The sequence below is a fragment of the Pogoniulus pusillus genome, chromosome Z (genome assembly GCF_015220805.1).
Source record: "Pogoniulus pusillus isolate bPogPus1 chromosome Z, bPogPus1.pri, whole genome shotgun sequence".
Taxonomy (NCBI): domain Eukaryota; kingdom Metazoa; phylum Chordata; class Aves; order Piciformes; family Lybiidae; genus Pogoniulus; species Pogoniulus pusillus.
The window spans coordinates 95,058,075-95,130,163 of record NC_087309.1 but is presented as its reverse complement, the minus strand read 5'-3'; positions in this window follow the sequence as shown (position 1 = coordinate 95,130,163).

The window sequence follows — 72,089 nt, the reverse complement described above, 5'->3', positions numbered from 1 at the left end:
CAAGAAAAAAAGTTACAGTCAGGGTAAGTTCGCCTTTCATATTTACTAGGTTGTTTGCTCAGTCAAGCAGCTTGACTTATCAGATAAAATGTTGTAAAAATGTGCCACTCCGAGTAGGATGTCTACATACTTACAAAAATACCTTATGCTACATAATTATTCTGCAGATCTATTTGCATAAGAAAACAAAACCTCTTCTATTACCACTCTTTAAGACATTAGTCCAGCAAAGAGTAGCTGAACATCTTGAAGAGAGGGTGTGCATAGAAGAGAAAAATGGTTCAGTAATGAGTAATAGGAAAAGGCCTTGATAAATTAGCACAGAGAACAAGCAAGAGTAAATATCAGAATTAAGAGCCTGCTGTTTCTCCAGGGGCTATGCTAATGACCCCACCCCAGTTTCTGGTGGAATCAAACCTCAAAGCTATTAACTTGTCCAGTTGACTGAAAAAAATCCTGCCCTAAAGAATATTTTAATTTTTCATAATGTCTACAAGATGCTTTAAAAAGCTCCAACAGCAAATCCTTTATTCTAGCATCTATGGAAAGCTTCTATTTAAGTGGTTATGTGACTGATGCAGTGCATTGGACCCTCACAGGAAAAACATCAAGACTAAATACCAATTCATGAGTTCTAAAATGCAGCCACATTTTCCAAGAAAATGTCTACATCATTCTACATATTTTCTGTGTTTTCCATGTATGAGCAACAGATGACTGGTTTAGCAGATGTAAAGATTAATGTTAGTCATAAGAATATGTAAACTAATTACTTCTAAACCTGTCCTTTAAATCTCATTACCTCAATCTAACACTGAAAGAGCCATGATTTAGAAATTTTTTACACTTCACAGATTGACTGTCCAAATTTAAAGTTCTTTTACAAAATGGGAAACACGAAGATTAATTTAGTATTTCTCAAACAAATAGGCATGGGGTTTGAAATCTTCCTGTGACAGAGGTAACTGCATTTTGTTTCAGTGCTAATAAATGTAGTTTTGCAAGATTATGGATTTTTTTTCCGGGTTTATTTTTAGTCACTGCCCATCAGCTTTTGTGTAAAACTACCTCCTCAATCAGAAAAAGGCAACATAACTAGAAAAAAAAAAAAAAAGTAGGATTGGTAGAATAAAATGCAGCTTTCAGCTTTCCATCATGAGCACTTATTTATCATGTTTCTCGCTACCCAGCGGAGATGCATTTTTCTTGTACAGTGTGTTTTACAACAATAGTGCTAAGAAGACGAGAAGATGATACATGTATTCTTCTTCCCAGCTTTTATTTTTCTTAGAAAGAAAAAAACCCTCACAATTTCTACGAAAAAGTGGGCTTAGACTTTTCAGTCTGTTAATATATTCATAGAAAAAGCTGGTGCTAAGGGCGGTTCTCCAATTAAGACAAATGAGGCACACTGAATTTCTCCCTCAGGGCACAGCAGGGGTGCTGGCAAAATCTACTTTATTCTTTATGTCAGGGCTGAACTGGAAACAAAAGCATGAAAATTCAACACATCCACTTACAGAATAATAAAGGCTGTTGTTTAAATCGTGAAGAGTTTTGGCACCCTTCTGGGGCCTTATGCAAATCATTCTTCCTCTCAACTGCTACCAAACCATCGATCTTGGAAATTAAAGATGTACTTGGTCGGTTAACAGCTGAAAAGTGAAGAGCAGCCTGAAAGTCAATTAGATTTGTATTAAGCAAATAAATCAGGTCTGACTGATATTGGCTAAAATAAAATGCATTATTATGGTCTGACAGTAATTCTAATTTGATTGACAAATGTATGTAGTGTATTATTAAAAGAAATGAAAGATGAGAATAATCCTATTTTTTTTTCTAGAGCCACTTTCAAGCAAATAACCTCTCCCAAAACACAATAAAGACCACCAATGCTGTATTGTAATATACAGTATGGTTAAAAAAACCAAAAACTGAAGTGTATTGTATAAGTCATTAAAATAGTTAAGACAGAGTATGACCTTTAGAAATAACATTTTTTAACAGATTTTCTTCATATGAGGGGTTTGTTTGTTTGTTTGTTTGTTTTGTCCTCCTTACAAAAAGCTTTATCCTGGAAGTGACAATGATGTATATCATATGCCAGAAAAATGATAGCACCGTGTTTGAATAACAGGACCTGTGCAGTTAAGAAAAATCCCCCAAATCTGGGCTTACAGAATGGGTATATAACAGTACTTGAACCTCATTTAGATAGACAACAATCCTTTGTGCATAGGTAGAATGGGATTTGTAGTGTAAATGATTCTATGTGTAGCTCACTGCCTTTACTTGTGTACTAACATCATGTTCCTACCAAGGATTTCCTTTTTCAGAAGCTATGCACATGCAGATGTACTTGTGCAGTTGTGGGAAAATGCCAGTCAAAACTTTATCATCCTTTCTCTTTCTGATAATAAATCATTAATGCTGTACTTTGTTTTTTCTTCTGAAAGACACCAAACCGTGCTAATGTGATCAGGAGCCGGGATCTGCCTGTCAACGTGTAGTACAAAATCCAAACAGATCAGTGTTAACTTTAAAACGACATACTCAGAACCCATCATGATAGCAAATAAGAGCGATGTAGTGTTTTCTATAACTAGCACACCGATAAGTTTCAGGCATTGCTTTTTGGGCATAAGTTTTCTATATTTGAGGGATATCATATTTTAATAAGGAGAGTATGCAAATACCTCTTTGCCTCAAGCTTCTCTTCATTTGCAATTTTATAGAATCCTATGTTTTAGAGATAGTCTATGGAAACCAGATGATACAGTGGTGATACAGAGGGGAATGGAAAAGAATTTGGTAAGCACTTTCTAAGTGCCAAATTCAAAGCTAGAGATGGCAGAATACTTAAAGAAACTATTCATAAGCATGTGCTGAAATCTATTTTAATAGTGTTCAGAGATGCTTTTATTTGTTTTCCACAAACATTTATACAAATGATTTTTTGTGTTTCATTTTCAAGAATGTTAACTGAAAACAAAGAACTGGGAAATAGTCATGCAAATTATTGAAGTAAATGTGTTTTTCTTTTTTGAAGTGAACAGGAAACCTTGTCTAGATCACAAAAAAATAGAAAAAAATATTTGTTTGTTTGTTTTTTTAATAAACTTGCTGCTCCTCTGACTCCTCTTAAAATCCATGTATGCCTCCTTTTTCATCTAATATACTGTACTACAGAATATAATTATTGTATCATTTATGAGTGCTAAGCAACAGTTTACTTCTTCTTTCACCTTCAAAGGGCTTGTTGTTCATCTGTTTCAGGATTTTAGAACTGTAGAGACAAGAGCTAACGCTAGAAGGGTGAGGAATGTAGGAGCTGTCCTTTCTCCATCCTGAAGCAGTCTTGGTCCTTCAGTTTCTCCTCACAGGGCAGGTGTCTGTCCATCTTAAAACCCCTTTAAAATACCATATCCCCGTGATTATAATTCTGCTGATAATTATTGCTGAGAGAGATACTCTTTGGGGGTCGGGGAGGGGGGGAGGGGAGGGGAAGTAAATAACTAATGATACATTTTCTGAGGATCCTCTTGAGTATAGCATTATGTATAAACAATGTAACCTAATCACATGTAGTTTGGATGCATTTATACATACACATCAGTATTTTAGAAATAACTGTCTTCAAGTGCTGTTACTATTTTTAAAAGGGGGATGTTGACAGAACTGAGGATGGAAAACAGGGAGGCTGAGTCACAAACAAGTGAATAAACCGTTATGATAAATTAGTTCATTTTGTTGTGGTTAATGTTGGTCTTGGCATGCATCAGTTTACAAGCTTAGTGGGACAAGCTGGGGACACTTTTGTTCTCCCCTGACATCAGCTCCTGCTTTTGTGGCTGGTTTCCAACTATCTGGGCAACATTTGTAGGATGCTGACTTAGTGCAGCCTGAGGAGCCTGCTATTTCTCCTTTGCACCTCATACCTCAAGCCCATATCACGTGCTGTTTATTAACAGTCTCAGACTCTCACAGGGATTAGAAAAGTGGAAGAAAATGTTTACTATTTTTTCCTTTCAGTTGTGACTGGCCCTCTTCTGGGAAGCAGAGGGGTCAGCTCTTTGAACTAAGTCTTTCATCTACGGTAAATACAGAAGAGAAACAAAACAAACAAACAAGCAAACAAATTGAACACCAGGATTGAAATCTTATGGGAATATTGCTCCAAAAAATTACAAACCAAGAATCATACATTTCTGGTTTTACACAGTATCACAGTATCACAGTATCACAGTATCAACAAGGTTGGAAGAGACCTCACAGATCAAGTCCAACCCTTTACCACAGACCTCAAGGCTACACCATGGCACCAAGTGCCACGTCCAATCTTGCCTTGAACAGCTCCAGGGACGGTGACTCCACCACCTCCCCAGGCAGCCCATTTCAGTGTCCAATGACTCTCTCAGTGAAGAACTTTCTCCTCACCTCGAGCCGAAATTTCCCCTGACATAGCTTTAGGCTGTGTCCTCTCATTCTGGTGCTGGCCACCTGAGAGAAGAGAGCAACCTCCTCCTGGCCACAACCACCCCTCAGGTAGTTGTAGACAGCAATGAGGTCACCCCTGAGCCTCCTCTTCTCCAGGCTAAATAATCCCAGCTCCCTCAGCCTCAAAAACTATGAAAAAATCAGTATCTTTCATATTATTAATACTAGCTAAATAAAAAAGAAAAAAGAAAATTAGGGTCTTGCACAGCAAGTCACAGTGTAGTAATTCTTGGCAAGTCACAGAATCACAGAGGGAGTGAGGTCAGAAGGGATCTCTTCATCCAGTTGAAATTGTCTAATTAAAGCAGATCATCTAGATCAGGTTGCTCAGGGCTTTGAATATCTCCACAGATGGGGAGAGGCTTCACAGCCTCTCCGGGGAACCTGTTGTAACTTGGCTATTTTCATATTAAAGCAAACAAACAAAAAATACCAACCAAAACCAAAGCTTCAATGCCATTTTCTGTTTTTCAGTTTGGAATCAATGATTTTTGTCACAGAATATCAGAAACATTGCAGTTGGAAAACACCCTCAGTATCATTGAGTCCAACCATTATCGCTGCTCTACAAAGTTCACCCTCAAACCATATCCTTAAGTCCAACCCTTGTGCATCAGTAGAGTTTGGCTCTATCTTCATTAGCCCCCCCAACTTCTTAACATTTATACACGTGGATGAAAACTCACCTCAGTCTTCCCATTTACTATCTGTATAGCCCCAGCTTTCTCAGCCTCTCCTTTCATAGAATCATGGAGTTGATTTGGTTGGAAAAGACCTCTAAGATCAAGTCTAACTACCAGTGTAAGACCACCATGGCCATTAAGTTACGTCCTGAAATGAAATGTATACATTAATCATAGAATCATAAGATCATAGAATCATAGAACCGTAGAATGGTCTGGGCAGGAAGGGATGTCTAGAAGTCATCCAGTTTCCCCCCCCACACCCTGCAATCAGCAGGGACATCCCCACTAGGGCCCAATCAAGCTTCACCTTGAATGTCTCCAGGAAAGAGGTCTCAACCACCTCCCTGGGCAACCCGTTCCAGTGTTCCACCACCCTCATAGTAAAGAACTTGTTCCTATCATCCAATCTGAATCTGCTCTTCTCAAGCTCGAACCCATTGCTTCTTGTCCTGTCACTGCAAGCCTTTGTAAACCGCTTCTCTCCATCCTTCCTATAGGCCCCCTTCAGGTACTGCAAGGCTGCTATTACGTGCCTATGGAGCCTCCTCCTCTCCATAGTGAGCAATCCCTGTTCACAGGATCACAGGATAATAGGGGTTGGAAGGAACCCAAGGAGATCATCGAGTCCAACCCCACAGCCAGAGCAAGACCACACAATCTAGCACAGATCAGAGAATAACACATTCAGACAGGCCTTGAAAGGCTCCAGAGAAGGAGACTCTACAACTTTTCTGGATAGCCTATTCCAGTGCTCTGTAACCCTTACAGTAAAGAAGTTCCCCCTTGTGTTGAGGCAGAACCTCTTATGCTGCAACTTACACTCATTGTTCCTTGTCCTATTACAGACAGCAAGTGAGAAGAACCCATCCTCCTCCTCCTGACACCCAGGCTTCAGACGTTTATAGGCATTTATTAAATCCCCTCTGGGTCTTCTCCAGACTAAAAAGCCTCAGGTCCCTCAGCATCTGGTCATAAGCCATGCCCTCCTGTCCCTTAATCATCCTTGTAGCCCTCCACTAGATCCTCTCCAGCAGATCCCTGTCCCTCTTAAACTGGGGAGCCCAAAACTGAACACAGTACTCAAGGTGAGGTCTCACCAGGGCAGAATAGAGGGTAAGGAGGACCTGGACAAACTCTCCTTAATACACCTCAAGATCCTATTGATCTCCTTGGCCACAAGGGCACATTGCTGTGCCATAGTTAACTTGTTATCCCCCAGGACTCCCAGGTACCTCTCCACAGGACTACTTTCCAGCAGATCACCTCTCAACCTGTACTGGTACAGTTTGCTATTCCTCCCCAGAGGCAGGACTCTGCACTTGTCCTTGTTGAACCTCATTTGGTTCCTCTGTGTCCAGCTCTCCAGTCTGTCGGAGTCTCGCTGGATGGTTGCATGAGCCATGAGGAGAGGGGCTGCAAGTGAAAATGGTGGCAAAAAAGTTCTTGGAAGTCTCTGCCTTCTCTCCATCTGCTAACACTACTCCCTGCTTTTTCTCATCAGGGCTCTTGAACACCTTCATGTGTGGCCATTTGAGCTAGATTTCTATTTCAGACATAAAAATATTTGGAACAGAGAAGCATAGAAGTAGAAGCTTTGAGTGGAGAGGTGAACATTCTAGGGATGGGCCATATAATGGCAACAATGGATAAGTTAATATAATTTCACTGGAGCATCAAGAGATTTATGTCTGGAAGCACAGCTTGTACCTTCCCCTTGCTGCTTCTTCTGTGACCACTGCTGTCTCCCCCTGCCACTGTTTTGGCTGCTGCTGCTTTTGCTGCTTTCTCACCACTTGACCCCCTCTCCACCTTCTTTAAGGTTATTATATTTCTGTAGTAGTTAATTCTCCTTATACTGTTATATTTAAATTATAAGAAATAAAACTTCATTTTCTCTGACTTTCCAAAAATCTGTGTTGTACTGAGTTTATTCTACCAGGGGAGGGATCCACCCTAACCTGGGACATCAGGGATCATAATTCTACCACCTCTATGGCAACCTATTCCAATAATCAACTTATTTTTCAGTAAATAAAGTCTTCCTCTTATCCAATCTAAACTTCCCCAGCACAATTTTCAAGCCATTTCCTCTTGTCCTATCATCTCATGCTAGGGAGAAGAGACTGATCACCACCTCACCACAACCTCCTTTCAGGAGGCTATGAAGTCTCCCCTCAGCCTCCTTCTCTCCAGGATGAACAATGACAACTCCCTCAACTGATTCTCATAAGTCTTGTGTTCAAGACCCCTCACCAGCTTTTTTGCCTTTCCCTAGACACAGTTCAATACCTCAACATCCTTCTGGTAGTGAGGGGCTCAAAACTGAGCACAGTACTCAAGGTACAGCCTCACCAGTGCAGAGTACAAGTGCATGATCACTCCCCTACTCCTGCTGGCCACACTGTTCTGTAGAAGTTTGGTTGGGGCAGCATCAGCCATGGACTTCAGCAGGCTTCTCCCCCACCCCCCATGTGCTAATTTGAAGCAAGCTAGAATGTTTTGGTAAAAGAAATAGATAATGGGCAGTGAAAAGGAAAACATGGTTGTGTCAACTCCTCTCACAGTCACGCTGAGAGTTCTGGGAAGAAGAAGGAGAACATTTGATAACATTCTCCATTTTGTCTTTTCATTTTGCCTTTGTCTTCAGACCTAGCCACATCTCCTTAACCCCACTGCCAGTAACCCTCCTTCTTAACCTCTTGGCTGCACGTCTATTCTTCCTGGGAACTAGGGTAAGGTTGAGAGGGGCCGGGGAAGGTGTTGGGGTGGTTTGAAAGCCCCTCCTGGGGACTGAGGTTTCTGGGAGGGGAGTTGTGCTTCTGTATTCTTTATCCTTTGTATATTTCTGTATATAACTGTATATACTGTAAATAGCTGCTTGTATATTTGCTGCTGTAAAATAAATAGCTTCATTTATATTCCTGGAGTCCCTTCTGAGTTAGCTGGGACAATTACAAAAGTGTGGGGGGGCGGGTAAGAGCCCAAACCATCACACCCCATTAAGACATTTATTTGCACAACCTAATTTTCTTATATACCCTTCCAATTCTATTCTTCTGGCAATCTACAGCTAGTCTTCAGATCACACCCTTTACTACCCATACATACTAATTACACTGGTTATTTATACCTATGCCCACATTACAGTATTACAGTATCACAGTATTATTATCAGGGTTGGAAGAGACCTCACAGATCATCAAGTCCAACCCTTTACCACAGAGCTCAGGGCTAGACCATGGCACCAAGTGCCACGTCCAATCTTGCCTTGAACTGCCCCAGGGACGACGACTCCACCACCTCCCCAGGCAGCCCATTCCAGTGCCCAATGACTCTCTCAGTGAAGAACTTTCTCCTCACCTCAAGCCTAAATCTCCCCTGGTGCAGGCTGAGGCTGTGTCCTCTCATTCTGGAGCTGGCCACCTGAGAGAAGAGAACAACCTCCCCCTGGCCACAACCACCCCTCAGGTAGTTGTAGACAGCAATAAGGTCACCCCTGAGCCTCCTCTTCTCCAGGCTAAACAATCCCAGCTCCCTCAGCCTCTCCTCATAGGGCTTGTGCTCAAAGCCTCTCACCAGCCTCGTCGCCCTTCTCTGGACACACTCAAGCATCTCAATGTCCCTCCTAAACTGGGGGTCCAGAACTGAACACAGGACTCAAGGTGTGGTCTAATCAGTGCAGAGTACAGGGGCAGAATGACCTCCCTGCTCCTGCTGACCACACCATTCCTGATGCAGGCCAGGATGCCATTGGCTCTCTTGGCCACCTGGGCACACTGCTGGCTCATGTTCAGGTGGGTACCAATCAGCACCCCCAGATCCCTCCTTGTTTGGCTGCTCTCCAGCCAATCTGACCCCAGCCTGTATCTCTGCATGGGGTTGCTGTGGCCAAAGTGCAGCACCCGGCACGTGGAGCTATTGAACGCCATCCCATTGGGCTCTGTCCATCTGTGCAGGCGGTCAAGGTCCCGCTGCAGAGCCCTTCTGCCCTCCAACCCAGCCACATCTGCTCCCAGCTTGGTGTCATCTGCAAACTTGCTGATGACTGACTCCATGCCCTCATCCAGATCATCTATGAAGATGTTAAAGAGCATAGGGCCCAGCACTGATCCCTGAGGGACACCACTAGTGACTGGCTGCCAGCTGGATGTGGCACCATTCACCACCACTCTCTGGGGCCGGCCCTCCAGCCAGTTCCTAACTCAGCACAGAGTGTTGCCATCCAAGCCGCGGGCTGACAGCTTAGCCAGCAGTTTGCTGTGGGGGATAGTGTCAAAGGCCTTGCTGAAGTCCAGATAGACCACATCCACAGGCCTCCCCACATCCACCAAGCGGGTCATCTGATCATAGAAGGAGATCAGGTTAGAAAGGCAGGATCTGCTCTTCCTAAACCCATGCTGGCTGGACCTGAGCTCTTTGCCATCCCTCAGGTGCGCTCTTATCACCCCCAAGATAACCTGCTCCATCAGTTTCCCTGGCACTGAGGTCAGGCTGACAGGTCTCTAGTTCCCAGGTTCCTCCGTCCGATCCTTCTTGTGGAAGGGGAGCACGCTGGCCAGTTTCCAGTCTCCTGGGACCTCTCCAGTGAGCCAGGAATGCTGGAAAACGATGGAGAGTGGCTTGGCAAGCTCATCTGCCAGCTCTCTCAGCACCCTAGGATGGATCCCATCTGGTCCCATGGACTTGTGGGTGTCCAGGTGGCTCAGCAGGTCCTGAACTAATTCTTCATGAATTTCCAGGGGAACACACTGCTCCCCGACCCCATCCCCCAGTTCAAGAGGCCACTTGCCCTGAACTCCTCCCTCCTTACTGTTGAAAACTGAGGCGAAGAAGGCATTCAGGACCTCAGCCTTTTCTTCATCATCAGTTATACTGGTCCAGTAAGGAGTGGAGGCTCTTCTTGCCCTTCTTTTTAGCATTGATAAATTTATAAAAGTGCTTTCTATTATCTTTCATGGAAGTAGCCAGCCTAAGTTCTAGCTGGGCCTTAGGCTCTCTAATTTTTCTCCTGCATAGTCTGGCTACCTCCTTAAACACATCAGGAGAAGCCTTCCCCTCCTTCCAGAGGTGATACACCCTCTTTTTTTCCCCCAATTATTTCAGGAGCTGTTTGTTCATCCATGCTGGTCGCCTTCCCCGCCGGCTCATCTTTTGGCACATGGGAACTGCCAGCTCCTGTGCCTTCAAGAGCTCCTGTTTAAAGTAGGTCCAACCATCCTGGACCCCTTTGTTCTCAAGGACTGCTGCCCAGGGGACTTTGGAAATAAGTTTCTTAAGCAAATTGAAGTTTGCCCTCCGAAAGTCTAAGGTGTGGGTTTTGTTGTAGTGCCTCCCTATCTCCCTGCATATTGAAAACTCCACTATCTCGTGATCACTACCCCCCAGGCAGCCTCCCACTGTCACATCTCCTACCAGCCCTTCTCTGTTGGAGAGCAGCAGGTCAAGCTGAGCTTGAACCCTAGTAGGCTCACTTAACAGATGGGTCATGAAGCTGTCCTCCATGCACTCCAGAAATCTCCTGGATTGCCTCCTCTCTGCTGAATTACATTCCCAGCAGATATCTGGCGGGTTAAAGTCACCCACAAGGACAAGATCAGAAGATCTTGAGACAGCCTCCAACTGTTTGTAAAATATCTCATCTGTTTCCTCATCCTGGTTGGGTGGTCTATAACAGACTCCAACCAGGATGTCAGATTTGTTAGTCCTCCCTCTGATTTTAACCCACAAGCTCTCAACCCCTTCGTCCCTCACCTCAAGCTCAGTGGCAAGGAGTGACTCCCTAATATACAAGGTCACCCCTCCTTCTCTTCTCCCTTGTCTATCTCTCCTGAAGAGGTTATATCCCCCCAGTATAGCAGTCCAGTCTTGCCTGTCATCCCACCAAGTTTCTGAAATGGCAACTATATCATAGTCACCCTGGTGGACCAGGACTTCCAATTCCTCCTGCTTGTTACCCAAGCTGCGTGCATTGGTGTAGATGCACTTCAGCTGGGCTCTCAATTCCCCAATTGTCCCTAGTTTCCTTCCCACTCTCTCCTTCTCAGAGAGAGTAATTGCCTCACCCACCCCCTTCATATCTAGTTTAAAGCCCGCCTAATGAGCCCTGTTAAATCCAGTGCCAGGACTCTCCTGCCCCTCTTAGATAACTGAACCCCATTGTGATCAAGCAGGTCCAGCTCAGTAAAAGTTCCCCCAAGGTCGAAGAAGACAAAGTGCCTCCTCTCACACCATCCCTTGAGCCAGCTGTTGATGTCATAGGTTCTGCTGTTCCTCTCTGTGAACTTTCTCGCTACAGGGTGGACTGAGCAGAACACCACTTGTGCTTCTGTCCCATCTATCAATTTCCCCAGGGCCTTGAATTCCTTTTTAATTGCCCTGGTTCCCTTCTTCTCCATTTCATCCCTGCCAGCCTGTATTACCAGTAAGGGGTAATAATCAGAGGGCTGGATTAGGTTTGGGAGTCTCCTGGTGATGCCCCTAACCCGGGCACCAGGAAGGGAGCAGACCTCCCTGTGAGACGGGTTGGGATGACAGATGGGTCCCTCCGTCCCCCTCAAAACTGAGTCCCCAACAACTAAGACTCTTCTCTTTTTTTTTTTTTTTTTTTTTGTGTGTGTGTGAAGCTATTAACCACAGTTGGTGGGGACTGCTCCTCCTTAGGCATCCTGGCTGGATGCTCCTCAGCCCTCCCATCCTCCTTGCTCTCTTCATGAAGTGCCTCATATTTGTTATGCAAGGGCAGTGGAAGAGGAGGAGAGAGCTGGGGTGGACTTCTCTTACTGCCTTTGACAGGGATTTGTATCCATCCCTCCCTGTTTCCAGGGGCAGTTCCCTTATCAGGGGTGATCTGCAGAGCCTGCTCCCACAAATCCAGCTCCCTTTCATTTTCCCTTATCGACTTGAGCCTGGATATTTCATCCTTCAGCTCAGCCACCTCATCTTTCAATTCTGCAACCAAAGTGAGCAGAAAGTTCACCTGCTCACACCTGGCACAATTGTTCTCCCCTTCCTCTTCTGCAGTGAGTGAGAGGCTCCAGCACTCTCTGCATCCAGTAGCCTGGACTCCTATGTGTTTCAGGGTTGAGTCTCTCTGTGTGCACATGCTTTTCCTGCCCTTCGTAGTGCGAGTGACAGGCATAGTGCACAGTGATACTGACAGTCAGAGACAGAAGGGAAAAAAATTTAAAAAAAAGCTCCCAGCCGCAGGCTGTGGCTCGGCAGCCAAAACGGCAGTGCTCGCGGCATGCGGCAGGGTTTTAAATCTCCCACGGCTGACATCACCAGCCCCCGTCACAGCCTCGCTCTCTCTCGCCAGACAACAGCCCTGCCGTCCCCCTGCTTACCTTAAAGTCTCTCTCAGAACCACGGAGAGCTGCAGAACGGAGCAGAAAAACCAATCCCAGCAGCAATCCCCGCAGCGGTTTCACTCTTTCATCTCAGCAGCCGAAATGACGGCAAGGACTCCAGGACACTCATGGCCATTCACACTTCCATTTATCTTATCTACACCTATATGGCACAGTATTGTTTCATCAATACTGAGCTGAAATATGTCATTCCCATACACACACACCCCCATTTTATATATATAATTTTTTATATATATATATATATATATATATATATATATATATATATATGTATATATATATATATATACATATATATATATATTTCCCCCCCCCACTTACATAGTTGTGGAGCATAGTCCAGACTTTGAGACATCAAGGCATCCATTTTTTTTAGTGGGCATCTCCACTTATGATTGGTTTCTATGTTGTGTCAGCAACTCTGGTTACTTATATACCTCCTGTCGCATAGGACACATAGATATTGCAGGTAGGCAAAACATTCCCTTAATAATATAATGTTAAAATACTACTTCTTTTTTTTTTTCTTTTTTTTTTTTTTTTTTTTTTTTTTTTTACAGAAAAGTAACTGTCTGTTGCCTTTGGCAGCCGTACTACACACACACACACACACACACACACACACACACACACCCTTTTCTTTATCACTTAGCAGACAGTTCCTCCAGTAGGATACCCTGGGAAATGGTGTCAAAGGTTTTACTAAAGTCAAATATCCACAGCCTTTCCCTCATTCACTGGGTGAGCTACCTTGTCATAGGAGGAGATCAGGTTCATCAAGCAGGACCTGTCTTCAGTGAACCCATGATCATCTGGTTATCCTGTACACGCTGTGTGATTGCACTCAAAATGATCTGCTTCATGACCTTCCCTGGCACTGAGGTCAGATTCATAGGTCTGTAGTTCCCTGGACCCTCCATCTGTCCTTTCTGTAGATGGACATCATGTTTTTCAATCTTCAGGCAGCTAGAACTTCCTCAGTCAGCTAGGACTGATATCAAATGGTGGAAAGTGGCTTGGTGGCCACTTCCAATAGTTCTCTCAGTACTCTCAAGTGCATAGCACATGGGCCCATAGACTTGTGTATATCTAAGTAGTGCTGCAGGTCACTAACCATCTGCCCTTGAATTATGGAAGATTTGTTTTGCTCTCCATTCCTATCTTCCAGGTCAGGGGCTTGGGGAAACAGTGATACAGGTCTTATATCCTCCCAGCTCTTAATCAACTTCACAGCACTTCATTTGACTCGCTGTAGTTTGTCTATGTGTCTCATATTCAGAAGCCCAGAACTGGACCCACCAGTCCAGGTGTTTCTCAATAACATTGAGCAAGGAAGAAGGTTCACCTCTCCTGACCTGCTGGCAACATTCTGCCTAATGCAGCCCAACAGTACCACTTGCTGCAGATTTCCAGTTAACGAGAGACATAATGCAAGCACTGCACATTCCACAATGATCCTTGGCAGCTCTAAAATGCAATGTACTAGCTGTTTGATATGCACAAACTCACTAACAGAGAGTCATTTTAATGGAAAGGATTGGGATTCAAGGGAACTCGTGTAAAATCAGGGACACTTCTGCAGCTCATAGTGAATGACTGCCACATCTATTCTAACTGCTGACAGTGAAGCTCATTCAGGATTGAAAGTGCATGGAGGGAAATATATAGCACCCACCAGTACCCACACCTTGTCTCACTTACATGTGGACCCCTAAACTGGAATTGAATAAATTTTCACAGGGGGTCTCATTTTATTCTTTCAGCACCATGTTGACCACTGAGATAGGAAAGGGGTCTCCTACTCACTCTATCTGCATATTGTACAGACTTTCCCACAGCCTTTAAATATCTCTAGCAGTGAAAGTGGAGACTTATCTCTTTTTCATTCTCCACTCTAAAGTGAAAAAATGTACCCCAATTTTCAGACTAAAAAAAAGAAAGAAAAAAAAAAAAAAGAATCTCACTAATATTATTAAGGAAACACCAAAAGACACTGATGTATTAAATGGTTTAAATGGCAGAAAGTTGTTTTATTCTCCTGTCAACAAGGAGCCATTTCTTTCCACACATGGCAAAATCTGTTTTCTAGCATCTCTGTCCCAAACTGATCTTCCCTTGCCAGAAACAATGTTGAGAGCTGTGCCTTGTTTTTTTTCTTTTTGTTTGTTTTGTTTGTTTGTTTGTTTTGTGTTTTTTTTTTGTTTTTTTGTTTTTGTTTTGTGTTTGCTTGTTTGTTTTACTGTCTTTTTAAACTAAAATGTTAGAGTTAGGTATTGTTTCTGTTCTAACAGCTAGCACCTTATATATATATGCTATCTGCTTAGGTACAAAAAAAATCTACTTTGTAGTCTAGATTAGTAATGTCCAGTACTAACAGGGTTTTGATGATCAGAAAGCAATAATTAAGAGAAAATGAATCAAATTTGTAACATCTTAGCTCCCAGTTTTATTAGCAACAAACTGTAATAAGTTCAGTACAGCTCCAAAAGATACTGGGAAATTTACACATTTTTTTTCCCCAGTAGCACCCCCTCCTCACTTTCAAATTGGAGGCTGAGTGCTATTTTAATGAAATTTCTGGTTAGAGGCTTTAAAACAAATGAGAAAAGTTCATTTAATAAAACAGCAATTAATGTAGAGGGGATTATCACAGTATCACAGTATCACCAAGGTTGGAAGAGACCTCACAGATCATCAAGTCCAACCCTTTACCACAGTGCCCAAGGCTAGACCATGGCACCAAGTGCCACATCCAACCTTGCCTTGAACTGCCCCAGGGATGACGACTCCACCACCTCCCCAGGCAGCCCATTCCAGTGCCCAATGACTCTCTCAGTGAAGAACTTTCTCCTCACCTCGAGTCTAAATTTCCCCTGGCGCAGCCTGAGGCTGTGTCCTCTCATTCTGGAGCTGGCCACCTGAGAGAAGAGAGCAACCTCCCCCTGGCCACAACCACCCCTCAGGTAGTTGTAGACAGCAATAAGGTCACCCCTGAGCCTCCTCTTCTCCAGGCTAAACAACCCCAGCTCCCTCAGCCTCTCCTCATAGGGCTTGTGCTCGAGGCCTCTTACCAGCCTCGTTGCCCTTCTCTGGACACGCTCAAGCATCTCAGTGTCCTTCCTAAACTGGGGGGCCCAGAACTGAACACAGTACTCGAGGTGTGGTCTAATCAGTGCAGAGTACAGGGGCAGAATGACCTCCCTGCTCCTGCTGACCACACCATTCCTGATGCAGGCCAGGATGCCACTGGCTCTCTTGGCCACGTGGGCACACTGCTGGCTCATGTTCAGGCGGGTATCAATCAGCACCCCCAGATCCCTCTCTGTCTGGCTGCTCTCCAGCCACTCCGACCCCAGCCTGTATCTCTGCATGGGGTTGTTGTGGCCAAAGTGCAGCACCCGGCACTTCGAGCTATTGAATGCCATCCCATTGGCCTCTGCCCATCTGTCCAGGCGGTCAAGGTCCCGCTGCAGAGCCCTTCTGCCTTACAACTCAGTCACATCTGCCCCCAGCTTAGTGTCATCTGCAAACTTGCTGATGACTGACTCGATGCCCTCATCCAGATCACCTATGAAGATGTTAAAGAGGATGGGGCCCAGCACTGATCCCTGAGGGACACCACTAGTGACTGGCCGCCAGCTGGATGTGGCACCATTCACCACCACTCTCTGGGGCCGGCCCTCCAGCCAGTTCCTAACCCAGCACAGAGTGTTACCATCCAAGCCGCGGGCTGACAGCTTAGCCAGCAGTTTGCTGTGGGGGACAGTGTCAAAGGCCTTGCTGAAGTCCAGATAGACCACATCCACAGGCCTCCCCACATCCACCAAGCGGGTCACCTGATCATAGAAGGAGATCAGGTTAGAAAGGCAGGATCTGCCCTTCCTAAACCCATGCTGGCTGGACCTGAGCTCTTTGCCATCCCTCAGGTGCACAGTTATTGGCCCCAAGAGAACCTGCTCCATCAGTTTCCCTGGCACTGAGGTCAGGCTGACGGGTCTGTAGTTCCCAGGTTCCTCCATCCGATCCTTCTTGTGGATGGGGACCACGTTGGCCATTTTCCAGTCTCCTGGGACCTCTCCAGTGAGCCAGGACTGCTGGAAAATGATACAGAGTGGCTTGGCCAGCTCAGCTGCCAGCTCTCTCAGCACCCTGGGATGGATCCCATCTGGTCCCATGGACTTGTGTGCCTTCTGGGTTTTTAGAGGTTTCAAAAGCTAATCTAAAATTTAGTTTTCTTACGATAATATTTTTTTGAAAACAGCAACCTACATTTTTATATTTAATAAGCTGAAGACTTGCAGTTCAAAGTAAATATTACAATAGCACTATACAACTCAGGTTACCCGAAGGATATCTTATAACTATATAAATAATGCATGATCGTATGATCACTTTTTAATGGCAATTGCATATCTTAGAGCTGCATATTAAATCTGCAGTATATATATGAATAATATTTAATTTTCCTGCTAGAACTTTATTAAGATTCTTTTGAATCTGTAGGCATTTTCAAATTAACAATTTCACACTAACTTCACATAATTTAAAAGAAGTAACTTGACATACCTACCAAAATCTAAAGGTAGTGATGCAGCATTCTTTTAATTTTGATTGTCTTTATTGAAGTGAACTTGATGGACATTTAATGTTGTACTATCCTCTCACAACCAAGTCTTATCAGTGTGTTATAAGATCACAACTCTGGACTTCAGGCACACAGACTTCAATCACTTCAGGGATCTGCTGGCCCCTGGAGCTCTAGAGGGAAGTTCAAGGGTCATCTCCTCTGAGTCTAGGACCAGTGTATACCAAAAAAGAGAAAATCAGGAAAGAATGCTAGGAGGCCTGCCTGGATAAGCAAGGAGCTCCTGGACATGTTACCACTTAAGATAAAACTCTGTACGGAGTGGAATAAAGGAAAGCTACTATTGGGGGTATATAAGGAAGCTGCCTGATCAGCAAGAGATCTGGTTAGGAAGGCCACGGCCCACTTTGAATCGAAACTAGCCAGGGAGGTCAAAGGGAACAGCGAGAATTTCTAGAGGTATATTAATGGTAAAAAGAAGACTAGGGAAGGTGTGGGCCCCCTCAGAAAGGAAACGGGTGAAATGGTCACAGGTGATATGGACAAGGCTGTTTCTCAATGACTTCTTTACCTCAGTCTTCACTGCAAAGGCCTCCAGCCACACTCCTGGAGTCATGGAAGTTAATGGCAGGGTCTGGAAGGAAGAACTGCCCATCATAAGTGAAGATCAGGTTTGTGGCCACCTGAAGAACATGAAAGTGTTCAAGTCCATAGGTGCTGAGGGAACTGGCAGGTGATGTTGATAAACCCCTCTCTACTGTATTCCAAAAGTCATGGCAGTCTGGTGAAGTCCCCACTGACTGGAAAAGGGGAAACATAACTCCCATTTTCAAAAAGGGTAAGAAGAAAGCACCAGAGAACTACAGGCCAGTCAGTCTCACCTCTGTACCTGGTAAGGTCATGGAGCAGATCCTCCTGGAGGCACTACTGAGACAGAAGAATAGTGAAGAAGTTATTTGATACAATCAGCATGGCTTCACCAAGGGCAAATCCTGCCTGACAAATCTGGTGGTCTTCTATGAAAAGGTCACAACATTAATCAATGAGGGGTGAGCCACCAATGTCATTTACCTGGTGTGATGGAGGGGCAGCAGCCCCAAAACTGAGGCTTCACCATGCCTCTACATGCCCGGACATGTTTTTCTGCCAGGACCCACAAGGCAGCAAACAAATTGTGTAACACACACATGCCTAGCCCATGTGCCCCTGGGGTCCGGGCAGATAATCTCCTATTGGGAGGCCCAGGCATGTCTCTACTGCCTACTGGGGCAAGGTTTGGCTTACAGCCAACCTGATTGGTCATTTTAGATGTCCAACGAGCCACAAATCTCCACCCAGAGTCCATAAAGAGGGGTGCAAAGGAGCACCACGTGGTCAGATGGTCCAGAGGTTCAAACCATTCAGAAGCTTAGAGCAATTAGACTCAGCTCTGATCCACAGCAGCACCTTGCTGCCCTGACCTGCTTGCATGGCCTAGACACAGGATCAGGCCTTACTCACTTGCAAGCATTACAGAGGCTCAGACGTCATGCATTGATCTCAAGGTGCAGTCAAGCTATCTGCAAACCCTTTGAGAAGCAGAGCACATTCATGCCTGCACACCATACATAAGCCTAGAACTATCTTGATTCATCTGTGGAGTTAAATCTCCATGCAGCATGGCAGAGACCCTGCTTGCCCGGCATAAATACTACTTGCCAGCTATTCTGTAACTCTGGAAAGACCCAGGCCCAGCAGACCCTCAGACTGTCTGCAAACCTGCAAACGCAGCCTGCTAGCTGTGAGACTGTGTCAGAAGCTACACGGACAAATCCTTCTCCTGCACCTGGGAATTCCTGCCAGCTGATAATCCCTGGACACACGCAGCATCCAGAAGCCGCAGCTCCAAGGCAGAGACCACTCCAGGACAGAAGGTTAGAGAAAATTCTGTTTAACCCAGAGACTGGGAAAACCCTTATCATTCCCTACAATCCGGGACAAACTCCAGCTGCAAAGACCCCAAACACTGGGCACATGCTGAGACAGAATCCCGGGAGGGTGATTAATGATTAATACCTAAGAGTAATACCTAAGCAAGCTTTAATTCCTTTGTGATATAAGTTATCTCTATCTGAAGAGCACATACAGTTTCAGCCCCTATCGGGCAAACACTAGAGTCGTTAAGAGGCATTAAGCCTAAGAAATCTTTCTTTCTGTCAATAATTGTTCATAATTTTATATTCCCATTTAATAATCAATCCCTGTAAATATATCCCAAAGCTATTTTCATAACTTTGCATAAGAACCTGATTTCATAGTGGTTGGGGGTGGTACAAATTTGTAAATATTAATTTTAATAAATAATTTTATAAAAAATCAAAACTGCCTCAAATTAATTTCTCACTTCCCCCTAACAGAGGAGAAATAGATAAATACCCTCCATGACACTTGGACCCGAGCAAAGCCTTTGACACTGTCCTGCATGACATCTTGGTCTCCAAACTGGTGAAACATGGGTTTGATGGATAGGCAACTCACTGGTTAAAGAACTGGCTTGATGGCTGCACCCAAAGAGTGGCTGTCAATGGCTCCATAGAATCATAGAATCATAGAATCAACCAGGTTGGAAGAGACCTCCAAGATCACCCAGTCCAACCCATCACCCAGACCCATCCAGTCAACTAGACCATGGCACTAAGTGCCTTATCCAGTCTTTTCTTGAAGACCTCCAGGGACGGTGCCTCCACCACCTCCCTGGTGTGCTAGTTAGAAGCAAGCTAGAATATTTTGGTAAAAGAACTAGATAACGGGCAGTGAAATGAAAACAATTGATGTTAACTTCTCTCACAGTCACACTGAGAACTCTGGGAAGAAGAAAAAAAAACCTTTCTCAATTTTTGTTTTTCACTTCTGCCTTTGCCTTAGACCGAGACACATCTTTCTAACATCACTGCTTTCTAACCCTGCTCCCTAACCTCTTGGCTGCACCTCTCTTCTTCCTGAGAACTGGGGTAAGGTTGAGAGGGCCGGGGGAGGTGTTGGGGTGGTTTGAGAGCCCCTCCTGGGGGCTCAGGTTTCTGGGAGGGGAGTTGTGCTTTTGTATTGTTTATCCTTTGTATATTTCTGTATATAATTGTATATAACTGTATATATTGTAAATAGCTGCTTGTAAATTCTGCTAGCTGTAAATAAATTGCTTCATCTATATTCCCAGGGTCCGTCTGAGTTAGCTGGGGCAAATACAAAGTGTGGGGGGGCGGGTAAGAGCCCAAACCATCACACCTGGGCAGCCCATTCCAACAGGAAATCACTCTCTCTGTGAAAAACTTCGCCCTAACATCCAGCCTATACCTACCCTGGCACAACTTGAGACTGTGTCCCCTTGTTCTATTGCTCGTTGCCTGGGAGAAGAGGCTACCCCCCACCTGGCTACAATGTCCCTTCAGTTAGTTGTAGACAGTAATAAGATCACCCCTGGGCCTCCTATTCTCTGGGCTAAACAACCCCAGCTCCCTCAGCCTCTCCTCGTAGGGTTTATGCTCCAGGCCCTTCACCAGCTTTGTTGCCCTTCTCTGGACATGTTCCAGCACCTCAACATCTCTCTTGAATTGAGTGGTCCAGAACTGGACACAGTACTCAAGGTGTGGCCTGACCAGTGCTGAGTACAGGGCAAGTCCCAGTGGAGGCCAGGAGTCCCTCAGGGACCAGTCTTGTTCAACATCTTAATTGATGGCATGGACAGTGGCATTGAGTGCATCCTCAGCAAGTTCACCAATGACACCAAGCTTTGTGGTGTAACTGACACACTAGAGGGAAGGGATCCATCCAGAGAGACTTTAACGGGCTGAAAAGGTGGGTTCAAGCCAACTTCATGACAATAAATATAGACCTATTACAGTTTCAGATCAAAGAAAAAGTCTATTTTCTGTTGGTGCCTCAACACATTAGCATGATTTATAAGGCTTGGCTAGAGCAGAATGGAGAAAATGAGGAGGACCGTTTGCCTTGTACAAAGACACATAGCTAGAAAACTGAAAAAGAAAAATTAAAAAAAAGTTTGCATTTCTGATAATGCTGTAATCCACCTCTACTGACTTGCTGTTTCCTGACTTCCCCTCCTTTATTGTTTAGAATGGCTATCATACTGCTGTATTGTAACTTGAAAAAGTTTTTAACCCAGTGAAATTTAGAAAATTATCCACTTCCCCCAAATCCTTACATTTTTATTTGAGCTCATATTTTATGTATAACAGAGTTGCTTTTATGTAAACATGTACAAGAAAGTGCTAGTTCCCATGTTCAAAAACAAACAAAAAAATTAAATGCTTTTCAGATTAGATGTTTAGCCAATCATGTATTGGGACCTGCAAAGTAAAACCTCAGTTTCACATGATTCATACTGACCAGTTTCTCTGAAATCATCCAGGGCACTGTGTAGCACTGTGAAATTCACAGTATCTCCTCCTCCACCCCATCTTTCCAGGATGCTAGTGCTCCTTTTATTCGAGTCTTAAAGAACTCCCTTGTAAACCTACACCTTAAATTGAAGTAGTTTCAGACAAGGGCAAGGGGCAGTGATTTCTTTCTAAGCTTTCCAGCTTAATCAGGGAGAACTCTTATCACAAATTTGTTCCAGCTCTAGGCCATCCTCAAGGTGGTGGGTAAAGGCAACACTTCGAATGGCGATTCTGTAGTCTTTCAACTGTGTTGGTGAGAGACCAGGTAGCCTGACAAGTATTTCATGTGGCAATGATCACTCAGCTAATTGTTTCTCCACAGAAATCACAGGAGCTGCTGCTATTGCATCCCTACTACCATCTTGGAACAAAAGCAGACGAAGACACCAAAGAGAGACTGCATGTCTGTCCAAATTTCAATGGATAAAAGAGGAAAATGTTGTCCTGTTTATCACTTACAGGTCATACATGACATTGTTTGCTTAGATGGCACGTCCCACGTATACTTCATTGTCTATCCATACAACAGGAAAGAAGGCCAGTCTGAAACTAAATGCTTCCAATTCACTTTACATTTTGTGAATTTTATATTAGCATTAACGTATCTGGGAAGGACTTTCCCAAGTATGCAGCCCTCTTCCAAGAAAAACTAAAGATTTAGGTAGCTGGTTAACAATGAATTGAAAACTAATGTACTAAAAAGGAAACAGGGGAAGGAGGAATAAAAGAGTGCAGGGTCATTCATTGAAACTATTTATATGATTTAGGATTGGTGTGCCAGAACTAACATAATAGTGGTCGAAGATCTTCAAGCAGAATTATCCTTAATTACTGGTGTCCTGTAGATTCCAACTCAAATTACTTTTGAGGCATTGCAAAATGAAGCACTTATTTTAAAATTGTAGTTATCTCCCCCCACTGTCAGCCCTCCTCAAAGTGTAAAGCTGGTCTAGCTATTCTGGTGACAAAACAAAACAAAACTGATCAGGGGTCAGCTCTTACTATATTTTTTCAGCTGGACGTTGTGCAAGCTTGTGGAATGCATCTGCACAAATACTGTACTTTTATATTCGGGAAGTGATACTTCAGAATAAGCTCTTGTAAAACAATACTCCATTTTCTGTGGTTTGGGGAGAAGCCAACACAAAATTTAGATTTCTTCCTTTCTCATATATGAACTCTATAATAAGCAAGGCTAACTTCAAAAAGCCGATTAACAATGCTGTCATTGTTTGGGGTTCAGAACAGCTACCAAATATTACATTGCACAAAATTAACGCTGCTGAAAATATATGTTGCCCGAAGCTTGGATAATTACAAGGAAAGACAGTTGGTAATGAATTCCTTTTACTCGGAATTAAAATCTCAGGATTGAATGTTGCCCATTACTGCAGTTCAAAGGCAACTATCTCTAGAATTGTTCTTTTAATGTATGCTCGATGGTTTCAGTTGTTCTTTTCTTGTAGGCACACAATTGTTGTCTTGATCTTTGTGATAAAAAGAGCTACACTGGAGCTTTGTAGTGAATCCAGTTGGCTTGGTAATGTGCCTGTAGTCAGAATTCCAAAGAGGGAAGACAAAAGCTTAGAAAATAGAAGGCTGAGAGCTGTTTGTTCAGGGCTGTGGGAATCTAACGTAGATCTACTAAACCAATGAGCTTTCTCTGTTACATCCACATTCATAAAGTATCCAGTTCTACTCTCTTTCGTCTTTTTCCAAACCAGACTTTTAACCAACTTCTTTGTAGCTCTACTCCTACCAAAGTTCCCAGTGTGCTGTAATTCTTTCCCTTCACATTAAAGCTCCATTAGCTTAACTCATTCAAAGTTGTGTTTATTTCCCTAAATAACGACGTGTCAACAGGAAGAGTTCTGCTCAAACAGACAAAAGCAAAAGCTGCTTTTAAAACCAAGTGTCAGCTTTCAAAAGGTCACAAATTACATTCCAAAGATATTTTATAACGCTTTCCAAAAATAAAATTAGAGCGTGTGTCTGTCACTTATATAATAATTGAAAACACAGGTTTCTAGGCTGTATCTGAATAATCTTTCACATCTGTACATCTCAAAGGACTTCGTAAAATGTTCTGTAAAAGCTGAAGCAGAGAGTCTGAGGCACAGAAATCGTGTTCCAAGTCAGAAACAGAATGAGGAACAAAACACAGGGCTGGCAACAGCAGCTCCACCATATGTCTCTCTATATTGCAATGCTGAAACGCAAAACAGGAACAAAGGGGCTAGAAGAAAGATAGAGAGGGAGGAAGAGTGAGTGAAGATTGGCTGCCTTCTGAGTGGCTTGTTGCTGGTGGCTTTCTTTAAGTGCAACAGCCACTGACTGAATGACAGCTAGAGTAAATGTGTGGTTGTCATTCCAGATGAATGATATTTGGCTGGGCAGTTGTGGCAAGATTTACACCTAAGAGAACCTTTGGGAACTATATAAGGAGCAAATATGGTATAGGTCCACTGAGCTGAAATAAATTTAGTGATCAGGCCAGCAAAATTAAGAACGCGTTAGTCATCATTTCAGAGCAGAGGCTAGCTGCCCTTCTGAAAATGTCCAGAAGATGGACAGACAAACATGCTTCAGCAAAGGTAAGAGGTTAACAATTCCTCAGGCCATAGAAAAAAAGTACTGTGGAACCAGGCCTTCTCAGAAACTTATCTTTCCCGTGGCAAAGGCATGAAGTGTAAGGGCATCTTAAATTTCTTCTCTGAGTCATAAGGTATCTTGGAGGTTATCTGTAAATTACATGCCAAGGTCAGCATTCTTCTTCTTCCCCCCCCCCCCCCCTTTTTTTTTTTTTTAAACTGAATCAATCAATGTGTTTTGAAAACACATCAATCACAAAGTAATAGAGTTGATTGAAAGGACACAGGTGGAAAAGGAGACAGAAGCAATGGTGACACCTCACTGCCCTGATAGACAACAGGATATTTTGTTTCATAATGCAGTGCTATCTATAATTACTGTCATGGCTTACTACCTTTCTGCTTTTGGAAGTGTCTATCTATTTTAGACCAACTCTTGTCACAGTGACCTGTATAACTACCCATCTACTCAGTCACTTGAAACATGTTTACATTGCTCCTCCTGTTGTACACACTGAGTAGGTAGGTATGCACAACATTGTGGACACAAAAAAGAATAAGCCAACTGCCTTTCTAACTATGGTCAGGCTTTATGTTAGGCTCAGAATTTCAGCATTCAGAGTTGATTGCAGACCTTATGGGTTGAGCAGTTGCAGATTGCTATCAGGATCATGTCATTACGCAAGAAATGGAACATGGGACTGGCCTTAGTTAAATAAGAAGAATGCTCAGGCACAATCCATAATCAATACATCTCCTACTTATTCCTTTGGTTACAGAAAGGTTCGCTATCTTCTTTCTGTACAACCAGATCTCTGGCTATGGGGATAGCTGCCACTCTAATAACATCACTTCTTCTGTTTTAATTCACTAGGAGGTAATCCTAAAAAAACCCTAATGCTTAAGAATCTTTTTATGTTAAGTCATGATTACTATGAATATAACAGCTCCCATGTCTTTGAAACAAAGCCTTTTGTCTAGCAGTATGTGGACTTTTCTATTGGAAATTAAATGGCTACATAATCCCACTAAAGGATATGAGGAAAAATATTGACACAGTGAGTGATTCTGGGAGGAGCTCTTTGAATGTCACAGGATCTTTCCAATGCTTACTAAATTGTAATCTTGTCTTGTACTCTCTGTACATAGTAAGCGTTTTGGGTATACTTGAAATAGAAAGAAAAATGGATGAATGGAGGCATCTATTAATTTTCCATTAAACAACTCACCTGGTATCTTGTGGGGTGTTAATTATGATTGAAAATATTATTTCACACCTGCCCAATAAGATATAGAAAAATCTCTTTAGTCTAATAAGAAAGAGCACTTCCTGTTCAGTTCAGGTACCTTGAGCCTGATTTCTGGATTGCCTGAAATCTTAGTTCCACTTTAGGCACTGTGCATTTCAATTTTTTTCTGTAGCTGATGGTACAGTCCAGCTAAACCAGACTGGTGTTTTTTTTTCTTACAGTTCTGGAAATCTGGGCCAGTGTCTGCATAATTAAAAAAACCCAAACCAACAGGTAAATAAACAAACCAATTTAAAAAAAAAAGTCAATTGGTGCTCTCTGACACTTCCATTTGTTAAACATCTTAAAAATTCTAAGAAAAAAGCTCTTAACTTCTGTCCATGCAAGAATTGTAGTTTCTATTAAAACATAATTTCATCTTTAATGGCTTCTCTGTTAGCTAGTTATCTAGCCTTGCCTTTCTAAAATTTACAAAAGACAGAGCATTCTGTTTAGTGTTTAAATCAGTCTCATTGCATTTTGCAAGTTGCACTACACTTCTTGCTCCTCTTTGTCTCCACTACTTCGAGGTACTCCTGAAAATGTCACCTTAAGGAAACTTCTCATCAGAAGTGTATTTAACTTCTAGCAAACACACATTTTGGTGATAATTTTCTGCAATACATCTTCTTAAGATTTATGATCTGTTTCTGCCTCAACTGATTTCTGCTTATAAACACATTCATGAAGTTGTGCACAATCATAAACAATTGCCATACCTCTCCCCCCAACTACAGCATAGTCTTACTGTGTTACAGAAAGGGTTCAAGAGGCATTTACAGTTAATTTGTCAGAAGAACAGATCCCATGGACATATAACTTTAAAGTGACTCAGACATGACATCCCTTTACACTCTCCAGCTGTCTTAGAGTATGTGCGTTGTAATGCTCTTGTTATGTGCTTAGACAGTGCTGTCTTCCTCAGTTCATAGATATTACTCTGAATAAGTAATATGGAAAGTTTAGGTGACATGTGTACTCTTGAAACTCTCCAAGAGCTAATTGAGACCTTCCACTTAGAATTTCTTGCAGGTCTTTTGGTTTGACTTGGGACCATATGTGATGCACCTCTATCCTTCTAGGTCATCAAGTCCTGTCTGCTATCTCCTCCTCTTTTGTTTCTTGCCCAAATTTATCAACCCTTTAAATGTCTTTCTCCTACTACTTGTATGGTTCTACTTGTTCATCTAACTATGAGTCATGATAGGTGAGATTATCCATCTTTTGATAGTAGATGTAATTTTCTAAACAGAGTTATTTGTTAATTCAGCAGGAAGTAACTTTAAAATGCCATTTGGAATTTACATCTTCCTTATGTACCTCTGTGCCTTCATGTATTCCTTCCTCTAGAATTTGTTCTAAAGCTCTGAAGTTGGTGTGCCAACCATTCCTCTAGTTTGCTAGCTAGATTTAAAAAACACTTAGTAATGGGCCTGCAGATTTGTAGGCAGGGTCTCTCAAGACGCAGAGTGGAGAGTATTTAGCCCATTTACCTTGTGACCTGTGAAAGTTAAGATGTACTTCAGTCTCGAAGTTGTGAGATTTTCTTCCATGTAGTGTTGCCTTGGTCAGCCCAAATGTGTTTTCAGGAAATTGTTTCCTTCAGAAACTTATTTCCATTTTAATTAACACCAGATATGCATGTTTTGATTTTTTAATGGTCAAAATGAAGAACAAGTAATTCACTGAGATCTCATTTTTATAAGATAAATTAAAAATCTAATTCTCATTTATCAGCACAAGATAAATAAAATTATCTTTATAATTTTCTGCCCAATTTATGATATCCAGTTGTAAGCATACATAGCTGGATAATATAAAATTATTTTTATAAATATTTTTTTCTATTAAAACTACTTTCAGGTAGTCTTTGAAAGAGAAAGCTTACACTTGTCTGTCATTCTTTATCTTAATCAAACCTAGAAATCTTAAACTACCAAGGATCTTCTTGTTTCTGTAAAGATAAATGACTGAAAAAGAAAATGTAGTTCTTACTGTCCCACCATTTCCATATAGAATTTTGTTACTAAACAGAGAACTGATACATGAGATGATGAACTGATACATTTTGCCTGTTCCTGTCTAAGACTACTGAGAATGGTGATGCTTGGACTGCTGCAGACTAAGCTTACTGGTCCTCTGGGATTCATCTCCTGCTAACTCATTTTTTGTAAATATTATTCAGAAATCAGTTCAGGTGAGTTAATAAATAGGCACATCTTTAATTCCCCTTCCCCCCCCCCCCCCCCCCCACCCCTTTATCTATTTTTATTCCCCGCTATATCTCTATCTTTTGTGCTTTTACAACTAAATCTCTGTGTAAACCGTTTAATCCAAAGCATCTAGCATCTAAACAGTGCACAAAGAATACAGGAATAGTACGTCATGATTATTACACAGGAAGATAAATCAAAGCCTCCACTGACTAATCAAGTTTGTGTGTCCTGACAGCATGTATTTTCTGCAGAGTAACCTGGTCAACATGCTGTGGTTGGAAGTATATACAGTGTACCCCCAGGGAATGTGTTGAACACATACATTGAATATTACTCTACATGTGTGACAGAAGAAAGTATATATTAGCATTTAATTTAGTGTACATTTATAACCAAACTAACAAAGATAGTACCACAAATCTAAACACAATACATATTTGTATTCCTAGAAGATTGTAAGACATAATTTTTAATTAGTAGGCCATTTCTGATGTTGATCACAGAATCATAGACACATTTTGGTTGGAAAAGACCCCCAGGATCATCAAATCCAACTGATAACCCTGCTCTGCAAGGTTTCTCCCTAAACCGTGTCCCCAAACACCACATCCAAATGACTTATAAACACATAAAGGGGTGGTAACACAACTGTCTCCCTGGGCAGTCCATTCCAATGCTTGACAACTATTTTTGTGAAAATATATTTCCTAATATCCAGTCTAAACTTATGCATCTGCAGCCTGAGACCATTCTCTCTTGTTCTATCACCATTTACCTGTGAGAAGAGACCAACAGCAATCTCTTCATGACATCCTTTCAGATTGTTGCAGATAGTGATGAGGTCTCCCCTTAGCCTCCTCTTTTTTGAACTAAACAGCCTCAGCTCTTTCACTCACTTTTCATAAGATTTATTCTCCAGGCCCTTCGCCATCTTCACTGCCCTCTTCTGTGCTTGCTCCAGCACCTCACCCTCTCATTGTAATGAGGTGCCCAAAACTGGACACAATATTTGAGATGTAGCCTCATCAGAGCTGAGTACAAGGGGACAATCACTTCCCTATCCCTTCTGGACACAGAATTTCTGATACCATACAGGATGCTGTTGGCTTTCCTTGGCACCTAGGCACACTGCTTGCTCATATTGAACTGTTTGTCTATTACAATCCTTGGGTCCCTTTCTGCCAAACAGCTTTCCAGCTACACTTTGCCAAGCCTGTGGTGTTGCTGGGGGTTGTTGTAGTCCAAGCACAGGACTTGCCACTTGGCCTTGTTGAAGCTCATGCCATTGACTTTGCCATCAACCTACTTGAAGATGTTTGTAGTATATAAACATATAAAAAATAAGAGTCCTGCTCTTTGTTTTATGAGTAGCAAAATACAAATTAATTAAAGCAGAAGCATTCTGAAGTAAGAGAGTCAGTTGTATTGCAGTTACAACAATATTCTGCCTTTAGAGAGAAATGTATATCTCACTTGCTTCATACTGAGCCATTATGTTGTATGATTCCAGAAAACACACATATCAGTGCTTATTATTATTATTCCAATTAAAAATTGTAATTGAATAGAAACTGCTCCTCTGACTACATCTGTTTCTGTCAAATACACATACTTCTTTTTGCAATGCCCTTCCTCCACCAGAGATCCCTGAGCTAATTCATGACACTTGACATTAATCACATGCATAGATCAACAAAGACTTTTGCTTTCATATAAAAAAACGAATTTAGAACATATTTCTAAATTACTGCTTGTTATTGCAGTCAATTTAATTAGCTAGTTAATGACAATATCTGTTCATAACCCGAGTAGTCAAAAATACTGAGTTCAGTAATGAGACTATATAATTCCTTAACAACTCAATTTTATAATGGAAAAGTGCTGTGCTTTAAGTCAATTTGCTTCTAATACTCTCCTATGTGCAAAATTAGAAATTCCTTAGTGTATTCTTTTGACATTCAAAACTTGAGAGAGAATATTTGGGTTTCGAAAGCTCAGTTGCCCTCTGTATTCTACATGAAATTGCATGTAAGTTATGCTGTATTTTCTGTCATTTGCCAGACCTTGCTAAACATATCCTATTTATCTAAATACTGGGCTGAAGAGCCTATTTTAAAACAATTGCAAAAACGTACTCTTTATTAGACAAATATAATGATTAATTAATTACAGACTATTGTAGCAAGTAATACTTGACCATATTATCTACAGAGACAGTGAATACTGTTTTGATCAATGTGGCAAAAGAAAGCATAGTTTAGCATTTAGGTGTGTTTAAAAAAATCTCCCACAACCTAACAAAGACAGTACCACAAATCCAAACTGACACTTATAGTAACCCATGGAAATGAAAAAAAAAAAAAAAAAAAAATCCTGTCAAGAAAAGCATTAGAATAAGCTAATTTCATTTCTCCTTGCTGCCTGCCTTTCAATTCTTTATCCGTGCTATCAGGTTTGAATAAATTTTATCTCTCACACTACAAGTAATGAGCAGACAACGACTTATGAAGCAAAGAGACCAAGTTGAGACAGAATTAGAATACAATTTTAATGAGACAGAGCTGAGAAGGTAGAAGTGTTACTCTTTTGACAGACTTGACAAAATATCCAACATTATTTCAAATCCTCTTTCCTCTCTATAGAGAAACTGTCATTTATTAAAAAAAAAGCAACCTGGAAAACTCAGGAGAATACTTTCATGAGTATATTGTTAGTGTAATTTAAATGAGGAACTAGTTATTAAAGAATTCAATTTAGACTAGACCAAATAGGACTTAACTTAAAATACAGTAGAAGTCACAGTGGATGGGAGATAAACACAGGAACATGGTACAATTTTAAAGAACCAGTCTCTTCAAAGACTTTTTTTGTGGCCAAGCAAAAGTACATCATCAAGTGTCTAGAAAAGGAACACTCATAATTACAGTAATATAACAAGCCTCTCTAGTTCACATGACTCTGTGTCTCCGGCATCAATCCCACACCAATGATTTCAAAAGAGAAGGAGGAATCACAAAATTGAGTCCTTATGCCTAATTGGGGAAAGAAAAAAAACAGTCAAGAAAGGCTTTCAGCTTACAAAGAATTACTTTGTGAAGCTAGCAGAAATTCATTCCAAGGTCTAGCCACAAGAGAAGATGCAGTTAATACATGAATGGATTTTGGCACAAGGAAAAATGACAGGAGACAATGAAGCAAAGGCTGGCTTTGAACTGAAGAAAAAACAAATAAAAAATATATTTTAAACATATAACGAAAGGAAATGGAGTACTTGAACAACATTTTCTAAACTAACATTGCCTAAGTCTTATGGACATATAATCTGTATTCCCTTCATGTGCACAGAAAAACCACCTCCCAAATGGGTCTATTAATGGAACAAGTTGAAAGAATAATGGAATATGCCAATACTTATCCTAAAATCTGCAGTTCTCACCTTTACCTGGTCAACACATCTTTCTCACACTAAGATACAAACCAAGCTTAGAGCACAGGTTAAGTCTGATTTTTTCAGAGATCTGAGCCTCTGTTTATGATGCTTTTCCCTGACAAACCTGAAATCACCCATGTTACACTCCAAGCTAGCTGCAGATAAGCCAGCTCTGAGCCAAAAACTTTGTAACTGCTTTAGTGATTCTTAGTAGGGCTTATTAGCTTGGGCTCAGTGCCATTTTAATGCAGTTACACAGCTTCTAGTTTGGACCAAGTTCATGTGTAGTTGGTTTGGAGTGAGTTCTCATTTGCCTGCCTTCTACTGTGTAGATGTGGCCTGAAAGAGAAACACCCTTTGCTGTTTTTTAGCACAAAAAGTCAGTTCATTCTCACTTAAAGATGGATAAGAATGAAAATATTTTTAATGTATGATAAAATTCTTATGTAATGTTAACAAAGCAAATAAACAAGTCAGAATATGTAAAAAGATGTTATTAATCAAAGGAGAGCATACAGTTTTCCTACAGAAAAATTAAGAATTTTACATCCTCAAGCAAAGCATGATTCAATATTTATGATAAACTGTTGGTTCATCTACTCTCTACTGAAGATTTACAGTGTTAGAAGTCAAAGATGTGCACACTATTGTATGAAGCAATATTGTAGACTAGAACTGTACAAGTTTAAGACCTCTTCTGTTTTGGACTCTGCTTTCAGAATTGTAAAACTCTCTATACTTATTTACCTGAAACTAGACTATCTGTTCAAATAGAGAGGTATTGATGGATATATTGCTGAACATTTATTTAATGATTGTATAAATTCTTAAATGCTTGATTTATATAACTTGATAAGAAGGCTATAGCAGTCATCTGCCTCCTTAGTTCTGCAGGAAGGTTTTTCACTTGGCTGACTGTGGTGGAAAAGGTATCTCCTTGTATGGGAACAGTCAGTAATTTTCTTTTATGAGGCTACTTTATCAAAGTCAAGGTAAAGATGTAATTTTTTTTCTGTGAAGCCTCCTTGAAGAAGATTCTTGAAACTTCATCCAAGATGGAATTTGTGACTTCATTATATCAGTTACTTGTAACAAATGAAAAAAAATCAGCAGAAGTGTTTTTCCCTTTGTGTTTTCAGTACTTACTCTAAATACAGACATCTGTCTAAGAATTCTTCGGATCTCGAGTTGAAAGAAAGTTGCATTTATTTTTGCTGAAGAAAACCAAGGAGAATATGGAAATCAGAGTGTGAAAGAGCAGTATATTGCTACTAAAACAATGGAGAGAGTGAAAAGCTCTGCGGGGATTGCTGCTGGATTCGATTTTTCTGCTCCGTTCTGCTGCTCTCCGTGGTTCTGAGACTTTAAGGTAAGCAGGGGGACGGCAGGGCTATGGTCTCGCGAGAGAGAGCGAGGCTGTGACGCGGGCTGGTGACGTCAGCCGTGGGAGATTTAAAACCCCGCCGCGTGCGGCGCCGGCCACAATTTTGGCTGCCGAGCCGAGAGAGTGAAAAGCTATTAGCCTGCCTGCGGCTGGGAGGTTTTTTTTTTTTTTTTTTTTTTTTTTTTTTTCTTCTCCCCCTCCCTTCTGTCTCTGACTGTCAATATCTATGTTCACTTTGCCTATCACTCGAACTACAAAGGGCAGGAAAAGTGTATGCACGCAGACAGACTGCACCCAGGAACACATAGGAGTCCAGGCTACTGGATACAGACAGTGCTGGAGCCTCTCACTCACTGCAGAAGGGGAAGGAGAGAACAATTGTGCCAGGTGTGAGCAGGTGAACTTTCTGCTCACTTTGGTTGCAGAATTGAAAGATGAGGTGGCTGAGCTGAAGGATGAAATATCCAGGCTCAGGTTGATAAGGGAAAATGAAAGGGAGCTGGATTTGTGGGAGCAGGCTCTGCAGATCACCCCTGATAAGGGAACTGCCCCTGGAAACAGGGAGGGATGGATACAAATCCCTGTCAAAGGCAGTAAGAGAAGTCCACCCCAGCCCTCTCCTCCTCTTCCACTGCCCTTGCATAACAAATATGAGGCGCTTCATGAAGAGAGCAAGGAGGATGGGAGGGCTGAGGAGCATCCAGCCAGGATGCCTAAGGTGCAGCAGTCCCCACCAACTGTGGTTAATAGCTCCACAAAAAACAAAAAAGAGAGGAGAGTCTTACTCTTTGGAGACCCAGTTTTGAGGGGGACGGAGGGACCCATCTGTCATCCCAACCCGTCTCACAGGGAGGTCTGCTCCCTTCCTGGTGCCCGGGTTAGGGGCATCACCAGGAGACTCCCAAACCTAATCCAGCCCTCTGATTATTACCCCTTACTGGTAATACAGGCTGGCAGGGATGAAATGGAGAAGAAGGGAACCAGGGCAATTAAAAAGGAATTCAAGGCCCTGGGGAAATTGATAGATGGGACAGAAGCACAAGTGGTGTTCTGCTCAGTCCACCCTGTAGCGAGAAAGTTCACAGAGAGGAACAGCAGAACCTATGACATCAACAGCTGGCTCAAGGGATGGTGTGAGAGGAGGCACTTTGTCTTCTTCGACCTTGGGGGAACTTTTACTGAGCTGGACCTGCTTGATCACAATGGGGTTCAGTTATCTAAGAGGGGCAGGAGAGTCCTGGCACTGGATTTAACAGGGCTCATTAGGCGGGCTTTAAACTAGATATGAAGGGGGTGGGTGAGGCAATTACTCTCTCTGAGAAGGAGAGAGTGGGAAGGAAACTAGGGACAATTAGGGAATTGAGAGCCCAGCTGAAGTGCATCTACACCAATGCACGCAGCTTGGGTAACAAGCAGGAGGAATTGGAAGTCCTGGTCCACCAGGGTGACTATGATATAGTTGCCATTTCAGAAACTTGGTGGGATGACAGGCAAGACTGGACTGCTATACTGGGGGGATATAACCTCTTCAGGAGAGATAGACAAGGGAGAAGAGAAGGAGGGGTGACCTTGTATATTAGGGAGTCACTCCTTGCCACTGAGCTTGAGGTGAGGGATGAAGGGGTTGAGAGCTTGTGGGTTAAAATCAGAGGGAGGACTAACAAATCTGACATCCTGGTTGGAGTCTGTTATAGACCACCCAACCAGGATGAGGAAACAGATGAGATATTTTACAAACAGTTGGAGGCTGTCTCAAGATCTTCTGATCTTGTCCTTGTGGGTGACTTTAACCCGCCAGATATCTGCTGGGAATGTAATTCAGCAGAGAGGAGGCAATCCAGGAGATTTCTGGAGTGCATGGAGGACAGCTTCATGACCCATCTGTTAAGTGAGCCTACTAGGGTTCAAGCTCAGCTTGACCTGCTGCTCTCCAACAGAGAAGGGCTGGTAGGAGATGTGACAGTGGGAGGCTGCCTGGGGGGTAGTGATCACGAGATAGTGGAGTTTTCAATATGCAGGGAGATAGGGAGGCACTACAACAAAACCCACACCTTAGACTTTCGGAGGGCAAACTTCAATTTGCTTAAGAAACTTATTTCCAAAGTCCCCTGGGCAGCAGTCCTTGAGAACAAAGGGGTCCAGGATGGTTGGACCTACTTTAAACAGGAGCTCTTGAAGGCACAGGAGCTGGCAGTTCCCATGTGCCAAAAGATGAGCCGGCGGGGAAGGCGACCAGCATGGATGAACAAACAGCTCCTGAAATAATTGGGGGAAAAAAAGAGGGTGTATCACCTCTGGAAGGAGGGGAAGGCTTCTCCTGATGTGTTTAAGGAGGTAGCCAGACTATGCAGGAGAAAAATTAGAGAGCCTAAGGCCCAGCTAGAACTTAGGCTGGCTACTTCCATGAAAGATAATAGAAAGCACTTTTATAAATTTATCAATGCTAAAAAGAAGGGCAAGAAGAGCCTCCACTCCTTACTGGACCAGTATAACTGATGATGAAGAAAAGGCTGAGGTCCTGAATGCCTTCTTCGCCTCAGTTTTCAACAGTAAGGAGGGAGGAGTTCAGGGCAAGTGGCCTCTTGAACTGGGGGATGGGGTCGGGGAGCAGTGTGTTCCCCTGGAAATTCATGAAGAATTAGTTCAGGACCTGCTGAGCCACCTGGACACCCACAAGTCCATGGGACCAGATGGGATCCATCCTAGGGTGCTGAGAGAGCTGGCAGATGAGCTTGCCAAGCCACTCTCCATCGTTTTCCAGCATTCCTGGCTCACTGGAGAGGTCCCAGGAGACTGGAAACTGGCCAGCGTGCTCCCCTTCCACAAGAAGGATCGGACGGAGGAACCTGGGAACTAGAGACCTGTCAGCCTGACCTCAGTGCCAGGGAAACTGATGGAGCAGGTTATCTTGGGGGTGATAAGAGCGCACCTGAGGGATGGCAAAGAGCTCAGGTCCAGCCAGCATGGGTTTAGGAAGAGCAGATCCTGCCTTTCTAACCTGATCTCCTTCTATGATCAGATGACCCGCTTGGTGGATGTGGGGAGGCCTGTGGATGTGGTCTATCTGGACTTCAGCAAGGCCTTTGACACTATCCCCCACAGCAAACTGCTGGCTAAGCTGTCAGCCCGCGGCTTGGATGGCAACACTCTGTGCTGAGTTAGGAACTGGCTGGAGGGCCGGCCCCAGAGAGTGGTGGTGAATGGTGCCACATCCAGCTGGCAGCCAGTCACTAGTGGTGTCCCTCAGGGATCAGTGCTGGGCCCTATGCTCTTTAACATCTTCATAGATGATCTGGATGAGGGCATGGAGTCAGTCATCAGCAAGTTTGCAGATGACACCAAGCTGGGAGCAGATGTGGCTGGGTTGGAGGGCAGAAGGGCTCTGCAGCGGGACCTTGACCGCCTGCACAGATGGACAGAGCCCAATGGGATGGCGTTCAATAGCTCCACGTGCCGGGTGCTGCACTTTGGCCACAGCAACCCCATGCAGAGATACAGGCTGGGGTCAGATTGGCTGGAGAGCAGCCAAACAAGGAGGGATCTGGGGGTGCTGATTGGTACCCACCTGAACATGAGCCAGCAGTGTGCCCAGGTGGCCAAGAGAGCCAATGGCATCCTGGCCTGCATCAGGAATGGTGTGGTCAGCAGGAGCAGGGAGGTCATTCTGCCCCTGTACTCTGCACTGATTAGACCACACCTTGAGTCCTGTGTTCAGTTCTGGACCCCCAGTTTAGGAGGGACATTGAGATGCTTGAGTGTGTCCAGAGAAGGGCGACGAGGCTGGTGAGAGGCTTTGAGCACAAGCCCTATGAGGAGAGGCTGAGGGAGCTGGGATTGTTTAGCCTGGAGAAGAGGAGGCTCAGGGGTGACCTTATTGCTGTCTACAACTACCTGAGGGGTGGTTGTGGCCAGGGGGAGGTTGTTCTCTTCTCTCAGGTGGCCAGCTCCAGAATGAGAGGACACAGCCTCAGCCTGCACCAGGGGAGATTTAGGCTTGAGGTGAGGAGAAAGTTCTTCACTGAGAGAGTCATTGGGCACTGGAATGGGCTGCCTGGGGAGGTGGTGGAGTCGTCGTCCCTGGGGCAGTTCAAGGCAAGATTGGACGTGGCACTTGGTGCCATGGTCTAGCCCTGAGCTCTGTGGTAAAGGGTTGGACTTGATGATCTGTGAGGTCTCTTCCAACCCTGATAATAATACTGTGATACTGTAATACTGTAATGTGGGCATAGGTATAAATAACCAGTGTAATTAGTATGTATGGGTAGTAAAGGGTGTGATCTGAAGACTAGCTGTAGATTGCCAGAAGAATAGAATTGGAAGGGTATATAAGAAAATTAGGTTGTGCAAATAAATGTCTTAATGGGGTGTGATGGTTTGGGCTCTTACCCGCCCCCCCACACTTTTGTAATTGTCCCAGCTAACTCAGAAGGGACTCCAGGAATATAAATGAAGCTATTTATTTTACAGCAGCAAATATACAAGCAGCTATTTACAGTATATACAGTTATATACAGAAATATACAAAGGATAAAGAATACAGAAGCACAACTCCCCTCCCAGAAACCTCAGTCCCCAGGAGGGGCTTTCAAACCACCCCAACACCTTCCCCGGCCCCTCTCAACCTTACCCTAGTTCCCAGGAAGAATAGACGTGCAGCCAAGAGGTTAAGAAGGAGGGTTACTGGCAGTGGGGTTAAGGAGATGTGGCTAGGTCTGAAGACAAAGGCAAAATGAAAAGACAAAATGGAGAATGTTATCAAATGTTCTCCTTCTTCTTCCCAGAACTCTCAGCGTGACTGTGAGAGGAGTTGACACAACCATGTTTTCCTTTTCACTGCCCATTATCTATTTCTTTTACCAAAACATTCTAGCTTGCTTCAAATTAGCACATGGGGGGTGGGGGAGAAGCCTGCTGAAGTCCATGGCTGATGCTGCCCCAACCAAACTTCTACAGAACAGTGTGGCCAGCAGGAGTAGGGGAGTGATCATGCACTTGTACTCTGCACTGGTGAGGCTGTACCTTGAGTACTGTGCTCAGTTTTGAGCCCCTCACTACCAGAAGGATGTTGAGGTATTGAACTGTGTCTAGGGAAAGGCAAAAAAGCTGGTGAGGGGTCTTGAACACAAGACTTATGAGAATCAGTTGAGGGAGTTGTCATTGTTCATCCTGGAGAGAAGGAGGCTGAGGGGAGACTTCATAGCCTCCTGAAAGGAGGTTGTGGTGAGGTGGTGATCAGTCTCTTCTCCCTAGCATGAGATGATAGGACAAGAGGAAATGGCTTGAAAATTGTGCTGGGGAAGTTTAGATTGGATAAGAGGAAGACTTTATTTACTGAAAAATAAGTTGATTATTGGAATAGGTTGCCATAGAGGTGGTAGAATTATGATCCCTGATGTCCCAGGTTAGGGTGGATCCCTCCCCTGGTAGAATAAACTCAGTACAACACAGATTTTTGGAAAGTCAGAGAAAATGAAGTTTTATTTCTTATAATTTAAATATAACAGTATAAGGAGAATTAACTACTACAGAAATATAATAACCTTAAAGAAGGTGGAGAGGGGGTCAAGTGGTGAGAAAGCAGCAAAAGCAGCAGCAGCCAAAACAGTGGCAGGGGGAGACAGCAGTGGTCACAGAAGAAGCAGCAAGGGGAAGGTACAAGCTGTGCTTCCAGACATAAATCTCTTGATGCTCCAGTGAAATTATATTAACTTATCCATTGTTGCCATTATATGGCCCATCCCTAGAATGTTCACCTCTCCACTCAAAGCTTCTACTTCTATGCTTCTCTGTTCCAAATATTTTTATGTCTGAAATAGAAATCTAGCTCAAATGGCCACACATGAAGGTGTTCAAGAGCCCTGATGAGAAAAAGCAGGGAGTAGTGTTAGCAGATGGAGAGAAGGCAGAGACTTCCAAGAACTTTTTTGCCACCATTTTCACTTGCAGCCCCTCTCCTCATGGCTCATGCAACCATCCAGCGAGACTCCGACAGACTGGAGAGCTGGACACAGAGGAACCAAATGAGGTTCAACAAGGACAAGTGCAGAGTCCTGCCTCTGGGGAGGAATAGCAAACTGTACCAGTACAGGTTGAGAGGTGATCTGCTGGAAAGCAGTCCTGTGGAGAGGTACCTGGGAGTCCTGGGGGATAACAAGTTAACTATGGCACAGCAATGTGCCCTTGTGGCCAAGGAGATCAATAGGATCTTGAGGTGTATTAAGGAGAGTTTGTCCAGGTCCTCCTTACCCTCTATTCTGCCCTGGTGAGACCTCACCTTGAGTACTGTGTTCAGTTTTGGGCTCCCCAGTTTAAGAGGGACAGGGATCTGCTGGAGAGGATCTAGTGGAGGGCTACAAGGATGATTAAGGGACAGGAGGGCATGGCTTATGACCAGATGCTGAGGGACCTGAGGCTTTTTAGTCTGGAGAAGACCCAGAGGGGATTTAATAAATGCCTATAAACGTCTGAAGCCTGGGTGTCAGGAGGAGGAGGATGGGTTCTTCTCACTTGCTGTCTGTAATAGGACAAGGAACAATGAGTGTAAGTTGCAGCATAAGAGGTTCTGCCTCAACACAAGGGGGAACTTCTTTACTGTAAGGGTTACAGAGCACTGGAATAGGCTATCCAGAAAAGTTGTAGAGTCTCCTTCTCTGGAGCCTTTCAAGGCCTGTCTGAATGTGTTATTCTCTGATCTGTGCTAGATTGTGTGGTCTTGCTCTGGCTGTGGGGTTGGACTCGATGATCTCCTTGGGTTCCTTCCAACCCCTATTATCCTGTGATCCTGTGAACAGGGATTGCTCACTATGGAGAGGAGGAGGCTCCATAGGCACGTAATAGCAGCCTTGCAGTACCTGAAGGGGGCCTATAGGAAGGATGGAGAGAAGCGGTTTACAAAGGCTTGCAGTGACAGGACAAGAAGCAATGGGTTCGAGCTTGAGAAGAGCAGATTCAGATTGGATGATAGGAACAAGTTCTTTACTATGAGGGTGGTGGAACACTGGAACGGGTTGCCCAGGGAGGTGGCTGAGACCTCTTTCCTGGAGACATTCAAGGTGAAGCTTGATTGGGCCCTAGTGGGGATGTCCCTGCTGATTGCAGGGTGTGGGGGGGGAAACTGGATGACTTCTAGACATCCCTTCCTGCCCAGACCATTCTACGGTTCTATGATTCTATGATCTTATGATTCTATGATTAATGTATACATTTCATTTCAGGACGTAACTTAATGGCCATGGTGGTCTTACACTGGTAGTTAGACTTGATCTTAGAGGTCTTTTCCAACCAAATCAACTCCATGATTCTATGAAAGGAGAGGCTGAGAAAGCTGGGGCTATACAGATAGTAAATGGGAAGACTGAGGTGAGTTTTCATCCACATGTATAAATGTTAAGAAGTTGGGGGGGCTAATGAAGATAGAGCCAAACTCTACTGATGCACAAGGGTTGGACTTAAGGATATGGTTTGAGGGTGAACTTTGTAGAGCAGCGATAATGGTTGGACTCAATGATACTGAGGGTGTTTTCCAACTGCAATGTTTCTGATATTCTGTGACAAAAATCATTGATTCCAAACTGAAAAACAGAAAATGGCATTGAAGCTTTGGTTTTGGTTGGTATTTTTTGTTTGTTTGCTTTAATATGAAAATAGCCAAGTTACAACAGGTTCCCCGGAGAGGCTGTGAAGCCTCTCCCCATCTGTGGAGATATTCAAAGCCCTGAGCAACCTGATCTAGATGATCTGCTTTAATTAGACAATTTCAACTGGATGAAGAGATCCCTTCTGACCTCACTCCCTCTGTGATTCTGTGACTTGCCAAGAATTACTACACTGTGACTTGCTGTGCAAGACCCTAATTTTCTTTTTTCTTTTTTATTTAGCTAGTATTAATAATATGAAAGATACTGATTTTTTCATAGTTTTTGAGGCTGAGGGAGCTGGGATTATTTAGCCTGGAGAAGAGGAGGCTCAGGGGTGACCTCATTGCTGTCTACAACTACCTGAGGGGTGGTTGTGGCCAGGAGGAGGTTGCTCTCTTCTCTCAGGTGGCCAGCTCCAGAATGAGAGGACACAGCCTAAAGCTATGTCAGGGGAAATTTCGGCTCGAGGTGAGGAGAAAGTTCTTCACTGAGAGAGTCATTGGACACTGAAATGGGCTGCCTGGGGAGGTGGTGGAGTCACCGTCCCTGGAGCTGTTCAAGGCAAGATTGGACGTGGCACTTGGTGCCATGGTGTAGCCTTGAGGTCTGTGGTAAAGGGTTGGACTTCATGATCTGTGAGGTCTCTTCCACACTGATAATACTGTGTGTGTGATAGTGTGTGTGTGGATATTTTCTTCACAGAGATATTCATCATTATACTCTCAGATATTTTGTGCATAACCAATTCCGATCTCAGTTCTGCCTTGAATTAGATCATCATCAAGCATCTTACGTGGTTTAAGAAAAGTCTGAGAGAGATTGTAGCTCACAAGCTGCAACATTTTAATTATTAGGTTTTCTAAATGGATAGCCCACTGAAATCATTGGCCAAGTATGTCCTATAGCACACTGGAAATCACATTGAAAACCAAAAGCAGTGACACCTTTGTTTCATGCCTTCTCATAATTCATGTAAGTTAATCCTACCATGATGTATCTTACCTTGCAAGAGACATTAGCCTTGCCTGTCAAGTAGACCTGGTGTCTCTTGAAGCCTCATATAACAGAGGAACAGTAAGGCATATAAGTCACAGAAGGGTATTCTGCCACCTACATCAATTTTGGTGGAGGGGAGAAATTAATTGTTGTGAGATAATATTCTATAAAAATATATATTTATTAAACTCAATGTTCTGGACTCTCGCCACCCCTAACCACTGTATATTAATATTAAAAAGATTCTTACATGGTCATGAAAATATTCTAGGATAAAATATCTGCAGTAACTTATTAATTAACTAGCAAACATTCAAACTATAAACAGAGAGAGGATTTTTTTTCCCTGTGGCTTAATGCCGCTCGGGATCTATACACTATTCATCCAGCAGAGCAGGCTGGAAACTGATTCTGCTCTATGGCAGAGGCAACAGATATTTACAGAGATATTAAAGCAATTACTTACAATTCTGCTTAATTATCAATCACCCTCCGGGGCTACATCACAGCCTGTGCCTAGTGTCCAGACTTCAGGGGAACTTTGCCCATGGACTTTGAGGCTGGAATCCTCCTGGCTTGAGGGGAAAGCAGATTCTTCCCGGTTTCTGGGGAAATGACAGTCTCTGACCTGATTCTCCTGGCGAAGGATGCAATCCCTGCCTTTGTGCTGCTGGCTTCTTCTGGATGCTCTGTCCAGGGATTCTTAGCAGGCAAGATCTCAGGCGCAGGAGTAGGATGTTGTATCTCAGCATGATTCTCACACAGCTAGCAAGCTGATCGCATGCAGACAATCCAGAGTCTGCTTTCTGGTTAACTCAGCGACCATGGTGCTTACCAGACAATGATAAGGCAGCAGGCATGCAAAGTGTGTGCGGCTGCTCAGGAGTCTGCGCTCCATAGGTAAAGGCAGGCAATACAGGATCTGGTCCTGATAACACAGTGGCATGCAGATGTGCACAGCTGTCTAGGAGACTATAGGCTCCACATATATATATAGGCAGGCTTAAGTGAGCTCTGCAACTAAGGTACGCAGACAGGGGAGTCCGAGCTGCGAGTGGGTCATAGCATGAGGGTTTGAGCATGAGGGTCTGAGCACGTTGTTTACCTTTGTACCCCTATTTATTGACTGTGGACTGAGATTGATGGCCCCTTGGCCATTAGAATGACCAATCAGGTTGGCAGTTAGCCAAACCTTACCATAATAGGCAAATATCACTTGCCTGGACTTTCCCAAATATGGGGATCACAGGGACTTACACCAGGGAAGCACAAGCTGGGTGTGTGGGGGCTTACACAACATGTTTACAACCAGGGGTCCTGGCAGACCAGACTTTGGGGCACCAGGCCCATTGTGCCCCTTTTATCCATTTAATGTATTTACCTCTGGTTTGGGCAGAAAAACATGTCCAGACAGGGCAAGGCATAAATAAGCCTATTTTCTGGCCTACAGGCCCTCTGTGACAATATAGTACCCTGTGGGAGAATTCTCACGCTCGCAGGACATGAACTGGTAAACATGAGAACTCATGCTGGGAAGTGTCCTTGAACTACTGCTTGCTCAAGGAAGCTAAGTTGTAAACAGTGAGCAACCCACACACACCTGCAAGGGGCTGAGTCGGCCTGACCGCTGGGGTGGACACCACAGGTTGTTTTGATACAGGGCAACCTATCTGTACCTTACACATAACTCTGAGCCAATCTGTACTGTCCACTTGAGCCAGTCCTAAACTGATTGTGCACGTCTTTTTCTGAGTACTATTTAAGACATTGCTCTGCCCTAATAAAGTGTACTGCATAGCTAGCTGCTGAGTTGACTGGTCAGTACCCCGATCTCTCCTCCACCAGCTTCCTACTGACCGCAGTGCCCCAGAGCCTTCTAGAGGCAAGACATTGTCTTAGTCTTAGATATAGGAATATGTAAGAGTAAAAACAAACAAACAAAACAAAACAAAACAAATCAGAACACCCAACCTAAATAATAAAAGATAATCAGGATCAGGGTAGGAAAAAAAATAAAGCAAACTCACCCTACAGGAGCTGTTCTGGATCTTTGGGATCTATAGATTAGATTCTTCTGACTCTATTTATTTGTTAACCCTGTAATAGTCTGATTATGTGTCTTCCATGTCCTCAAATTGTTCTAACTTGTGCTCTTTCCAAGCACTGATATGTCCTGCCACAAGCTGACCCTGGTAAAAATCTACTGAAACAGTGAGTCTTTGCCAGGAAATCATTGTTAAAGATCTTCTAGACCTATTCAACAGGTCTTTGCTGTGCAGTGGTTATAGTCATACCCATGTATTCATAGTCTTCTGGGGTACATCCCTACTAGGGACCTGAGTTACTAACTGTTTGCAGAACTTATCCTGATCATTTGACCAAGACATAGGATTCCTAAGTAAATAGGAAATGCTCCTCAAAAGAGTCAGAGAAGTTATACTTCAATTATTTTGAAAAGACAATTAAATGCTTAGAATCTAAAGTGAAAAACACTCAAATAAACAAATTCACAGCCTACATAATGAACAAATCCCCCCAAAATCAAACCCAAAACCTCAAAAAATCCATTAAGTTTAGTAGCTATGTCTGTTGTATTTGATTTTCTATTCATACTTATTCAACATCTGGCCCCTAGCAAAGTTAATATAGCTGACGAGATTCTACCATCACTAGAAAAATGGGTAAGTTCTTCCTTATTAGAGAATATGTCCATCTCCCTGTGGCTTTCAGCAGATTGTAAAAAGTAACATTTTTTTAATTGATAACTATTTTTTTCCTCTTCAGCTTTATTTTTTCTATGGGTTTTGGAGCTATGCTGTATACCCATCTCATATCCAAAGATAATTTGCATGGAAAAAACAGGAGAGGCTATGAGGGGACAAGAGAATGTTTTTGCACAATTTAAAAACAATAGTGTCTGAAAGGGCAGCTCATAAAGTATTTTCTTCTCATGCTCAGTAGAGCTGTTGGTTGATTTTCAGATAGACCTCCACAACTTGTTATTTTGCATCATTCTACAGAAATATGACTCAGTTGGATACAAATGTATAAAGAGAGCTTTAAGAACAATGAGAAAATTAGAAATGCAACAGCTGTCATTGAATTACTGTGTTTTGGTTTTTTTTTAAATTATTCATTAAAAAGAAAACAAAACAAGCATTGCCTGCTTTTCACATCTCCACAGGAAAACCAATTATCAATTGGCTAGATGTTCATGAATGGAGAGTATAGCAACAGAAAAATATTTCTGCATGTGTTAAGCAAGGTTTTAACTAAGAATTGACAGCCCTAGACCATGATATCCTTGCTAAGTAAGAAAAGCCAAGAATATGTAAAGTTTATTTTCTCATATTCTTTGCCTCCCCACATTGCTTCTGTTTTTTTCCACAGTAATTGTTTCCTGTCAGTTTTTCCAGTGTGTAAAACATCTGCAAGCAGTCTCTGTTTACATTGTGAAGAACACAGTAGGTGCCACTTAAAAAAAAAATAAATTAAAAAAGAGGGAACAAAAAAAAAAAAAAAAAAAAAAAAAAAAAAAAAAGGGCAAGTAACAACCCGAGAGTGTTATCCCATGACCCTGAAGGGTCACTTTACTTGTTATTGCACAATACACATGGAAAGGAGGCTTCCTATGAAAAGGCTGTGTATAGCCAGCAAACAATATATCATGTCTTCCTTTTATCACAGAAAAATGCAGGTTTATAAAATACTTGTCTGCCTGAAACAAAAATCTTCACCAATAATCATGCTGAATCTAGAAACAGGCTACACTGAACTATTGCACGATAGAGTGTGTATTTTGAAATAGCAATTGTGTGATGTAGAATCTTTTCCATTGTTATTGTGTGAACATGAATTTATTCTCATGACTTTCATACTTAAAAACAGTACAGCTGTCAAAGTATGATATTTTCTAACCAAAATGAAAATGAAACAGTTTCATTCTGAGCAGATCTGTCTGACTACCACAAGAATTCTTACAGTAGTTTGTTATTTAACATTTCTCCACCAAAGAAAAAAAAAATCTGTACTTCAACATCATATAAATATCCTGTTCTTTAAATATAACATTAATAATTCAATTAAGTGAATTTTATTTTTATCTAATTGTAGTTCACCAATTCCCACCAGCCCTGTTTATTCTTCTGAGTCATGTTTATCAGGTTCATTGAATAAAAAGCCTTAAGGAACTTCCTTAAACTGGATATTTATTTAGCTCTTTCACTTCTGCACTTTTCCCACTCTACTGTTTCCACTGCAGCTCACTGTGAAAACTAGAGCTGTGAAGCGTGAAAGATTATGCCCTGATACACAAGACAGCACTGGAGTTTTAACCTTCAGTGATAATAAGATGGGTCCTAATTGTCCTCCCAAGAGTCTGCAACAAAGCTAATTTCAGAGTGCCAAAGATAACTCCTGTAGATGACCTAATTAAATTCTCAGAAAAGCTATTATTTTTATGATAAGGATGTTTCAGCTATTGGCTATTAAAAGCCTCAAGTTTAAAATGCCTGGAAATGAGGCATCCACAATTTCTGATTAATCAGAATTTTCTATTTATGTCAGCCGTGGGTACAAATGTACAAAACCTGGACCCTTTATTTTAATTTATTATGATTCATCTCACATTCAGACAACAACAAAAATACTTGTTTCATATGAACATAATAAGTAGTTAAATTTGCAGTGTATCATAGTCTTTTTGTGTGAATTACATATATAACTGTATATGTGGGGTGAATTGTTACACTTAAGACAAAATAAAATAATTTAAATACAAGAATTGTCTCCCCTTTGGTCAAGTAATTGCAAAATTATGCATGTCAATTCATTAGCTATACTGAAAGCATTCCTAAACTGACCCAATTTCACTGTGGTGATACTGAATCTTAGTCTTGTAAATGCTAGCTAGAGTGCTGCATCTAAGCCTTTGTGCTTCACCAAATGTTGAACTAATATTTGGAACTACACTTGAAAATTTGTAAACCACGTTGTCTAAGAGCAGTTGGTTTACAGTCAGCATCTGGGTGTTAAGGAGAGCAGCTGTTCACCAGGCAAGGTAGGGTTATTCTGAAGAAGTGAAGAAGACAAAAGACCAAGAACAGCTCTGCACAGCTTTCAGGTATCAGTGTGCCTGCTGTTAGATCAATCGCTGACAGTGTCATGTCTCCTTTGTCATAAAGGAAACCCAGCATCTTGCTAAACTATCCGCGGTTGTCATTTCATGCAAGGAAAAGAGTAAAGAAATGGAGAGAAAACAGAAAAAGTTAAAGAGAAGAAAAATATGTCATAAGAGCACACCAAACCATTTAAGCAGCCAGTTTTCTGTAAATACTGTACATTCCACTCAGTTTAGATGTTGTTGTAAATGGAATCCATATGGTAGGTTTTCTGTATTTGAAGCAAAAATGCAGGTTTCTCCAAATTCATTACTAAATGGGCTTCAGATTTTTCATGCTCAGGTGGATGTTATCTTTTCAATGTCTCTCAAAAATTCTAGAGATTCTTCCAGTGTCTTTGTTTTGCCTAAAATGAAGAATTGTAAGAATGTTTATAGTCTATCAAAATAAGGTGAACGTTTCTCTTTCATGAGCATTTCTAACATATTTCAACAGACTTACAAAAGTGCACATTTTAAAAGTAAGTATGATAATAAGCACATTAGTTTGGACTGTACAAGTAAATCAAGAAATAAAGTGCTTTACAAAACTCTGTCAAGTTACTGTGTAAGAGGAAAGCAAAACTGAATGCAGTTTTTTGTTTGAATGCTAAGGTCTTAGTTCAGCAAGTCTAATAAAAACTGAAAACTCAATCATCTTAGAGAATCATTTGCTTTCTAGGACAGGACTAACACAGCAAGTAGTACCACATAAATACTCTCTATCTAAGAAGAGATATCCTTGTCAAGTTTCTTCTGCATACACCAGTCTTAGGAATATTTTTCCATAATCAAACCAATGCCTTACAAAAGGCATTGCCTCACAAGCCATCCTTAAACATCAGCCCTACTTGCTGTGACTCTTGCTTCTCCTCTTTCACTGACATGATTTTTTCCCCTCTACAGGGAGGACTTGCTGCAAAAATTCACAAAACATTCCCAGATTTGTACTCACACTGTAGTCCTTACTTAAGCTTATGGGAATTTTGCATGTAAATTTAAAAAGGAATCAGCTAACATCCTAAATAGCAAACACACAGCAGAAGAAAAAAACAAGAGCATTCAGTTATGTCTTTCTTAATTGAAATATAATTACTGAAAAACATGTTTCAGATCTTTCAGCATTCCCTCTGCAGTACAGTTCAACTATGTGATCTTTGAGTATCCACAGACTCTCCTTACAGCCTTCAATTCCCACAACTTCCTCCAAGAAGTGATTAAAGAACATTCTCAAATGTGAATCTAGCAAAACCATAAGCCAAGGCATGAAAAGGCTTCCCTTACTGAATTTGTTAGTCACATCAACCTGACAAGCTGGGGTCACTGAGGTTCAAATCCCAAATGTTCACATCCCTGAGGAGAATGGGACATTATTAATATTTTTGTATAGATGAACTCCTGAGTGAAACAGTCTCCTCAATGATGAAATGAAAAGGTTATTCCACTGTGTACTGTGAAATATGTTATATACCTTCCACATAGTTGGTTGGGGATCAACTGCCAGCTTCTTCACGGTGTGAGCTCTTGATTGAAGCACCAGCTGTGTTCAAGGGATTGAAAGAGACCTTGAAAATGGCAAAGCAAGACCCAGCATTCAGAGCTGACAAAACAAAATTGACAAGAGAGGCAATAGCTATTCTTTCTGAGTGCTCATCATAGGAAATGTCACAGAAAAGAAAGAAGAAAAAGAAAGAGGAGAGGGGGTGGGAGACATCAAACTGAGGTTTTAGTACATCTTGACTATGTTCTTCTGCTTGCCTTTTAAAAAAATATTAAGGAGAAATATAAGCTTTAATAAAAAATTACAATGCAGGAGTCAGATGAGAAAAAAAACTTCTGTCAAAAATATTCAGCAAGATTTTGTTTGCCACTTCTGTGAATTAGCATTAACTGAGGCTGTCGAGCTGTGTAGATGCTGTAAGTAAAGTGTAAAGCACATGAAAAAAGACAAGCCTACTGCATTATAAACTCATTATAAAGAATTAGATTTGTAAGCTCTGCAGCCATGTAATTCCTACTGGAACAAAGCAATCATAGTCCCACTTTAAATATAACTCTTTACTTCTTAGACTTACAATTTCTGTGAACTTAAAGTGGTATTTTTTGAGAACAGAAATCATCCAAGGTTAGTCTCCATTTGTGTGTTAAGATACACAGAAAGTAAAATAGATGCTCATTTTCCATGTATAAATATGTGCTAGTTTTTCTACTGTACTTTTGACTTTCAAGACTTCTAACATTCCCCCCCCTCCTTTGTTGTTGTTGTTGTTGTTGTTAAAGCAGCAGCAGCCAAACTGTTGAAATGTCAATTGGTATCCCCCGGAGACTTCATTTCCACTGTCTGACACTGCCAACATCATCATGTGGTTCAGGGTTTATCTTTCCTGCTGTGACTGAGCTGGAAAATCTGAACCAGCCCTGCACAAAAGGTTGAGCTATAATAAAATAGGAACTACATATTTTTGACCAAAATATAGAAGGAAGGGGGAGGGGAATCACTTAAAAACCTATACAGACAACTGATCTCAGACTGGCTTCATATAGCATTTTGTTTAATAAGCAATTTACGAGGAAAGTGAGAGGCACTGAAAAGAGGTGTTAGAAGGGTAGTGCTAAAGTCTTAAGCAGACAGAAGGAGACATTTTTGGGGTGGCAGGAAAACTGTAAAACAGAAAGATGGAAAAGAATCAGAGAAAATCCTTCAAATTTTGTGTGTGACAATGTCATCACTTGTCAGCACTTGTGGCCATTGAACTGAGAGCTGGGAAAATATATGTTTTATCTCTAGTTCTGTTGCTGACGTAATCAACACTGGGACAAGAGTATGCCCCTGAATCAACTTGTATCTGTTTAGTTAGCAAGATCCACAGAAAGAGCATTTTGTTTATAACAGTTTAGTGTTTTGCCTTTCACTTTTAAGGATAGAGTTTCTAGGAAAGCTCACTCCGAATACAATGCAATTAATAAATATAATAATATCAAACAAAGATTAATAGTTTCACCCTGGTACCAATGTGACATTTTTCTGTCTGGTTTACAGGCCAGCACCTGTAGCAGCATATTTACACAACGAAAGATAGTGCACTAATCTAAAAAGACTAGAAATGGCTTTCTCATTTTCTAGATGAGAGCTTTTATTTTTTCATTGCTTTCTGCAGAGCAATTACCATGAGACATCCATCTTTCTCAGAAAGACACTTGCTTATCTAGCTGCTGAAAATGCTTTTGTTCAAAATTCCTCTTGTATAGAAGAAATGTTACTTGGTTTACAAATTATACTTTTGCTAAGGGTTAAGGAACTCTTACCTCCTTATTTGAAAGAGAGTATAAGCATGTCAGTATGTCATGGTTTGGGTGTTACCCCACCCCCCACACACTTTAGAAGTCACCCAGACTAGTCTCAGCAGGCTCTGGGAATATAAATGAAGCTATTTATTTACAGCTGGCACGATATACAAGCAGACATTTACAATATATACAATTATATACAGAAATATACAATGTAAAAGTAATACAGAAGCACAACTCCCCTCCCAGTAACCTGAGTCCCCAGGAGGGATTCTCAACCACCCCTGCACCTTCCCCCTACCCCTCTCAACCTTACCCCACTCCTAAAGAAGAGTAGAGGTTCAGCCAAGAGGTTAAGAAGCAAAGGTGAGTGGCAGGTGAGGTTAGGGAGATGCAGCTCAGTCAAAGCCCAGCCCAAGAGTGCCAAAGATGGCGAGAGTGTTATCTAATGTTTACTTTTTTCTTGTTCAGCAAGACTCTGAGGGAAGCAGACATCACCATTGTTCTCCTTTCACAGCCTATGATCTAGCTCTTTTTTCACCCAAACTATCTACTCTGCTTCAAACTAGCACAATCTAGCCCTGTCTACTTCACTCAGAGTATTGCTAAGAACTATCTGATCTAATAAAAAACAATATTTACACTAATGAATATTACAATTTCAGGTCAAACTTCATTCCGGCTATCTCAGATGTAGGTGATTCAAAAGCTCAGAACAGGTTGTCTCCTCAAAGATGAGACGAGAACAGGGACTCCCAGGTGACGTTGGGTTCGTGCTCACGTACTGTAGATTCTCTCGTAGATTCTTTAGGTGTTGGATGCCGATGGTACCTAGAACAGAAAACTCCTAACAACTTGTATTACAGACTCTGAATTTAGACTCTCTCAGCTAAGGTTAGATTTCTCTGTGGAATACACTGGATTTCACCATTCTCCTGCATTACCCAGTAGGTATGACCAGGACCTTCAGCAGACACCACCCCTCGGACAGGTTTCCCTTCGCCCGAAGGAGAAAATACCCAAACAGTTTTCCCTAACAGATTCTTTCAATGCACAACAGGAATACTATCACCGTCTACTGTTTGGACCAAGTCTGATTGTGCAGGTCCTGCTCTGTTTACTGAACCTCTACTATTTACCAACCAGGTAGCTTCTGCTAAATGCTTGTCCCAGTTTTCCAGAGTTCCACCCTCCATGGCTTTTAAGGTGGTTTTCAGCAAACCGTTTTAGTGCTCAATCTTCCCTGAAGCTGGTGAATAGTAGGGTATGTGGTAGATCCACTCAATGCTGTGCTCTTTGGCCCAGTTTTTCACAAGATTGTTCTTGAAATGAGTGCCATTGTCTGACTTGATTCTCTCTAGAGTTCCATGTCTCCACATGATCTGTCTCTCCAAACCAAGAATGGTGTTAACGTGCAGTAGCATGTGGAACTGGATAGGTTTCCAGCCATCCAGTGCTGGCCTCTACCATTGTTAACACATACTGCTTGCCAGAATGAGATTGAGGTAAAGTGATGTAATCAATCTGCCAGGCTTCACCATACTTGTACTTTGACCATCTCTCACCATATCATAAGGGCTTGATTCACTTAGCCTGCTTAATAGCAGCACAAATGTCACAGGCATGGATGGCTTGGGTGATAGCATCCATGGACAAGTCAATTGACGTATTGCGTGCCCATTGGTATGTTGCATCTCTGCCTTGATGTCCAGATGAGTCATGGGCCCATTGAGCTAAGAACAGTTCACCTTGGTGTTTCCAATCAAGGTCAAGGTCAGAGTTGGTAGCAACTTGAGAAATCTTAGCAGCTTGGTCTGCCTGCTGGTTGTGTTGGTGTTCCTCAGTGGCTCTGCTCTTGGGCATGTGTGCATCTACGTGCCGCACCTTGTCTGGAATTCTCTCCAGTCATGCATCAATGTCCTGCCATAGATCAGCACACCAAATAGGCTTTCCCTTCCTCTGACAACCATGCTTTTTCCAGTCCTTTAGCCAACCCCATGAAGCATTGGCTACCATCCACGAGTTGGTGTAGAGGTAAAGGATAGGCCAATTCTCACGTTCAGCCACATCAAGAGCAAGTTGAACAGCTTTTACCTCAGCGAACTGACTGGATTCTCCTTCTCCATCTCTCGCTTCGGTATGTCTCCTGGTAGGACTCCAGACTGCTGACTTCCATATTCGCTTGTTCCCCACAAGATGACAGGAACCATCCGTGAACAAAGCATAGTTCTTTTCTTGATCAGAGAGATCACCATAGGGAGGAGCTTCCTCAGCACGAGTTATTTTCTCCTCTGGAGGTTTGGAACAGTCTGTGCCTTCCGGCCAGTTGGTGATCACCTCCACCAGACCAGGTCGGTCAAGGTTACCCATTCGTGCTTGTTGGGCTATCAAAGTCATCCATTTAGACCAGGTTGCATCTGTGGCATGATGCAGTGATGAACCTTTGCCTTTGAACATCCAGTTTAGAACTGGCAGTCTAGGAGCTAAAAGCAATTGTGGCTCAGTTCCAATCACTTCAGAAGCTGCTTTCACTCCTTCATAAACTGCTAATATCTCATTCTCTGTTGCAGTGTAATTTGCCTCTGAACCTCTGTAGCTACGTCCCCAGATACCAAGTGGATGACCATGTGTCTCATTTGGAGCTCTCTGCCAAAGACTCCAAGTTGGACTATTGTCACTGGCAGCTGTGTACAGAATGTTCTTAATGTCTGGACCAGATCGCACAGGTCCCAAGCCCACTGAATGGACTATTTATCATTTGATTTGATCAAAGGCTGCTTGTTGTTCAAGTCCCCACTCGAAATTATTTCTCTTACGAGTCACATCATGCAGAGGTTTGACAATTTGACTGAATCCAGGAATGTGTACTCTCCAGAATGCCGCTGCACTCAAGAAAGATTGAGTGTCCTTCTTACTGGTGGGAACTGCCATGGTAGAGACTTTGTTGATCACATCCTGAGGAATGTGACAGTGAACATCCTGCCACCTCACTCCCAGAAACTGAATTTCTTTGGCAGGTCCTTTGACCTTGTCCCTCTTAATGGCAAAACCTGCTTGCAACAGAATGTCAATGATTTTGTTACCTTTCTCAGAGACTTCCTCAGCGGTTTGGCCCCACACAATGATGTCGTTGATGAACTGTATGTGCTCTGGAGCTTTACCTTTCTCCAGTGCATTGTGGATGACTGAATGACAGATGGTTGAGCTGTGTTTCCACCCCTGAGGGAAACGGTTGAACTGGTAATGGATTCCTCTCCAGGTGAATGTAAACTGAGGCGTGCGCTCCTTTGCTATGGGAATAGAGAAGAAAGCATTAGCAATGTCTATGGTTGCATACCATTTAGCCTCCTTCGATTCCAGCTCATACTGGAGTTCCAGCATGTCCGGCACAGCTGCACTCATGGGTGGTGTCACCTCATTGAGGGCACGAAAATCAACTGTCAGTCTCCAGTCTCTGCTGAGTTTATGCAGAGGCCAGATGGGGCTATTGAATGATGAATGAGCATTCTTGATGACAGCCTGCCTCTCCAATTGACGAATCAGCTGATGAATAGGCAACAAAGAGTCACGGTTAGCTCTGTACTACCTGTGGTGCACAGTTTGAGTAGCAATTGGCACTTCCAGGTCCTCTATGTCATGATGTCCCACATCTGCAGATTCATCTGAAAGTTCAGGTCTAACAGACAATTTCAATTTATCATCCTCAATCTCCACAGATGCTATTCCAAAAGCCCATTTGTGACCCTTAGGATCTTTGAAACAGCCTTGTCTCAAAAAGTCAATTCCCAAAATGCAAGGCGCATCAGGACCATTTACAATAGTATGTTTCTTCCACTCTTTACCATTTAAACTGATCTCAGCCTGCAACTTAGTTAACTCTTGAGATCCACCAGTGATTCCAAAAATAGATGTGGACTCCGTCTCTTTGCAATTAGATGGCAGTAAAGAACACTGAGCACCTGTGCCAACTAAAGCCCTGTATTTCCGAACTTTTGAACTGCCAGGCCACCTAATGAATACATTCCAATAGATTCAGTTCTCTCCACTATGCCTTTCCTCCTCCTGGCTGGAGGCAGGGCACCCCTAATGCTGAACATGGCATGTGGGATGTGCACGATGATTGCTGTTGTTGTGAGAGAAATTGCAATTGTTGGAACACTTGCAGTTGCTCTGGGGAGCTGAAGAAGTGACAGCTACATTCCTTGCACTGCTGCCTCTGTTTCTGCCACTCTGCAGTTCCCTGACTCTCTTTGAAAGAGCTGGAGTAGATTGACCATCCCATTTGCTCATGTTCTCACCATATTGGTCACACAGAATTATCCACAGTGACACACGTGATTGCTGATGTCTAGGTGCAATTTGTCTCCTCCTGGGCTGGAATTGCCTTGCAGGAGGTGGACATCTGTTCCTGATACATGCACCCATTCAGATGATGCAGGAAGGGTATCCGTTACAAGATTGGCAATGTTTTTAAGATCCTCCTTAAGTTCTTTCATGCTATTCCAAATGCCATTCTCAATGCCTTCTTTCCTCTCTGTGCCTAGAGTTTTTATGGCACAGATTATAGCAGAATGTGAGAAGCTGTCCTCTATCTGCCTGAGCTGGTCAGTGAATTCACCAACAGTGAAAGACATTATCACTCCTTGATAGAAACTTGCTGGCCACGATGTTAGCATAGGATGAAGGAGCAAGCTTAATCAGCTTCTTCATGAGACCTGTTCCAAGAGGAATATCATCAGGCTCATGAGTACCATGATCTCCATAAAGCACTTCCTTCACAGCAAACTCCTTCAGAAGCTTAATTCCCTGCTCAATGGTGTTCCACTTCTTGACAGCCCATGGCAGATCATCTCAGGAAGGATATCTCATAGCCACAGCCAACAGGAGGCGTGTCCACAAGCTAACCTTACCAAGAGTACTTGCTAGGTATTTGTCCACTCCACTCTCCTTGGTGAGTGGCCCTAGCTGCTTGGTAGACTTGTCTCCTACCCGCAGGGCATTAGCATCCATGCTACAGCATCTCACTAGCCAGCTTAGGATTGGCTCTCCTGATTCCCTTGTGTATTCCTTCCTAACTTCCCTGACCTCTCTGAGTGGACCGTTGGAGTCCTGGATGTCATCCTCCTCCTCTTCATCTTGTTGATCTGGTTGTCCCTGGCCTAGAAACAGGACCTTCCTAATAGCAATCTTAAACTCATTGGAAGCATCCTTTTTCTTGGCAGCCAACCTCACAGCGCTCTTCTCATTTGAGTACTGGGATCTCACCATGCTCGCCAGGTCCCTGTGGTGATTTGGCTGTTATCCAGCCCCCCCCCCCCCCCACTTTAGAAGGTACTCCAGCTAACTCAGACAGACTCTGGGAATATAAATGAAGCTATTTATTTACAGCTAGCACAATACACAAGCTGATATTTACAATAGATGAAGTTATATACAGAACTATACAAATGAAAAGGTAATACAGAAACACAACTCCCCTCCCAGAAACATGAGTCCCCAGGAGGGGCTCTCAACCACCCCTGCACATTCCCCCTGCCCCTCTCAACCTTACCCCAATGTTAAGGAAGAATAGAGGTTCAGCCAAGAGGTTAAGAAGCAAAGGTTCTGTTCTCCTGGGATGCCACTAGGGGTGTTGGCGGCGTTCCCAGAATTTGAAGAGGGAGGTGTAGGGACTGCTGTCCCTGAATTTTTCTGGGGAGAAGGTGGTTTTCCTGAGTTATATTTATTTTGATTTGGTTGCAAAACTGTCCCTTTTTGTTTAGAGACAGAGACCTTCCTAGTTCTTACAGGCATTGCATTCGAATTTTTCCCACATAATGGCAGAATTAATACAAAAATTAAAATTACAAGACATAAATTGACACCTAAGAGTAATATCATGGTCTTACATGAACAAAATCCTGAACAAAGGTCTGGCATCTCAGTTCTGGGGTGAATTACTCTCATCAATGTGGTAGTTAAAGCAGTATTTTGATTGGATGTAATATTATTGCTAATTGCCCCTGTAATGTTACTGGTAAAATTTTCAGTGACATTAAAACCAGCATACCCAAGAATGAGATCACCCCAGGACCAGAAAATGGTTGTGAGTTTAGCTTTAGCCTTCGTATAAGCTACATTAAGAAAGTAATAAACAACTTGGGCTTTGATCCAATTGAATGCAAGAAAACAGAAAACAGGCCACATCATAGCCCCCACCAAGCAAAATAACTGCTTCATTAGCTTCATTCTGATTCCCAGAGTTAATTAATAGTCACTCAAATGAATTTGCCCCACGTTGGGGAAAGCAAATAAAATATGTGATGGTTTGGGTGTTACCCCATCCCCCACACACTTTAGAAGTCACCCAGACTAGTCTCAGCAGGCTCTGGGAATATAAATGAAGCTATTTATTTACAGCTAGCATGATATACAAGCAGACATTTACAATATATACAATTATATACAGAAATATACAATGTAAAAGTAATACAGAAGCACAACTCCCCTCCCAGTAACCTGAGTCCCCAGGAGGGATTCTCAACCACCCCTGCACCTTCCCCCTACCCCTCTCAACCTTACCCCACTCCTAAAGAAGAGTAGAGGTTCAGCCAAGAGGTTAAGAAGCAAAGGTGAGTGGCAGGTGAGGTTAGGGAGATGCAGCTCAGTCAAAGCCCAGCCCAAGAGTGCCAAAGATGGCGAGAGTGTTATCTAATGTTTACTTTCTTCTCATTCAGCAAGACTCTGAGGGAAGTAGACATCACCATTGTTTTCTCTTCACAGCCTATGATCTAGCTCATTTTTCACCAAAACATTCTACCCTGCTTCAAACTAGCACAGTATTTGAAGAATATTCAAAAGTCTTCAGCTCAGGCAAATTCTGGAGCTGTTATGACTACTCGGACTCAAAAGGAAGAGGGGCGTAATGGACATTAGACTCTTCAATTAACAGGCAAATACAGCCTAATAAAACTGTGCAAGCATATGCAAAGGCAGATTCAAATAAAACACGGTTAGAAAGAAGAATTGTGAAGATTACCTTTGTGCTTGTCTAATCTTGAATCCATTCTGTGCAGTAAAAAATTATTTTACAGTGTATGCAAGTGTTTTTGACATGTAACTAGCATTTCCCATTTCATTCTTTTGAGACAAGAAGATAGCTTGATAGATCAGGATACTGGAAAAAAGTTATCTTCATAGTCAGTTTGGTAATTTTTGATGAATGACAACACCTACTCAATCTCTCAGTACATCTTCTTTGGGTAATGTTACCCTAGGATGACATTTACTGTAAACTGTATTTGTCAATAAGCCAACATAATCACTGATTTGAGAGCAAGCACTGTGGACAATGAGAAAGGCAGAACTGTCTGAAAGAGCAATGGGTGAAAACTAGAAATTCCCAACCTTATTTTCTTTTGTGATGAAAGATGGCAATAAAATGGGCTGAAATAGGTAGAGCTGAATTTGTTCCTAATGCACAAAAACACTTATTTGTGATAGGCAGAGGCATTCCTGAGGCAAAATCAGAGCTAGCTAAAAGGTTCATAGTTCATTACTTCATTCCCCAAATAAATCAAAGGTAAAAAGAATGAAGTAATTCCAGCATATTTATAATTTTAGATCTTATTTATTTGTTTATTTTAAAAGGCTTTTCTAGTGTACAGCAAGAGCTACAAACTCCCTTTATTGTCACAGAAATGCAATTTACCACATATAACTATAACTCATCTCTAAGTGAACAGGCTTCATGTTATTTAGGTAGGAATCATAAATAGATTTCAAGAAGAAGTATCTTATTTTTAGTCTCATAGAAAGGACAGACCTTTGAATTCTGTATATTTACACAAACACACAAAATCACAATTACAGTAGCTCCTGTGGAAACAATAAGGGTCTTTCCTTCTGCCCACAGAACTTACTTGAGAAACAGCACAATTTCTTCCAAGAGCTCTTCCTTTGTGGAGATCACAGCTTGGCCCAGATGAAATGTATTAGTGACTTTTTTTTTTTTTCCTTCGCCCAGATAATGGCAAGTATTAAAAACTGGTTCCAGTAACACAATGGCTCAGCAGAGAGTTCAAGCTATTTCTGTGTGGCATATTCAGCTCTAGAAAAGGTTTCACGTTTGCAAGAGACCTTCTACAACAAAGTGGTTTTAATTTGGTGTCAATTCTGCCTCATTTAATCTGTGCCTAGTTTTGAGAAGAGGTATGGTTAACTCACACTGTCAACTTAATATGCAGCACAAGTGTACACATTTACACATTTTCTGTTACTTATAAAATAAAAAAAAAAAAAAAAAGAGAACTGTAACCATGAGAAAGGAAAATAAACTATGATTTTTGATCCTTGGCAATGTTTCTTTTCAAAGGTTGTCCCTTGAAATCTATTATTCACTTTCTCTTTAGTGTATTTCTTCCTTCAACACAAGATGTTTTATTGTAACTGTTGTAGTTAATCAACTTTCTCAAAGCAAAGTATTGCTTAGTGCCAGCATAAGGAACAAACCAAGAACAAAAGAAACATTAATGCACAAGTCCTTTGTATGACCACTAACTGCACAGCACGTCTGAACGTGAACAGATGAGAATTTAGCTATTCAGTTGGATTTCCCAAGGAGGGTAAATTTGCAAGCAATCTGTGTGTATCTCAACAGCTCTTCACTTATCTGATAGGATGTCCAGTCTTCAGATGGTAGTTTTCCTCTTTTGTTCTTTTCAGTTTGCTCTGGGGCTGTGTGGCTGTCCATTACCTCCACAGTCATCAGATCTGTGTAACTGCAGACATTCTGCCTGGTTATTTTTGACAAAACAGAGCATAGTCCCAAACAGTATTCTCACTATTTCAGATCTACAGTTGCTTCAGGTATGCTACTCAGTGCCTGTAGTAGTAAAAGAACACCATTCTTTTGAACTCACCAAATCTTCTCAGAAATTTTCCTATGTGTGATGGTTTGGGTGTTCCCCACCCACTCACACTTTAGAAATCACCCAGAATAGACTCAGTCGGCTCTGGAAATATGAATGAAGCTATTTATTTACAGCTAGTACAACATACAAGCAAATATTTACAGTATATACAGTTATAGACAGAAATATACAATGTGAAAGGTAATACAGAAACACAACTCCCCTCCCAGAAACCTGAGTCCCCAGGAGGGGCTCTCAACCACCCCTTCACCTTCCCCCTACCCCTCTCAACCTTATTCCAGTCCCTAGGAAGAATGGAGGTTTGGCCAGAGGTTAAGAAGCAAAGAGGGATTAGGCCAAATGGAAGGGTATGTTAGAGAGATGCAGCTCAGTCAGCAGCCCAAGGCAGAGTGAGAGAAAAATGGTGAGAGTGTTATCTAATGTCTTAATTTCTTGTTCCCATACTCCTTAGTAAGACTGTGAGTGAAGTACACATCACCATTGTTTTCCTTTCACAGCTTTTCATCTAGTTCTTCTCACCAAAACATCCTAGCTAGCTTCAAACTAACACAATCCAACCCTGACTACTTCACTCAGAGTATTGCTAAGAACTATCTGATCTAATAAAAAACAATATTTACACTAATGAATATTACAAGTTCAGGTCAAACTTCATTCCGGCTATCTCAGATGTAGGTGATTCAAAAGCTCAGAACAGGTTGTCTCCTCAAAGATGAGATGAGAACTGGGACTCCCAGGTGACGTTGGGTTCGTGCTCACGTACTGTAGATTCTCTCGTAGATTCTTTAGGTGTTGGATGCCGATGGTACCTAGAACAGAAAACTCCTAACAACTTGTATTACAGACTCTGAATTTAGACTCTCTCAGCTAAGGTTAGATTTCTCTGTGGAATACACTGGATTTCACCATTCTCCTGCATTACCCAGTAGGTATGACCAGGACCTTCAGCAGACACCACCCCTCGGACAGGTTTCCCTTCGCCCGAAGGAGAAAATACCCAAACAGTTTTCCCTAACAGATTCTTTCAATGCACAACAGGAATACTATCACCGTCTACTGTTTGGACCAAGTCTGATTGTGCAGGTCCTGCTCTGTTTACTGAACCTCTACTATTTACCAACCAGGTAGCTTCTGCTAAATGCTTGTCCCAGTTTTCCAGAGTTCCACCCTCCATGGCTTTTAAGGTGGTTTTCAGCAAACCATTGTAGTGCTCCATCTTCCCTGAAGCTGGTGCATAGTAGGGTATGTGATAGATCCACTCAATACCATGCTCTTTGGCCCAGTTTTTCACAAGATTGTTCTTGAAATGAGTGCCATTGTCTGACTTGATTCTCTCTAGAGTTCCATGTCTCCACATGATCTGTCTCTCCAAACCAAGAATGGTGTTAACGTGCAGTAGCATGTGGAACTGGATAGGTTTCCAGCCCTCCGGTGGTGGCCTCTACCATCACAGAATCATAGAATCATAGAATCAACCAGGTTGGAAGAGACCTCCAAGATCATCCAGTCCAACCTAGCACCCTGACCTATCCAATCAACTAGACCATGGCACTAAGTGCCTCATCCAGTCTTTTCTTGAAGACCTCCAGGGACGGTGCCTCCACCACCTCCCTGGGCAGCCCATTCCAATGGGAAATCACTCTCTCTGTGAAGAACTTCTTCCTAACATCCAGCCTATACCTACCCTGGCACAACTTGAGACTGTGTCCCCTTGTTCTGTTGCTGGTTACCTGGGAGAAGAGGCCACCCCCCACCTGGCTACAATGCCCCTTCAGGTAGTTGTAGACAGTAATAAGATCACCCCTGAGCCTCCTCTTCTCCAGGCTAAACAGGCCCAGCTCCCTCAGCCTCTCCACATAGGATTTGTGTTCCAGGCCCCTCACCAGCTTTGTTGTCCTTCTCTGGACATGTTCCAGCACCTCAACATCCTTCTTGAATTGAGGGGCCCAGAACTGGACACAGTACTCAAGGTGTGGTCTGACCAGTGCTGAGTGCAGGGGAAGAATAACCTCCCTTGTCCTACTGGCCACACTGTTCCTGATGCAGTCCAGGATGCCATTGGCTCTCTTGGCCACCTGGGCACACTGCTGACTCATCTTCAGCTTACTATCTATCAGTACCCCCAGGTCCCTTTCCTCTTGACTGCTCTCCAGCCACTCAGTCCCCAGCTTATAGCGCTGCTTGGGGTTGTTGTGGCCAAAGTGCAGAACCCTGCACTTGGCCTTGTTAAATCTCATCCCATTGGCCTCTTCCCACCCATCCAGCCTGTCCAGGTCCCTCTGCAGGGCTCTCCTACCTCCCAACAGATCAACACCTGCTCCTAGCTTGGTGTCATCTGCAAAATTACTCATGCTGGACTCAATCCCCTCGTCCAGGTCATCAATAAAGATATTGAACAGGACTGGGCCCAGCACTGATCCTTGGGGAACACCACTAGTGACTGGCTGCCAACAGGATGTGGCACCATTCACCAACACTCTCTGAGCTCTGCCATCCAGCCAGTTCTTGACCCAGCACAGAGTGAATCTGCCCAAACCATGATCTGCCAGCTTGGCTAGGAGCTTCTTGTGGCAGACAGTGTCAAAGGCTTTGCTGAAGTCCAAGTAGACTACATCCACAGCCTGCCCCACATTCACCAGGCGGGTAACCTGATCATAAAAGGAGATCAGGTTGGTGAGGCAGGACCTGCCCTTCCTAAACCCATGCTGGCTGGGCCTGATCCCTTGGCCATCCTGTAGGTGCTTTGTGATGGCACCCAAGATGACCTCTTCCACGACCTTGCCTGGCACTGAGGTCAGGCTGACAGGTCTGTAGTTTTCTGGCTCCTCCTTAAGACCCTTCTTGTGAATGGGTATCACATTGGCCAGCTTCCAGTCTTCAGGGACCTCTCCAGTGAGCCAGGACTGCTGATAAATGATGGAGAGTGGCTTGGCCAGCTCAGCTGCCAGCTCTCTCAGCACCCTAGGGTGGATCTCATCCGGTCCCATGGACTTGTGAGGATCCAAATGACGCAGCAGGTCCCTTAACGCTTCCTCATGGATTAGAGGGGGACTGTACCGGTCCCTGACTCCATCCACCACTTCAGGAGTCCATCTGTCCTGAAGACCACCTGTCCCACTAGTGAAGACTGAGGCAAAGAAGGTGTTAAGCACCTCTGCCTTTTCCTCATCCTTTGTCACTATGTTCCCCTCTCTATCTAGTAAGGACTGGAGGTTGTCCTTGGCCCTTCTCTTGCCATTCATATATTTAAAGAAACACTTTTTATTTTCCTTGGCAGCCGTGGCCAGCCTGACCTCCAAGTGGGCTTTTGCCTCTCTAATTTTTCCTCTACAAGACCTAGCAACTTCCTTGAACTCCTCCTGGGACACCTCCCCTCTCTTCCAAAGGTGATACACTCTCTTTTTAATCTTTAATTCCTTCAGCAGCTCCCTGCCCATCCAGCCTGGCTGCCTCCCTCGTCGGCTCATCTTCCGGCTCAGTGGCACTGCCTGCTCCTGTGCCTTCAGGAGTTCCTTCTTGAAGTAGGTCCAACCTTCCTGGACCCCTTTGTTTCTAAGGGCTATTTCCCAAGGAACTTTCTGAATTAGTTCCTTAAATAGGCTGAAGTCTGCCCTTCGGAAGTCCAGTGTGGAGGTTCTGTTGATGCCCCTCCTGGTTTCTCCATGTATTGAAAACTCTATTATTTCATGGTCACTGGACCCCAGGCAGCCTCCAACCACCACATCCCCTACCAGCCCCTCTCTATTTGTGAGCAGCAGGTCAAGCAGGGCTGCCCCCCTGGTAGGCTCACGTAACAGCTGGGATAGGAAGTTGTCTTCCACACATTGCAGAAACCTTCTAGACTGCTTCTTCTCTGCAGCGTTTAAGTCCCAGCAGATGTCTGGTAGGTTAAAGTCACCCACCAGAACAAGGGCAGGTGATCTCGAGGCAGCCTCCAGTTGCTTAAAGAGTAATAAATCAACCTCTTCTTCCTGGTTGGGTGGTCTGTAACAGACTCCAACCAGGATATCAGCCTTGTTGGCCTTCGCCTTAAGTCTCCCCCATAATGACTCAACTTGATCATCTTTGATTTCTACCTCCATGACATCCAGAGCATCCCTAATATGCAGAGCCACTCCCCCGCCCTTTCTCCCTTGCCTGTCTCTCCTGAAGAGTCTGTAGCCATTGATTACAGCACACCAATCATGCGAGTCATCCCACCACGTTTCAGTGATGGCGACAATATCATAGTTTTCCTCCAGCACCAGAGCTTCCAGCTCCTCTTGTTTGTTACCCATACTGCGTGCATTAGTGTACATGCACTTCAGCTGGGCTGCTGCTTTTACCCCTAGCTCTAGCCTACCATCTTCAGTTCCCTTTGATTTATCTCTGTTGCTGTCATGTTTAACCCCCTCCCCCTTCCATTCTAGTTTAAAGCCCTCTCAACAAGCCCAGCCAGCTTATGTGCCAGGGTCCTTCTCCCCTTCCATGATAGTTGTATCCCATCTGCTGATTGCAGACCTGTGGCAAGATGAAGTTCCCCAAGATCAAAGAATCCAAAGTTATGCTGGATGCACCAACCTCTGAGCCACTTGTTCATCAAATACATTTTCCTATTCTTCTCTGTATTCCAGCCTGTAACTAAGGGTATAGATGAAAAGATTACCTGTGCCCCTGCTCCCTCAACTGCTTTCCCCAGTGTCTTAAAGTCCCTTTTGATAGCTTTTAGCCCTCTGTTATTAATCTCATCCTTCCCTGCCTGTATAACTAATAAGGGATAGTAATCAGAGGGCTGCACTACAGTAGGCAGCCTCCTGGTAACATCCCTGACCCGGGCTCCAGGGAGGCAGCAGTCTGGCCAGCATATGGGGCCCTCTGTTCCCTGCAGAAGGGAGTCACCAATAACAATTACCCTCCTCTTTTTCTTCTGGGTACTTGTTCTGATGCGGGGGGGTAAATGATTTGTCTCAGTTGCCCTCCCAGCCGGTGATGCTTCTGCCTGCTCCAGGATCACCTCATCCTCAACCTCTAGTGCCCTATATCTGTTATGTAAGGGCAGCTGGGGATGTGAAGATGGCTGGAAGGGTTTTCCCTTGCCCCTTCTGGCAGGCACCTGCATCCATTCTTCTTGGTTGCTCTGTTCGTCTCCCTCGGGCAAGGGGGACTGCAGAGCATGTTGCTCTCTTTTACATTCCCTTTCAGCCTTCAGGCGTTCCACCTCTCCCTTGAGTTCAGCCACCAGGTTAAGCAGACAATCAATCTGCTCACACCTAATGCAGCCAATGCCTGTGTCTCCCTTGACTTTGAGTGCCAGGCTCCAACACTCCTCACATCCAGACATCTGGACGCTGCATTCCTACAGGTGGGCTCTGTTTGGGTGCCCACAGTTTTACAAGTATTATACAGCTTGGACCTAGTTCGAACCATGTCTGCTATCCTGAAGCTCCGAGGGGAGTTGTTAGGTGTGGTGGCTTTTTTTTTTTTTTTCCCAGCGGTGCGCGCTGCGCTGCACTCAGTCGAAGTAGCTGCTCCTCGTTTTAAATCTGCTGCTCGCCAGGCACCGCCCTCTGATTCACCTTCCTGCGAGCACTTAGCACCTGCCTGCTGCTCCCTGCCTCCCTCTGGGCTCCTCAGAGCGAGAGAGCCTCAAAATGGAGGAGAAAAAAAGGCTTCGAGAAAGTACGTTCCAGCTGAGCTAGCCTCGGTCCTGCTCTCTTGCCAAACCAGGCTTTGTGGTTGTTGTTGACAAATAGGCAATGATGTAAACAAACATGGTATAAGGTGAGAAAGACAAAAAAAGTTTACCAAGTTGCTGCTGTTAATCCTACTGATGAACCTGAGGCTACAGCATGTTATATCAGACAGCTTTTCTAAATGAAGAGAAAACAAACAGAAGTCTTACCTAGTGACAAAGCACATTTTTGTGAAAAAGAGATGATCTTATCTCAAAAATGTCTATTGTCTGCAATATACAAGGTATTAAGAACTCATTAATTCTGCTATTACAGGTTCCAGGAAACTATAGACCAGTCAGCCTCACCTCCATCCCTGGAAAAATGATGGAGCAGCTCCTGCAGGAGGGCATCTCAAGGCACTTGGAAGAGAAGCAGGTTATCAGGAGTAGTCATCATGGGTTTATCAAGGGGAAGTCATGCTTATCTAACCTGATAGCATTTTGTGATGCCATAACTGAATGGGTAGATTCAGGGAAACCAGTGGACCTTAGCAAGGCCTTTGACACCATCTCCCATGACGTTTTAGTGAGCAAAATGAGGAAGGGTGGGTTAGAAGAGTGGACAGTGAGGAGGGTTAGGAACTGGTTGCAAAATGGAGTTCAGAGGGTGGTGATCAATGGTGCCAGGTCCAGCTGGAGAGCTGTGACTAGTGGTGTCCAGGGATCAGTGTTGGGTCCAGTCTTGTTCAACATCTTCATCAATGACATTGATGAGGGCACAGAGTATCTGCTCAGCATGTTTGCTGATGACACATAGCTGGGAGACTTGGCTGCCTTGGAGTTCTCCCCCACCTGGATAATTACGGCAGAAAGAGTCCCCTGGAGCTCCAAAGGGGACAGGACCATCCCTGCTTTGGATGGCTTCCCACCATAAGCATCCTTTGTGCAAGCTCATGAGCCTCAGATGTCCTTTGAAGAGAGAGCTGACAAACATGTGGACCGCCCTTTCTCTCAGACAGCCTAACTCACCTGTAAGTAGTAAACTTTTGGCTCAGCCTGATTAATAGTGGGGAATGCTATGTTTAGTAGCTTAGCCTTTCCATCTCCTGACTTCTAAAATAGTCAAATTTATCTATGGTAGCCTTGTAAGATCTTCTCAATCAAACTGAATCTGCTAATTAAAACTAAATTAATTTCTGTATATAGTTTTGGGGGTGGGTTTCAGGAAAATAAAATAATTATAATTTTATATATATTCCTGACTCAGCCACATTAATTCCCTGGCTCCACAACAGACCTGGACAGACTGGAAAGCTGGGCACAGAGGAACCAGATGAAGTTCAACAAGGACAAGTGCAGAGTCCTGCACCTGGGGAGGAATAATAAACTGCACCAGTACAGGCTGGGAGGTGATCTGCTGGAAAGCAGTCCTGTGGAGAGGGACCTGGGGGTCCTCGTGGATAATAAGTTAACCATGGCACAACAATGTGCTCTTGTGGCCAAGAAGGCCAATGGGATCCTGGAGTGTATTAGGAAGAGTTTCTCCAGCAGATCAAGGGAGGTTCTCCTCCCCCTCTACTCTGCCCTAGTGAGACCTCATCTTGAATACTGTGTTCAGTTTTGGGTTCCCCATTTTAACAGGGACAGGGATCTGCTGTGGAGAGGGTCCAGCGGAGAGGGCTACAAGGATGATTAAGGGACAGGAGGGCATGGCTTATGAGGAGAGGATGAGGGACCTGGGGCTTTTTAGTCTGGAGAAAAGAAGGTGTAGAGGGGATTTGATAAATGTTTATAAGTATCTGAAGGCTGGCCAGGAGGAGGGAGGAAAGCTCTTCTCATTTGATCTCTGTGATAGGACAAGGAGCAATGGGTGTAAGTTGCAGCAAAAAAGGTTCCACCTCAACACAAGGGGGAACTTCTATACTGTAAGGGTCACAGAGCACTGGAATAGGCTTCCCAGAGAGGTTGTTGAATGTCTTCGATGGAGATTTTCAAGGCCTATCTGGATGTGTTTGTCTGTGATCTCTGTTAGATAGTATTGTCCTGCTCTGGCAGGGGAGTTGGACTCAATGATCTCCTTGGGTCCCTTCCAACCCCTAACATCCTGTGATCCTGTGATTATGCCCATTTCATGTTCTCGTTAACCTCAAAGTCACAAAGGTTAAATAATTGTGCTATTGAAAATATATGATTCTCTCTTTAATAGGTGTAAGGAGACATAAAAGAAGTCCTTCCCTTTTGGGCAATCGCCATCACATAATGGGGCTTGTACAGCTGTCATTGAGGCAGGGAATTAATGTGGCCAAGTCAGGAATTATAAAAACAGAATTATTTTATTTTCCTGAAGCCCCACCACCAAACTATGTACAAAATTAGTTTAGGTTTATTTACAGATTCTAGTTCAATTGGGAATTCTTCAACAGGATGTTATGTACAAATTTAGAGATTTAGGTAGTCAGGAAATGGAAGAGGCTAAGCTATAAACACAGCTTTACCCCACTATCAATCAGGCTGAGCAGAGAATTAAGGGAACAGCAGGTTTTACTCATAGAGGTGAGAGAGGTATTCAGCAGTGATGCCTTGCTGGATTTTTCTGCTCTCAGCTGCCTCCTGACACTGCAAGCAATATCCAGTATTGTAGTTCCACACATCAGAAGCCCAAAATGAGTGGCAAAGCCTCCAAACTCAGAAGTATTTCAAGACATGCCTGCCACAAGACAGAGATTTGAAGAAGCGATGCTGCCTTCTCAGTGACAGAGGAGAGCAAAACTGCTAGGATGTCCCCAGTCTGGAAGGCAGTTAGGAAGCTGGCTGCTGATATGGTCCGAGAGTAGCTAGTCTGAGTGCTGCTGGCAGATCTCTCAAAGGAACCCAGGTCTTGCCAAGCTTGCAAGTTTGCACAGAATGGTGCAAAAGTGGGGAGAACTGTCCAAAATGAGGGGTGGTGTAAAACTGGGAGCCATGCAAAAGGGTGAGAGCCATCCAAAAGTGGAGTGGTCCAAAACAGGAATTCTGTCATGGCAGGAACCTGTCCAGCTGGTGCTCTGTCAAAGCAGGAGTTCTTTCAAGGTGAGAATCCACTTGCACCTTCTTCCTTGCTCATCTTATGCTTCTGTAGACAAAGTGTCCATTCACCATTTTATACTGGGCACGAAAACTGAGCCGACCACCAGTGCAGGGTTACACATGGGTCAGCATATGTGCAGAAAGGCACCTTTTGCTGTTCTGCCTTCAAGCCTGCAGGGCAGCAGAGTGTTGGGGGGAAGCAGTTTTCACGCCGCCTTCTCCACATTCAAACCCATGGTGGGGAGGGAGAAGAAAGGTATTTAGAGTACTCTGGAACAATCCACCTTGGTGGTAGTGGGCAGATTTGTCTAGAAATTTGGAGTAGTGGGTAAATGCCTTGCAATTTAGTAAGCTCTGTGTGACATAAATATAAATATACATAAATATATATGTGTTAGCCTTCCCATGTGTAATACCAATATTAACAATGCTAAACAACACTTAGCAATAGCCCCAACAATATTTAACAAGACTTAATAATAGCCCAAACAATGTTAAATAAAGCTACACAATTAACTGAGTAATTAATTGCTCTGTCCCTGGTAGAGCGATAATAGAGTTCATGGTAGAGCCTTAGCTGCACTGTGTCTGTGGCTGGAGGCCATACTCTGCAGATCCTGATGCCATCATCTAATGGCCACTCTGGTGATGTGCTTCCATCTGCTGTGTAGCTGTTTCTCCCTTTCCCAGATGCTGGTGTTGGTCAGGAACTGGCTTTGACTCTATCCTGTAGGGAGATAAAACTTGCCTTGGCCTATAAAAAACAGGCTGTACAACTAATAACTGGGGACAATCCACCACACACTGATGCAGTGGGTTTTCCCTTTGGCATCCAGAGCTTCCTATGCATATAAGCCTCCGGGTTTATCCAGTGTCACTGGCACAACCCCTAAGGAGGGTAGCTTGATGAGCACAGATTGGCCCACTTGCTTCTGGGACAAGGATTTTTCCTTAGTACCTCCTGGTATGTGGTCACCATCCACTATTGGCTCAGCTGTGCAGAAGGCCTTAATCTTGGGCATGCCATAGCTTCCCTAATGATTAGTGACTGTGAAGACTGCTTGAGCCAAACTCAAGTCACAGACACCTTTAGCGATGTTTGCATGTCTTTTGATCAGGGCATTTGCCCTCTCGACAATGCCATTTGCCTGGGGTAGTTTAACTAGCCTGGATAGGGAGAACCAGCTACAATAGCAGAAACTTGCATGTCTGCAATCCCTAGCTAGTATTCCAAGACTCATAAAACATTATATGAATTAATTTAGAAATGTAAGTGCATGAAAGAGAGAGCAAGGTAACAGGGGAAGGGGTGGAAGAGCTAAGGCAGGCTATATGTTCCTCTCCTCTTGCTGCATTCTCATATGAAGAATTTCCTGCCTGACCAATAGAGAGAAATGTGCTTTATGCAAGGTACAGGAAGATTTCTCTATGAAAGGTTAAGAGATAGAGAACAAAGCAGAGCAATTACAAGTCCTCTGTATAAAAATCTATGACCCTTATCAGATATATTACAGATGACTTCCAGAGAACTGCAGAGTAAAATAAAAATAATTCAGAAACATTACTGAACATTACTAACAAAGTCTCTTGATCACTGACAATTCCTTCATTTACATTTAATATGAAATTAGTGCTAGGAAGTGAACACTCAGTAGCTGAAGAGACTGGAAGGGAATAACTTCATTTTCTTTTCAGAAAGAACTATTTTGTCAGTTCAAAATTTCTCAGTCTTCTGTTTGTTTGTTTGTTTGTTTTGTTTAGTCTTACATAGCTATAGATTTGTCATTTAACTGTATTTGCATGGATTTGTGGAGTTGATAGATTTAGATACTATGGATGGACGGTAAGTTTTTTTTTTCCATAAATCCTGTCCCACATCAGGCAACATGAGAGAAACATTTTGACAGATAACACAAACTGAAGCTTCTTGATAGGTAACAAACTCATTAATCACTGTCCTCTAAGTGCCATAAGAAGAATTTAAAATATGTCAAGTAAAAGTTTCTCATTTCCAAATCACAGCACTCACTAGTCTGAGCCTGAGAGCCATTTCAGTATGGAAAAAATGACCAGCAGGGGTTAAATTTATTGTAAGACTAAACAAGGATGAGCCTCACAGTGCTGTCATTAATGCTCTCTTCCTCTTCCCAGATAACACTGGCAGACTTCCAGTTTATTAAAGCAACAATCAAAGACAGATCTTCTCTCTGTGTACACAATGAGTCAACAATGGATCATTTACTCAAAAAGAGCTGTTTGCTGAGGTATGAAGGCAAAAATGCATTTTTGGGGAAATAAATAGTTTATTAATATTATGCAGAAAATGCTCCAGAGTTGTGTCTCATGCAAAAACATTCCAATGATTATTAAATAAAAACAGAATACCATTTTTTTTCTGAAAGCTCTTAGCTCAGAAACTAAAGCACTTTTGAAAGATTGATAATTATTTGAATAAAGAATTGTTATGATTTTAAAGCTTATTAAATTAAATAAAGGAAATAATTTGCCTGATTGGCATATAGTTCAAAGAAAAAACTATTAAGACATATCTACCTATACTAAAAAAGAAAAATAGAAGTACAAGGTGATCTTGTGTACAATGATAGATAAATGATAGAAATATAATTTTATTAAAGATATGGATTAGAATTTTGCATTTCTAGCTTGTGAAATAACTTCTTTGAGATGACAGATTGCATTTAAGAAGTCCCTTGGTTCACATCATGCTTTAGTAAAGATGGGGGAAGGGGAAGAAAGAATGAAAGAAGCAGACAGAGGGCAGCGGGGGGAAAAAAAAAAGGCAATGAAAAGTGGAGTTCAGAGTAAACTGAGTGGAAAACTGTCTTGGGTTCAAATGCAAGTTCCCAGAGACTCTTATAAATTTGGTAGACCCAATGACAATTTATAGAATTTATAGAGTTTATAGAGTGCCCTCCCCTCCTCCCCCTCCTTTCCCCAAAAGACAGGGAGAGAGATAAAAGGTAGGGACACCCCAATAAATCAATCTCACTCGATTTGGAAGTTAAAAAAAAAGGAAAAGTTTAACAATAACTTAGAAAAAGGGATTGGAGGTAGGGGAGTTTACAAAAGATAAGGAAGGGAAAACAGCAAAATACAAAACAGGGATGGATACAACCCGAGTGTGTGATGGTGTCTCTGCCTCGTGGCTGGTATGCAGTATCAGTGTGTGTGTGATCATGAACGCAGGTAGAGGAGAAACAGAGCAAGAGAGCGAGGAGCAGGAAGTGCTCCTCTTTTATACCGCAGGAAGTGGGGGGAGTGGGCTAACCATCACCTGGAGTGTGGCCCACCCCTGAGGAGGGGCCGAGACCCCTAGGGTCAGGTTCAGGGTCACTCCCCCAGGAGTGTTAACCCTATACATTCCACCCCTTGGTTAGACCACTTCCACCTTCCTATGAAACAGTCTTCTTCTCCAAAGATGGGAAAAGTGTCCATGGGTTAAGAGTTCGTGAAGTCCTTCTTGGTCCCCGGCTGTATCTCAAGGCGATGTGCTCCTCTGGTCCGGTGCAGGTTGGTGAGGTGTGAGCAGGACAGGAACGGAAGAAAAGTCAGTGAAACAGGAACAGTTCTTGTTGGAACTCAGGAAAAGTCTTTTCCCTCTGCAAAGAAAACATCAGGAACAGTCTCTTGGTGTCTGGCATCAGGGGAACAGGTGTAGATGAGATGGCTGTAGACATCCTCTGGAGGGAAATCAGGAACAGTCTCTCACTGCAGGGCATCAGTGACGAATCAGATGCAGGGTTCTGGTTGGACGCCGTGGTGTGATGCGATGCTGTAGGACTCTGGATAGCTGCTGCTGTGATGTAGGTTCTGTTGGACGCCGTGTAGTGGTGAGGGTATAACTACAAAAACAACTTGTAACCCCTTATGAACTATAATACAAGTATTGCACAACTATGATACAAGTATTGCACAACTATGATACAACTATAATACAAGATAACCTGAAAGTATCTGGAACACATGGAATCAACTCTGAGATTTCAAAACCTTTTCAGCTAAAGAGAGATTTCTCTGAGGGACACACTCGATAACACCAGTTTCCATCATCACCCAGTATGTGTGACCAGGACCCTCTGCAGATACCACCCCTTTGATAGGTTTTCCCCCACTAGAGGCAGGAGCAACCCACACAGTCTTTCCCAGTAGATTCCTTTCACAGACTACAGGAACTCCATCTCCCTCAACTATGGGCAGTAGGGCAGACTGAGCAGGACCAGCTCTGTTAACTGATCCCCTGCTGTTCACCAGCCAAGTGGCTTCTGCAAGGTGCTTCTCCCAGTTTCTGAGAGTTCCACCTCCCATAGCCTTCAGGGTGGTTTTCAGCAGGCCATTGTGTCGCTCAATCTTTCCTGCAGCTTGTGGGTAGTATGGGATGTGATAAACCCATTCTATCCCATGCTCTTTTGCCCAGTTGCTTACAAGGTGGTTCTTGAAATGGGTCCCATTGTCTGACTCAATTCTCTCTGGGGTACCGTGTCTCCACAGGATGTGGCTCTGCAGACCCAGAATGGTGTTACGGGCAGTAGCATGAGGTACTGGGTAGGTTTCCAGCCACCCCGTGCTTCCCTCCACCATGGTTAACACATACTGCTTGCCACTACGAGACCGAGGCAGAGTGATGTAATCAATCTGCCAGGCCTCCCCATACCTGTACTTTGACCACCTTCCCCCGTACCACAAAGGCTTCATGCGCTTGGCTTGCTTTATGGTGGCACAGATGTCACATTCATGGATAACCTGAGTTATGGCCTCCATGGATATGTCCACGGATCTGTCTCGGGCCCATTGGTATGTGGCATCTCTTCCTTAGTGACCAGAAGAGTCATGTGCCCACCGAGCTAAGAACAGTTCACCTTTGTGCTTCCAGTCCA